General features: G+C 43.3%; 1 protein-coding gene across 3 annotated transcripts; it reads left to right on the top strand.

The window, feature by feature from the left end:
- The first annotated feature begins 18129 nt into the window (after nt 1–18129).
- Nucleotides 18130–48079, top strand: LOC106584405 (guanine nucleotide-binding protein subunit alpha-11). 3 transcript variants are annotated; one of them, XM_045706317.1, is made up of 8 exons: nt 18130–18593; nt 18982–19139; nt 36257–36441; nt 36530–36681; nt 38694–38822; nt 39620–39749; nt 40286–40439; nt 45072–45433. In XM_045706317.1, the coding sequence occupies exons 2-8, from the start codon at nt 18992–18994 to the stop codon at nt 45074–45076; spliced, it is 903 nt and encodes a 300-aa protein (XP_045562273.1). In that variant the 5' UTR covers nt 18130–18593; nt 18982–18991; the 3' UTR covers nt 45077–45433. The 3 variants fall into 3 exon arrangements, with proteins under 3 accessions (XP_045562273.1, XP_014025161.1, XP_014025162.1); XM_014169686.2 differs by lacking the exon at nt 45072–45433 and adding an exon at nt 45506–48079 and having other exon boundaries at nt 18131–18593; XM_014169687.2 differs by lacking the exons at nt 18130–18593; nt 45072–45433 and adding exons at nt 18813–18876; nt 45506–48079.
- The last annotated feature ends 24010 nt before the right edge of the window (nt 48080–72089 follow it).

Here is a 72089-nt window from a genome sequence, read left to right as displayed (position 1 = left end):
TGATGAAGCCAGTGACTGATGTGGTGTTCTACTCAATGCCATCGGAAGAATCCCGGAACATATTCCAGTCTGTGCCAGCAAAGCAGTCCTGAAGTTTAGCATCTGCTTCATATGACCATGTAACGCCCTGGCCATAGAGAGGGTTTTTTGTTATCTATTTTTGGTTAGGCCAGGGTGTGACATGGATGGGCGTTCTAGGTTTCTTTTTCTATGTTGGTGGTTTTCTTTGTTTAGGCCGGGTATGGCTCTCAATCAGGAACAGGTGTAGATCGTTGTTGTTGATTGAGAGTCATACATAGGCAGCCTGTTTTTTGGGGGTTTGTGGGTGAATGTTTTCTGTCTCGGTTTGTTAATCCTGATAGGACTGTTTGGCTGTCATTCCTTGTCGTGTTTTCTTTTTGTATAGTGTTCATTCGTTTATTAAAATCCTTAATATGAACACATCCTCCGCTGCATCTTGGTCTCAATCTGACGACGGCCGTTACAGACCACTTTTTTATAGACCGAGTCACTGGTGCTTCCTGCTTAAATTTTTGCTTGTAAGAAGGAATCAGGAGGATGCTGCCTGTGTATCAATATCACAACCTTTTGTTATTAAGGTATACTTCTTCTTCTTTGTTTTATACTTTCTTTATTTGACAATATTTTTCCATAAACTCAGATCCTACAGACCCATTATTATTGATGATAACACCACCCAAATCCTTATGACACCAATGTCATTGCTATATTGTGAGGGAGGCAGAATAGTTACGGTGCATTCGTAAAGTATTCAGACCCCTTCACTTTTTCCACATTTTGTTTTGTTACAGCCTTATTCTAAAATTGATTAAAAAAATTCCCCTCATCAATCTACACACAATACCCCAAAATGATAAAGCGAAAATAGGTTTTTAATTCGTTTTACAAATGTATTAAAAATAAAAAACAGAAATACATGATTTACATAAGTATTCAGACCCTTTACTATGAGACTCGAAATTGAGCAACTTTGATTGGAGTCCACCTGTGGTAAATTCAATTGATTGGACATGATTTGGAAAGGCACACACCTGTCATGAGGTCAGAGGAATTGTCCGTAGAGCTCCAAAACAGGATTGTGTCAAGACACAGATCTGGGGAAGGGTACCAAAACATTTCTGTAGCATTGAAGGTCCCCAAGAACACAGTAGCCTCCATCATTCTTAAATGGAAGAAGTTTGGAACCACCAAGACTCTTCCTAGAGCTCATGCAGAGCTCAATTGCTCAATGCAGAGCAATCGGGGGAGATTGGCCTTGGTCAGGGAGGTGACCAAGAACCCGATGGTCACTCTGACAGAGCTCCAGAGTTCCTCTGTGGAGATGGTAGAACCTTCCAGAAGGACAACCATCTCTGCAGCACTCCACCAATCAGACCTTTATGGTGGAGTGGCCAGAAGGAAGCCACTCCTCAGTAAAAGGAACATGCCAGCCTGCTTGGAGTTTTCCAAAAGGCACCTAAAGGACCCTCAGACCATGAGATGAAAACCTGCTCCAGAGCACTCAGGACCTCAGACTGGGGCAAAGGTTCACCCAACAGGACAATGACCCTAAGCACAAAGCCAAGAAAACGGAGGAGTGTCTTCAGCACAAGTCTCTGAATGTCCTTGAGTGGCCCAGACAGAGCTCCGACTTGAACCCAATCAAACATCTCTGAAGAGACCTGAAAATATCTGCGCAGCGACGCTCCCCATCCAACCTGACAGTGTTTGAGATGATCTGCAGACAAGAATGGGATAGCAAATGACGCCGGAGGTGATGGGTGCCGTTTTACGGGCTCCTAACCAACTGTGCTATTTTGTTTGTTTTTTCGCATTGTTTGTAACTTATTTGTGTACTTCTTTTGTACATAATGTTGCTGCTACCGTCTCTTATGACCGAAAATAACTTCTGGACATCAGAACAGCGATTACACACCTTGAACTGGACTAAGATTTTTTCTTTAACGAGTCCAACATGATGGATATACTGCTTTATCGGGAAGGGGCCCAAATCTCCTTCCTCGGCGTGAAGAAAAGACGGAGAAAAAGAGGGCGGAGGTCGGGCTGCCTTCTGAGAATTCTTAGGCAAGTGAGTAAACCTCCGCTACCATCTGTTCTATTGGCCAACGTGCAATCATTGGATAACAAAATGGATGATATACGATATACTAACAGGACATTAAAAACTGAAATATCTTATGTTTCACCGAGTCGTGGCTGAACGAAGACACGAATAATATAGAGCTGCAAGATTTTCCATGCATAGGCAGGACAGAGAAGCTACGTCTGGTAAAACGAGGGGCAGGAATGTGTGTCTATAGCTGGTGCGTGATGTCTAATATTAAAGAAGTCTTGAGTACCTTCTGATAAACTGTAGATCACACTATCTACCAGGAGAGTTCTCATCAATATTATTCGTAGCCGTCTATTTAACACCACAGACCGATGCTGGCACTAAGACCGCACTCAATGAGCTGTGTAAGGCCATAAGCAAACAAGAAAATGCTAATGCAGAAGCGGCGCTCCTAGTGGCCGGGGACTTTAATGCAGGGAAACTTAAATCTATTTTACCTCATTTCTATCAGCATTTCACATGTGCAACCAGAGGAGAAAAAAACTCTAGACTACCTTAACTCTACACACAGAGACGCATACAGTGAGGGAAAAAAGTATTTGATCCCCTGCTGATTTCGTATGTTTGCCCACTGATGATCAGTCTATAATTTTAATGGTAGGTTTATTTGAACAGTGAGAGACAGGATAACAACAAAAAAATCCAGAAAAATGTATATGTCAAAAATGTTATAAATTGATTTGCATTTTAATGAAGGAAATAAGTATTTGACCCCCTCTCAATCAGAAAGACTTCTGGCTCCCAGGTGTCTTTTATACAGGTAACGAGCTGAGATTAGGAGCACACTCTTAAAGGGAGTGCTCCTAATCTCAGTTTGTTACCTGTATAAAAGACACCTGTCCACAGAAGCAATCAATCAATCAGATTCCAAACTCTCCACCATGGCCAAGACCAAAGAGGTCTCCAAGGATGTCAGGGACAAGATTATAGACCTACACGTGGCTGGAATGGGCTACAAGACCATCGCCAAGCAGCTTGGTGAGAAGGTGACAACAGTTGGTGCGATTATTCGCAAATGGAAGAAACACAAAAGAACTGTCAATCTCCCTCAGCCTGGGGCTCCATGCAAGATCTCACCTCGTGGAGTTGCAATGATCATGAGAACGGTGAGGAATCAGCCCAGAACTACACGGGAGGATCTTGTCAATGATCTCAAGGCAGCTGGGACCATAGTCACCAAGAAAACAATTGGTAACACACTACGCCGTGAAGGACTGAAATCCTGCAGCGCCCGCAAGGTCCCCCTGCTCAAGAAAGCACATATACATGACCGTCTGAAGTTTGCCAATGAACATCTGAATGATTCAGAGGACAACTGGGTGAAAGTGTTGTGGTCAGATGAGACCAAAATGGAGCTCTTTGGCATCAACTCAACTCGCCGTGTTTGGAGGTGAGGAATGCTGCCTATGACCCCAAGGACACCATCCCCACCGTCAAACATGAAAGTGGAAACATTATGCTTTGGGGGTGTTTTTCTGCTAAGGGGACAGGACAACTTCACCGCATCAAAGGGACGATGGACGTGGCCATGTACCGTCAAATCTTGGGTGAGAACCTCCTTTCCTCAGCCAGGGCATTGGAAATGGGTCGTGGATGGGTATTCCAGCATGACAATGACCCAAAACACACGGCCAAGGCAACAGAGGAGTGGCTCAAGAAGAAGCACATTAAAACCTGTTAGGGACAGACGTTCCGCTAGCGGAACGCCTCACCAATATCCAATGGTATATTGCGTGGCGCGAAATACAAATACCTAAAAAATGCTATAACTTCAATTTCTCAAACATATGACTATTTTACATCATTTTAAAGACAAGACTCTCCTTTATCTAACCACATTGTCCGATTTCAAAAAGGCTTTACAACGAAAACAAAACATTAGATTATGTCAGGAGAGTACCCTCCCAAAAATAATCACACAGCCATTTTCAAAGCAAGCATATATGTCACAAAAACCACAGCTAAATGCAGCGCTAACCTTTGATGATCTTCATCAGATGACACTCCTAGGATATTATGTTATACAATACATGCATGTTTTGTTCAATCAAGTTCATATTTATATCAAAAACCAGCTTTTTACATTAGCATGTGATGTTCAGAACTAGCATACCCACCGCAAACTTCCGGTGAATTTACTAAATTACTCACAATAAACGTTGACAAAAAACATAACAATTATTTTAAGAATTATAGATACAGAACTCCTTTATGCAATCGCGGTGTCACATTTTAAAATAGCTTTTCGGTGAAAGCATATTTTGCAATATTCTGAGAACATAGCCCGGCCATCATGGCAATGACCCAAAACACACAGCCAAGGCAACAAAGGAGTGGCTCAAGAAGAAGCACATTATGGTCCTGGAGTGGCCTAGCCAGTCTCCAGACCTTAATCCCATAGAAAATCTGTGGAGGGAGCTGAAGGTTCGAGTTGCCAAACGTCAGCCTCGAAACCTTAATGACTTGGAGAAGATCTGCAAAGAGGAGTGGGACAAAATCCCTCCCGAGATGTGTGCAAACCTGGTGGCCAACTACAAGAAACGTCTGACCTCTGTGATTGCCAACAAGGGTTTTGCCACCAAGTACTAAGTCATGTTTTGCAGAGGGGTCAAATACTTATTTCCCTCATTAAAATGCAAATCATTTTATAACATTTTTGACATGCGTTTTTCTGGATTATTTTGTTGTTATTCTGTCTCTCACTGTTCAAATAAACGTACCATTAAAATTATAGACTGATCATTTCTTTGTCAGTGGGCAAACGTACAAAATCAGCAGGGTATCAAATACTTATTTTCTCTCATTGTACAAAGCTCTCCCTCGCCCTCCATTTGACAAATCTGATCATAATTCTATCCTGCTGACTCCTGCTTACAAGCAAAAACGAAAGCAGGAAGTACCAGTGACTTGCTCAATAAGGAAGTGGTCAGATGACGAGAATGCTACGCTACAGGACTGTTTTGCTAGTACAAACTGGAATATGTTCTGGGATTCATCCAATGGCATTGAGTATACCACCTCAGTCATCGGCTTCATCAATAAGTGCATCGACGACGTCGTCCCCACAGTGACCATACGAACATATCCCAACCATGGATTACAGGCAACATCCGCATCGAGCTAAAAGCTAGAGCTGCCGCTTTCAAGGAGTGGGACCCTAATCTGGACGCTAATGAGAAATCCTGGTAGGACCTCAGACGAACCATCAAACAGGCAAAGCGTCAGTACAGGATTAAAATGTAATCCTACTACACCGGCTCTGACGCTCGTCGGATGAGGCAGGGCTTGAAAACTATTACGAACTACAAAGGGAAACCCAGCTGTGAGCTGCCCAGTAACACGAGCCTACCAGACGAGCTAAATGCCTTTTATGCTTGCTTCGAGGCAAGCAACATTGAAGCATGCATGAGAACACCATCTGTTCCGTATTACTGTGTGATAACGCTCTCGGTAGCCGATGTGAGCAAGACCTTTAAACAAGTCAACATTCACAAAGCCGTGGGGCCAGACGGATTACCAGGACGTGTACTCAAAGCATGAGTGGACAAACTGGCAAGTGTCTTCACTGACATTTTCAACCTCTCCATGATCGAGGCTGTAATACCTACATGTTTCAAGCAGACCACCCTAGTCCCTGTGCCCAAGGAAGCGAAGGTAACCTGCCTAAATGATTACCACCCGTTGCAGTCACGTCGGTAGCCATGAAGTGTTTTGAAAGGATGGTCATGGCTCACATCAACAGCATCATCCCGGATACCCTAGACCTATTCCAATTCGCATACCACCCCAACAGATCCACAGATGACGCAATCTCAATTGCACTCCACACTGCCCTTTCCCATCTGGGCAAAAGGAACACGTATGTGAGAATGCTGTTCATTGACTACAGCTCAGCATTCAACACCATAGTGTCCACAAAGCTCATCAGTAAGCTAAGGACCCTGGGACTGAACACCTCCCACTGCCACTGAATCCTGGACTTCCTGACGTGCCACCCCCAGGTGACAAGGGTACATCTGCCACACTGGGGCCCCTCAGGGGTGCGTGCTTAGTCCCCTCCTGTACTTCCTGTTCACCCATGACTGTGTGGCCAAACACGACTCCAACACCATCATTAAGTTTGCTGACGACACAACAGTGGTAGGCCTGATTACCAACAACGATGAGACAGCCTATGTCACGCCCTGATCTGTTTCACCTGTCCTTGTGATTGTCTCCACCCCCTCCAGGTATTTTTGAGCTACAGCCATCTTCGTTTCCTTCGGACCGATTTAAGATAGCATATATTTTTACGCTAATGTTGGGAAGGGCGCTCTCTTGGGCGATGGCTGTTTGGGAGCAACAATCCGCCATTTCTCGTCATCTGGAGGACTTTATGGCAGAGGTGAGAAAGGTTTTCAATTCTCCGGTATCCGGGAGAAAGGTGGCCCATAAACTGTTGTATTTACGTCAAAATTCTTGTAGTGTGGCAGACTACATTGTTGACTTTCGCACGTTGGCCACCGAGAGTGCTTGGAATCCGGAGTCCCTTTTTGATACCTTCCTTCACGGAATATCTGAGGAGATGAAGGATGAGCTAGCCACTCGGGAATTGCCGGTGGACCTGGATTCCCTCATCGCCCTCACCATTAAAATTGATGGGCGGCTAAGGGAACGCAGGAGTGAGAGGAGGTCTGGCCTGTGTCACACTCGTTCATCCGCAGTGGCTCGCTCATCTTCGAAGGAATCCGGAAGTCCCCGAAGGCCATTTTTCCGAGAGGATCCGAAGCCACCCGAGCTCCCTCGAGAATCATCAGCGACGGGTGAGTCAGATTCTCCGGAACCTATGCAACTGGGCAGAGCTATATTACTGCCTAAGGAACGTTCACATAGGCTGAGTTCCAACAGCTGTCTGTACTGTGGGGCTGCAGGACATTATATAGCCACCTGCCCAGTTAAGAGATCTATCTCTATAGTAGGCACAAGTACTCTGGTGAGCCAGACTGGGAATCTTCTTAATCCCATTAACCGTACTCTCTCCTTTGTTATACTGCTGTGGGGAGACCAGTCTAAATCTCTACGGATGCTCATTGATTCTGGGACAGATGAGAGTTTTATGGATGCTACTCTAGTTTCTGAATTAGGTATTCCCACTCAACGTCTCTCTGTTCCCATGGAAGCTAGAGCACTGGACGGACTCTCCATTGGTAGAGTTACCCACAGCACTATTCCTGTTAATCTACGGGTTTTAGGAAATCACAGTGAGTCTATACATCTGTTTCTCATTGAGTCTCCCCATGTTGCAGTTGTTTAGGGATTTTCTTGGCTTAAAAAACATAACCCCGTTATTGATTGGACCACAAGTTCAATTCTGGGTTGGAGTCCGTTTTGCCATTCCCATTGCCTCAAAGCAGCGCAGCCTTCCCTGAGACAGCCTCCTCAGGGCTTAAGTCAAGTCATGGATTTCTCTACCATCCCCACAGAGTACCACGAACTCCTGGAGGTTTTCAGCAAGACACGGGCTACTTCTCTTCCCACGCATCGTCCTTATGATTGTGCCATTGATCTCCTCCCAGGCACCACACCACCTAGTGGTAGGTTATATTCTCTATCTGGGCCGGAGACCAAGGCCATAGAGGAGTACATAGAGGAGTCTCTGGCTACTGGGGCTTTTCGTCCATCTGCTTCTCATGCCGGCGCAGGGTTTTTCTTTGTGGAGAAGAATGACAAGACCCTGCGTCCGTGCATTGACTACCGGGGTCTTAATGATATTACGATTTTTTTTTTTTGTAACAGTATTTTTATTGGAATTTCACAATTTTCACCCATATTAAGAGATACAACAACAAGGACAAGGCAAAAAAAAAAACGCACTCACTTACACATATCCGTATGTATGCATGCACCCACACACACACCCACACACACACACACACACACACACACCCACACACATACATACACACCCACCATTTTCCTCTCCCCGCTCAGCGCTTCTCTCACCCCATCCCCCCCATTGCGTCTCTCAATACATACATTTAATCAAACATGAACAGAGAAAAAAAAATAAAATTATAATAATAATAAATAAATAAAATACAAAAAAATTAAAATACATGAAAATAAAGAGCTCAGTTTAAACCAAGAAGTTGAGTTCCCCACATGGAACGTACAGTGTAATTCTGAAATACATAGATCACCATTCTAAGAGAATCCTTGCAGCATAATAGCTGACACTTCAGGTTCTAGGTAATTTAGGTAAGGTTCCCATACTTTGTAGAACTGATCTGTCTTAGAATGCAATGTACATGTCAGATATTCCAGCGGTACCCATTCAAATAGTATCTTAAGCCAATCTTTAATAGAGGGAACCTTATCACTAATCCACTGTAAAAGTATGTTTTTCCTTGCTGCGAAGGTGAGGATGTTGTAAAGCCTCCTCTTACCCACAGAAGTTACATGCCTACTAGGTAGACCTAACAGTAGAGAGACTGGGTCCAATTCTAGATCGACCCCTAGGATCTTTTCAATTTCTTGCAGAACACCAGACCAATATCTTTGTATTTTGGTACATGACCATAAACAATGTGTTAGGGTGCCTGTATCAGTTTTACATTTAAGACATTGAGGAGAGGAGGAAGAGGGGCTAAAAGCATGTCTGCGATTTGGGGATATATGCAATCTGTGTATTATTCTTAATTGAATTGCTCTAGTACGATTACATATAGATATTGTTTTTGCATATTTCCAAATGTCCTCCCACATCTCTTCATCAATAGTAACAGACAGTTCTTTCTCCCACACTTGTTTCACCCTCTGTGTATCGACAGCGGAAAAGGACCTTAAAGCATCATAAAGCAGACTTACAGACATTTTCCTTTGTGGGAAAAAAAGCATTCTTTCAATGACAGACATATCAGGGTTGCCAATTAAGGTGGTGCTCTTCAGAATATAATGCCTTACTTGTAGGAAACGGAAAAAGTCCTGCTTTGGGAGTTGATATTTCTCGACCATCTGCTCAAATGACAATAAAATCTTATCTGCAAAAAAGTCATTTAGTCTGCGTATGCCCTTATTAAGCCAAACGTTAAAGCCAGCATCCAGCAATCCTGGAGCAAAATCTGGGTTGTTAAGAATTGGGGTAAGAGCAGAGGTTAGTTTGGACCTTCCCAGGAAACGTTGAACTGACTTCCATACTTTGAGTGTGTTAAGTGTAATGGGGTTGTTACAATGATCTTTTACAGACTTGAAACTTGTGAAAAACAGAAGATCCTGTAAAGGGTATTTTGAAAGAGAAGTCTCAATGTCTAACCAAATAGAGGAGTCATCGTTTGTGATCCAGTCTGAAATATAACATAGGTGGGCACACCACTGATAGAACCTGATATTGGGCAGATCCAAGCCACCCATAGAATTTGGCAGCTGCAATATTGCCATCTTAAGTCTTGGCTTGCGTTTACTCCATATAAAGGAACTTAGCCATCCATTTACATCCTTTATTACCTTATTGGAGAGTAATACTGGGATCATTTGGATTGGGTAGAGTAGCCTAGGTAAAATGTTCATTTTCAAGAGGGATATTCTACCCAACCATGAAATCGGAAGAGAGTTCCAGCGCTCCAGATCCTGTCTTATTGTGTCGAACAAGGGAACAAAATTGGCTTTGTACATTTGTTGGAATTTAGGAGTTACAGATATGCCCAGATACGTAAAACCTGAGGGAGACCATTTAAAAGGGAAGGGGGGAGAAGTATTAGGTACAGAGTGAAGGTTACCAAGTGGCATAGCCTCTGATTTAGTGAGGTTAATCTTGTAGCCTGAGAATTCGCTGAATAACTCAATAATATTAATAAGAGATGTGATTGAAGTCTCGGGATTAGAAATGAATATCAGGACATCATCAGCATACAAGCTTATTTTATGGTGAACATCGCCAATGAGCAGCCCCTGTATAGCAGGCGTTGCCCTGATGGCCTCGGCCAGTGGTTCCATAACAAGTGCGAATAGGAGGGGGGACAAAGGACAGCCCTGTCTGGTACCTCTGTGTATAGGGAAGCTATTTGACCGTAGTCCATTAGTAAGGACAGCAGCCTGAGGGTCATCATATAAAACTTTCACCCATTTTATAAAGTTGTCCCCCAGTCCGAATTTATTTAGAGCAAAGAATAGGTAAGACCACTCCACACGATCAAATGCTTTCTCAGCATCTAGGGAGAGCACAAGACCATCCATAGCACTTCGTTGGTAGACTTCAATTACATTAAGAAGCCGTCTGACATTGTTACATGACCTACGTCCCTTAATGAAGCCAGTTTGGTCTCCTTTCACAATTAGCGGCAGAGAGTCCTCTAATCTTGTGGCTAGAATTTTAGAAAGCAATTTTCTATCCACATTCAGAAGGGAAATTGGTCTGTACGAGGAACAAGACTCCGGGCATTTTCCCTTTTTGAGAATAAGTGATATGTTGGCTTCTTGCAGCGTTTGGGGGAGCTGGTCATTTGAAAATGAGTGGTTAAACATATCACGCAATGGCTCAAGGATCAGGCCATGGAATTCTTTATAGAACTCACTACAAAACCCGTCCGGTCCTGGGGCCTTACCATTTTGCAGATTCTTAATTGCGGACAATATCTCTTCCTCGGTAATAGGGGCATTAAGGAGAGACCTCTGTTCTTCGGAGATAGTAGGGAGCTCAATCTTAGAAAAGAAGTTCTCCATTAACTTGGCTGCGTCATTTGGCAGTTCTGAGGCATAAAGATTTGCATAGAATTTCTTAAATGAGTCATTTATCAATTTATTTTCATATAAATGATTGCCATCAGAATCAGTAATAGCTGCAATTGACTGTGAGTCAGCTCTCTTTTTTAGCTAGGTACGCCTAAGTACTTTCCTGGCTTATCGCCATGTTCATATAGCTTTTGCTTGACAAATCTAATTTTCTTTTCAGCGTCCTGTGTTAGGAGGGAGTCCAACGTTGATCTAATGACTGATATTTCCTTTAATAGGGCAGGAGTGGGAGTTTCAATGTAGTCCTTCTCTTTAGTTCCTAATTCACCCTCTAGTGTTTTTTGCTTTTCACGCTTTTTCCGCCTCTTAGTGGCTGCGTATGACATAATCAGACCCCTGGCGTACGCCTTACAGGTTTCCCAAAGGAGTGAGGGGTTATCTGTTGATTGAGAGTTAATAGAGAAAAATGCCTTAAACTCTGTAATAAAATATGATGTGAATGTATGGTCTTTAAGAATGGTTGTATTCAACCTCCAGTGTCTTGACTGATTGAATGCCCCGTTGAGTTTTATGTCCAGGATCACCTCCGCATGATCAGATATGACTATGCTTCCTATCCTAGCGGATAAAACCGACTGCAGTGACGTCCTGGGCATAAAAAAGTAATCTATTCTAGTCTGACATCCATGAGGTGCAGAGAAAAAAGTGAACTCTCTGTTGGAGGGATGAAAAGCTCTCCAAACATCAGCATACCCCAGATCGTCACAAATAGCCGTAAGTGACTTAGCTTGAGGAGAGAGTGAGGCTATACCACTGGGAAGCTTATCAATAAGGGGGTTCAACAAACAGTTAAAATCTCCTCCAACCACTGCAGTGTCTGAGTTTAATTCTGAAAAGTCTAGAAATACCTTAGTGAGGAAGTCAGGGGGGTGGGCAGGGGGGAAGTAAATATTCATTATGGAAATGCTCTGCCCTTGTAAAGTACCATTAATTATAACAAAGCGACCCAATTTATCTTTCACACACTTCAAGACCTTAAGTGGTAGGTTCTTTTTCACAAGAATTGCTACACCTCTACTTCTGGATGTAAATGATGAGAAAAACACTTGACCATACCCCCCTTGTTGTAATTTCAGATGCTCCTTATCATTCAAATGAGTTTCTTGTAATAGGGCAATATCAATATTTTCTTTTTTCAAAAGGACAGTATCTTCTTCCTTTTAATGGGGTTATGGCTCCCTCTAATGTTCCATGTACATATACGTAATCTGTTACCTGCCATTGCGCTTTGACCATTCAATATCCAGACTGAATCCTACTGTAAAAATGGGGTGGTACCTTTTTCCATGTGTTGAACTCTCCTCTATCTCACTGAGCGTAAACAAACGATATGAACCCTGAACTCGAACTATACTAAACCCAAAAATTAAACATGAAAAGATCCAAAAGGGGGTTTTCCCACTAGCTAACATGCAGGGGATTTCAACTCTCCAATGTAGACTCTTAAGTCCGCATTGCCACTCAATAGCCTCATCCTTTATATATGTGGAAATTAAAATCAATAGAAGATTGAGGCTGTCCCATGGAATAAATGTTGTGGATCTTAATGTTTTTCCTCATAATCCTGGATTATCGGACCACCATTTTATTGCGTTTGCAATTGCAACAAATAATCTGCTCAGACCCCAACCAAGGAGCATTAAAAGTCGTGCTATAAATTCTCAGACAACCCGAAGATTCCTTGATGCCCTTCCAGACTCCCTCTGCCTACCCAAGGATGTCAGAGGACAAAAATCAGTTAACCACCTAACCGAGGAACTCAATTTAACCTTGCGCAATACCCTAGATGCAGTTGCACCCCTAAAAACTAAAAACATCTGTCATAAGAAACTAGCTCCCTGGTATACAGAAAATACACGAGCTCTGAAGCAAGCGTCCAGAAAATTGGAACGGAAATGGCGCCACACCAAACTGGAAGTCTTCCGACTAGCTTGGAAAGACAGTACCGTGCAGTATCGAAGAGCCCTCACTGCTGCTCGATCATCCGATTTTTCCAACTTAATTGAGGAAAATAAGAACAATCCGAAATTTATTTTTGATACTGTCGCAAAGCTAACTAAAAAACAGCATTCGCAAATGGAGGATGGCTTTCACTTCAGCAGTAATAAATGTACGAACTTCTTTGAGGAAAAGATCATGATCAGTAGAAAGCAAATTACGGACTCCTCTTTAAATCTGCGTATTCCTCCAAAGCTCCATTGTCCTGAGTCTGCACAACTCTGCCAGGACCTAGGATCAAGGGAGATACTAAAGTGTTTTAGTACTATATCTCTTGACACAATGATGAAAATAATCATGGCCTCTAAACCCTCAAGCTGCATACTGGACCCTATTCCAACTAAACTACTGAAAGAGCTGCTTCCTGTGCTCGGCCCTCCTATGTTGAACATAATAAACGGCTCTCTATCCACCGGATGTGTACCAAGCTCACTAAAAGTGGCAGTAATAAAGCCTCTCCTGAAAAAGCCGAATCTTGACCCAGAAATTATAAAAAACTATTGGCCTATATCGAATCTTCCATTCCTCTCAAAAATTTTAGAAAAAGCTGTTGCGCAGCAACTCACTGCCTTCCTGAAGACAAATAATGTATACGAAACGCTTCAGTCTGGTTTTAGACCCCATCATAGCACTGAGACTGCACTTGTGAAGGTGGTAAATGACCTTTTAATGACGTCAGACCTAGGCTCTGCATCTGTCCTCGTGCTCCTAGATCTTAGTGCTGCTTTTGATACCATCGAACACCACATTCTTTTGGAGAGATTGGAAACCCAAATTGGTCTACATGGACAAGTTCTGGCCTGGTTTAGATCTTATCTGTCGGAAAGATATCAGTTTGTCTCTGTGAATGGTTTGTCCTCTGACAAATCAATTGTACATTTCGGTGTTCCTCAAGGTTCCGTTTTAGGACCACTATTGTTTTCACTATATATTTTACCTCTTGGGGATGTCATTCGAAAACATAATGTTAAATTTCACTGCTATGCGGACGACACACAGCTGTACATTTCAATGAAACATGGTGAAGCACCAAAACTGCCCTCGCTAGAAGCCTGTGTTTCAGACATAAAGAAGTGGATGGCTGCAAACTTTCTACTTTTAAACTTGGACAAAACAGAGATGCTTGTTCTAGGTCCCAAGAAACAAAGAGATCTTCTGTTGAATCTGACAATTAATCTGGATGGTTGTACAGTCGTCTCAAATAAAACTGTGAAGGACCTCGGCGTTACTCTGGACCCTGATCTCTCTTTTGAAGAACATATCAAGACTGTTTCAAGGACAGCTTTTTTCCATCTACGTAACATTGCAAAAATCAGAAACTTTCTGTCCAAAAATGATGCAGAAAAATTAATCCATGCTTTTGTTACTTCTAGGCTGGACTACTGCAATGCTCTACTTTCCGGCTACCCGGATAAAGCACTAAACAAACTTCAGTTAGTGCTAAATATGGCTGCGCCCCCCCCTTGGGTTGTGCCGTGGCGGAGATCTTTGTGGGCTATACTCGGCCTTGTCTTAGGACGGTAAGTTGGTGGTTGGAGACATCCCTCTAGTGGTGTGGGGGCTGTGCTTTGGCAAAGTGGGTGGGGTTATATCCTGCCTGTTTGGCCCTGTCCGGGGGTATCATCGGATGGGGCTACAGTGTCTTCTGATCCCTCCTGTCTCAGCCTCCAGTATTTATGCTGCAGTAGTTTATGTGTCGGGGGGCTAGGGTCAGTCTGTTACATCTGGAGTATTTCTCTTGTCTTATCCGGTGTCCTGTGTGAATTTAAATATGCTCTCTCTAATTCTCTCTTTCTCTCTTTCTTTCTTTCTCTCGGAGGACCTGAGCCCAAGGACCATGCCTCAGGACTACCTGGCATGATGAACAATTAATCAAATGGCCACCCGGATTATTTACATTGACACCCCCCCATTTGTTTTTACACTGCTGCTACTTGCTGTTTATTATCTATGCATAGTCACTTTACCTCTACCTATATGTACAAATGACCTCAAGTAACCTTTCTCTCCCTGCACATTGACTCGGTACCGGAAGCCCCTGTATATAGCCTTGTTATTGTTATTTTATTGTGTTAGTTTTTATTATTTTTTATTTTAGTTTGGTAAATATTTTCTTAACTCCTCCTTGAATTGCATTGTTGGTTAAGGGCTTGTAAGTAAGCATTTCACGGTAAAGTCTACACCTGTTGTATTCAGCGCATGTGACAAAGTTTGATTTGATTTGATAAACTCCCCAAATACAGGTGTGCCAAACTTGTAGGGTCATACCCAAGAAGACTCAAGGCTGTAATAGTTGTCAAAGGTGCTTCAACAAAGTACTGAGTAAAGGGTCTGAATACTTATGTAAATGTGATATTTCAGTTGTTGTTTATTTTTTTTTATTTTTTTTTTGCCAACATTTCTAAAAATCTGTTTTTGCTGTACTCTATACTCTATACCACTCTATACCATCTACTGCATCTTGCCTATGCCGTTCGGCCATCACTCATTTATATATTTTTATGTATACACATTTGTGTATGTGACAAATACATTTGATTCAAAAAAAATGTAATGGGGTATGGTGTGAAGATTGATGAGGGGGAAAAAACGATTTAATCAATTTTAGAATAAGGCTGTAACATAACAAAATGTGGAAAAAGTCAAGGGGTCTGAATAGTTTCAGAATGCACTGTATGTTCCAATGATGATGATACTGATGAACTACTGTAGCTTTGGACTGCTTATAGCCCTACTACCGCAGAGACGCATCAATACTGTGAATGCTGTATGGCTCAGTTCCACTGACTTAATTTACATTCTGTACATTATTAGGCTATCATGCTTCCCACATATACATGTATTATGTCTGCACACTTCTTTGAAACAATAATGTGAAAGTGAAACAGAAATAGTTTGCATTCCAGGCAAAGTCATGCATACAGAAGAGCAACACAGAAAAGGGTACTTGATGCGTGATTAGTTGATTGATTGATTGATTTCTTTATTTCAGTGTATTTCACACACACATTCCCACTATCCTTATTTGACAACAATCTTATTTTTTTTGCAGTGTAGAATTTACTCATGCAGCTAATTGATTAAATGGAGCAATGCATCGTCACCACTGCTGTAGGCTAATAAAGTTGATCCAGGTGACACCATGTGGACAATAAAGGTAATTGCACGTTTTGGGGATTTACTGTACTTCATAGACAACCTAACATTTCACGTATCTGACAGAAAGGGTGAGCGCTTGGTTTCAACCCTATTGCCTTTATTTTACTGATAGTGTCAGTTCACTGATAACCTTAAAGAAGTAGCCTTACATTATGTAATGGTATATTTAAACAATGTACAGTACCAGTCAAAAGTTTGGACACAGTTACTCATTCAAGGGTTTTTCATAATTTTTTACTATTTTCTACATTGTAGAATAATAATGAAGACATCAAAACTATGAAATAACACATATGGAATCATGTAGTAACCACAAAAGTGTTAAACAAATCAAAATATATTTTATATTTGAGCTTCTTCAAAGTAGCCACCCTTTGCCTTGATGACAGGTTTGCACACTCTTGGCATTCTCTCAACCAGCTTCATGAGGTAGTCACCTGGTGGAAATCTGTCCGTTGGTCTGATGAGTCCAAATTAGAAAATTTTGGTTCCAACCGCCGTGTCTTTGTGAGACACAGAGTAGGTGAACGGATGATCTCCGCATGTGTGGTTCCCACCACGAAGCATGGAGGTGAAGGTGTGATGGTGTGGGGGTGCTTTGCTGGTGAAATTGTCTGAGATTTATTTAGAATTCAAGGCACACTTAACCAGCATGGCTACCACAGCATTCTGCAGTGTTACTCCATCCCATCTGGTTTGCGCTTAGTGGAACTATCATTTGTTTTTCAACAGGACAATGACCCAACACACCTCCAGGCTGTGTAAGGGCTATTTGACCAAAAAGGAGAGTGATGGAGTGCTGCATCAGATGACCTGGCCTCCACAATCACTTGACCTCAACCCAAATGAGATGGATTGGGATGAGTTGGCCTGCAGAGTGAAGGAAAAGCAGCCAACAAGTTCTCAGCATATGTGGAAACTCCTTCAAGACTTTTGGAAAAGTATTCCAAGTGAAGCTGGTTGAGAGAATGCTAAGAGTGTGCAAAGCTGTCATCAAGGGTAGCTATTTTGAAGAATCTAAAATCTAAAATCTATTTTGATTTGTTTAACACTTTTTTGTTTACTACATGATTCCATATGTGTTATTTCATAGTTTTGATGTCTTCACTATTATTGTACAATGTAGAATACAGTAAAAATAAAGAAAAACCCTTGAATGAGTAGCTGTGTCCAAACTTTTGACTGGTGCTGTAGTTAAACAGGTGTGTCTTTCTTGAGTATGTCACACATACACACTTACTAGCACTATTTTCTGAAAGCATGATTTGCTGAACTATCACATGTTCATACAGTATTATGTTTTAAAAACAAATGAAATGTTTCATTTCAAATGCATAAATTAATGCATATTTTATTGTTTTCACAACATACCTTAACATAACCTTATTCTGTCGTCATCAATCTCTTCACCTGTGTGGATGGACTCCACTCAATACACAGGGTGGGGCGGAGCAAGTAGAGGGCAACAAAGCAAAGTTGAACCATAGGTAATCAGGCCTAGTAGAACAGTAGGGTAGGCTGCTATGCAATAGCAACATAGATTGCAGACAGAGCCCCCCCCCCCCATAAAAGATTTAGATGCACTATTGTAAAGTGGTTGTTCCACTGGATATTATAAGGTGAATGCACCAATTTGTAAGTCGCTCTGGATAAGAGCGTCTGCTAAATGACTTAAATGTAAATGTAATGTAAATGTTCTGGGATTAATCATTGATAATGCCTTGGCTACCTCATTCCATTTTCCACAGATAGGGAGGATAGGTTGGGCAGCTCCCCTGGGCAGTACCTCATGCTGCCTGAGCTGAGCTTCCACTTCCATGTACTCATCCCTGTCTTTGGGTTATCACTATTATCACCTAATTTACTGTATCTGTCAGAAAGAAGGGAACTTTCCTTTTACTGTCCATTCACCATATCGTTCTCACTTCCCCTCCCTTTCTCAACCGTGGCTTACCACACCTTGTTCCCATGGCAATGTGGACCTCAGGCAATCCTAATAGCTGATACCTGCTGGAGAGTGCATGAAAGTGCTGACTAACCGGTTCTGCCTGCTGAGACAAAGGATTGACATACAGAAAGTTGGACAGGGAGAGGAGTGACAAATACCCGTTGTGCCATTAATTTCATACCAAAAACACTTTTAGAATGATTCATATGTCTATTGACACTGTAATTATACATAAGAAATGTTCGTTTGAAATAGGAAAATTATGACTAATCTACTCCAACAAAGTCTGAAAGTATTTATTCTAGGCTATGTCCCCGAGGGACTTCTCAATTTGATGTTCTCCACTGACTGAGAGTGTTTCCCCAAACTACATACTCTGCATATTCTACGGAACGCGTAGACCTATTCACGGATCTGCTTACTTGTTTTAGATGAAAAGTTATTGAAACCTGGAAATACTCTGTCATGCTTCAACGGAAACTTAATGCAGTTAAACGAAATATATTAGAGACACGAGAAAAATGTATCGGGCGACACGAAGGTCTGGTGTAGGCCTATCCGCTTTACAAGGCGTGTGACACATTGAAGGTAATTCGTTTTGATAAAAAAATATGACTTATTTGTTTTTAATAACTACCATGTTTGTTCGTGACAAGAATTGTCATAGGTTTTCTAACGGGAAAGTTAATTGTGATTTAACGACCATTATACAAAATAAAATAAAAAGTAGAGTAAAATCAATCTGTGTCTGATGATTGAGACTCATTTGTGTGTTTCAATGGTATAAAGAAGCAGTTTGAGAAACATTATGCAATGATCACGTTTCTGATTCTGAGGAAAAAAACACCACTCGTAATTTCCCGGTGCACAGGTGAACGACTATATTCGATGCACTTGTCTGCCAACTTTATTGGGTTTAGCCTGAGAAATATAGTATGCCAATTTATAAACACATCTATTTATCTACCTATTTTAGTGAGTTGGACATGGCGTGCTGCCAATGGTGCCGTCGGACCTGCGTTTGTTTCCTGGACGATGAAGAGAAGCAGTCTATTGCTATTGACAAGGAGATTCAGAGAATTCTCCGAAAGCAGATGAAGAGGGAACGCAAAGAAATCAAAGTTCTTTTACTCGGTAAGTAGCTCCATCTTCTGTCTTCCTTTCTATGGACTTGAAATCTATTATGTTTATTATAGCCCACAGAACGGTCATTGCTCACCAGTATCATTGCTGTCATTACAAAATGTGAGGATTTTCTTCCTTCACTCTTTGGTCTAAGAACGTATTATTGTTGAATAAGGACAGACAACATGAACAGGAATTTGAAGCCTTCTTTTCACCCATTTAAATCCATGATGAGAACAGCCAAATTAGGCATTTATCTACAAAAACAAACAATGTTTTGAGAAAGAATGTATTATATTAGATAGGTTACTGAGGACAACAGGAATGGGAGTACAAAATCCATTTAGTGGGTAGGAATGCATGAGGTGTTGTGGTGGAATATTGACTCAGAAATATAACACTTTTACTCGAACCTGTGAATTCAATATAGACTTTAATACAGAGTAGCAAAGCCGAGCCCTTCCATGGAAGGACTCCATTACAAACGTAACAGAGGCGAGCCCCTCCATGGAAGGACTCCATTACAAACGTAACAGAGCCGAGCCCCTCCATGGAAGGACTCCATTACAAACGTAACAGAGCCGAGCCACTCCATTACAAACGTAACAGAGCCGAGCCCCTCCATGAAAAATACTAAATTCTCATATTACAGAGTCCTGCCTTTATAGGATTCTGTCTTTGCATAAGTATAGAGTCCCCTCCCTCTACATGAAAATAGCTTCCCTTGACCTTTCTCCATTATTATCTTTCCATCTCAGTTCTTGCTTGTTAACGCCCACTAGGTTATAATGGTAGCAGGCCCTGGTCGTCCTATATGTTCCATTTCTTTTATAGCCATTCTGTCTTAGCTCTTCAAAATATTGCCTAAATACTGCCTGCTAACATTGGAGTCCTGCACTAGATGACGTCATTTCTACATGCCAATGTAATTATTGGCTTGATGTTTTCTCAGCATGTCAACTGCACCTAGTTACATTGAATAATCTCTCACAGTGTACACTTAGATCTAGATTTAATCAGATTGTGTTAACCTGTGATAGAAGACACCTGCATAGCGGATGTTTTCAGGCAGGTCACTCAGGTGAGTACTGACTTGTATCACACAAGTCAGTATTAGACACCCATCCATGTCTGAGGATGTCTGGAGATGACTTGGGAACCGGCGACAAGGGACAACAGTGAGCGGTGTTACCTTCAAGTTGGCTTTTGTTTTGCTAGGGCGTAAAGCATCTGCCTATGGTTCCAAATGTTGTATGTTCGAATCCAGCAATAGAAAGGTGTTTTAAAATATTTGAGTTTTAAGCCTATCCCCAACCTTAACCCTTACCTTAACCATTCTGAGTCAATGCCTAACCTTAAGAATTCTGAGTTAATGCCTAAACTTAAACATTTGCAGTTAATGCCTAAATGTAACTTTGGAACGATACAGAGAAGTAACCATACACTTCGAAATTTGAGGTTTGGAACAACTTCGAAATCTTATATTTGAGTAACATTCTTCTGACCAAACCACATGACCTTTGTTTTTGAGGTGTTCCGAACAAGGTTAAGGGTAGAGAAAGCTTGTTGGACACTAAGAAAGCTTTGTTGTAGAGCATTTAACACAAAATATGGGGAGGGGCCAGCTGAGTATAAGACTGTGTCATCTGCATATAAATGGATGAGAGAGCTTCCTACTGCCTGAGCTATGTTGTTGATGTAAATTGAAAAGAGTGTGGGGCCTAGGATCGAGCATTGGGGTACTCCCTTGGTGACAGGCAGTGGCTGAGACAGCAGATCTTCTGACTTTATACACTGCACTCTTTGAGAGAGGTAGTTAGTAAACCAGGCCAAAGACCCCTCAGAGACATCAATACTCCTTAGCTGGCCCACAAGAATGGAATGGTCTACTGTATCAAAAGCTTTGACCATGTCAATAAAAATAGCAGCACAATATTGCTTAGAATCAAGGGCAATGGTGACATCATTGAGGACCTTTAAGGTTGCAGTGACACATCCATAGCCTGAGCGGAAACAGATTGCATACCCGAGAGAATACTATAGACATGAAGAAAGCCAGTCAGTTGTTTATTGACAAGTTTTTCTAACACTTTTGATAAACAGGGCAAAATAGAAATACGCCTATAACAGTTAGAATCAGCTTGATCTCCCCTTTTAAATTAAGGATGAACCGTGGCTGCCTTCCAAGCAATGGGAACCTCCACAGAAAGGAGAGACAGGCTTGACGATGATAGGGGCAGCAACCTTAAAGAAGAAAGGGTCTAAACCATCTGACCCAGATGTTTTTCTGGAGTCAAGTTTAAGGAGCTCCTTTAGCACCTCGGACTCAGCGACTGCCTGTAGGGAGAAACTTTGTAGCGGGGCAGGGGAAAAAGAGGTAAAGCATCAGGGATAGTAGCATTAGAAGGGGTGGGAGATGAGGAAATGTTGGACGGGCAAGGAGGCATGGCTGAGTGAAATAGGAATCCTGACTTAATGAAGTGGTGATTAAAGAGCTCAGCCATGTGCTTCTTGTCAGTAACAACCACATCATCAACATTAAGGGACATGGGCAGGTGTGAGGAGGAGGGTTTATTCTCCATGTCTTTAACCGTTTTCCAGAACTTCTTGGGGTTAGACCCACAGAGAGAGAACTGCTCCTTAAAGTAAATAACTTTGGCCTTCCGGATAGCCTGAGTGCACTTATTTCTCATTTGCCTGAACGATAGCCAGTCAGCCTGAGTATGCGTGTGCCGAGTCTTTCGCCAAATGCAATTATTGAGGTGTAGTAACTCTGCAAGATCACGGTCGAACTAGGGGCTGAACCTGTTTTTAATTCTCATTTTCTTTATGGGGGCGTGTTTGTTAACAATACCACTGAAAATATCAAAAAAGAAGGTCCAAGCGTCCTCGACAGAGGGAATTAAGCTAATTCTATACCATTTTACAGAGGCCAGTTTATGAAGGCAGGCTTGCTCATTAAAGTGTTTTAGCAAGCGTCTATGACAAATCAGGACAGGTCGTTTCACTGAGCAGCTATTACGAACACAGGCTGTAAAACAGTGATCACTAAGGTCATTGCAGAAAACACAAGACTGATACCTATCAGGATTATTTGTGAGGCTAACATAGGCTGCATGGGATTTCCATAGACATTAAAACCAGGGGGATTTCTCATAATGCAAATCCATGTAGCCAATGGCAAATGTCCTCTTTAGATATAATAATGCATAGATATTCCCCAGGAACATTCCCAGAACATTAGCTAAGATTCCCATTATATTCAAGTTAGGGTTTTATCTAACATTAGGATTATAACATCCCAAAAACATTCAGAGAATGTTTTTGATCAAATCTATTTATTTATCAAAAATGTTTTACATGAAATATCCTTGGAAAGATCTCCCAAAAGGGAGATCTTTTGTTGTTGTTGTATAACTTGTTTGGGGTAGGGGGCAGTATTTTCACATCCGGATGAAAAGCGTGCCCAGAGTAAACTGCCTGCTACTCAGGCCCAGAAGCTAGGATATGCATATTATTAGTAGATTTGGATAGAAAACACTCTGACGTTTCTAAAACTGTTTGAATGATGTCTGTGAGTATAACAGAACTCATATGGCTGACGAAAACCTGAGAAAGATCCAAGCAGGAAGTGGGAAATCTGAGGTTTGTAGTTTTTCAAGTGATTGCCTATCCAATATACAGTGTCTGTGGGGTCATATTGCACTTCCCAAGGCTTCCACTAGATGTGAACAGTCTTTAGAACGTTGTTTCATGCTTCTACTGTGAATGGGGAGAGAATAAGAGCTATTGGAATCAGGTGTCTGGAAAATTTTCATTTTTGAAGAGAAAGGAATTGTCCGGTTGGAATATTATTGAAGATTTATGATAAAAACATCCTAAAGATTGATTCTATACATCGTTTGACATGTTTCTACAAACTGTAATGCGCCTTCTGCATTTGGAATAGTGAACTGAACGAGCGAACAAAAAGGAAGTATTTGGACATAAATATGGACTTTATTGAAACAAAACAAACATTTATTGTGGAACTGGGATTCCTGGGAGTGCATTCCGATGAAGATCATCAAAGGTAAGTGAATATTTATAATGCTATTTCTGACTTTTGTTGACTCCACAACATGGCGGGTATCTGTATGGATACTTTGCAACGGCAGGAAAATAATCCTGCAGCAACAGGAAATGTGAATTATTATGTGGATTACAAATTACTATACATTTTATTGTAGGGGTTTATACATTTTTCATAAGGGCAAATCAAGTCTGACATTTTAAAGTGGAAATGACAAACTTTGGAAACCTTTTTAAACCTTGCATACACTACAAGTTTGTAATTTCCTGTAGTGCAGGAAACAAAATAATGATCAAATTAAGATCCTGTATGTTACTTGTTAAGTACATTTTTACTCCTAAATTTATTTAGGCTTACCATCACAAAGTGGTTGAATGCTTATTGATTCAAGACATTTTAGCTTTTCATTTGTAATTAATTAGTAAAAATTTCTAAAAACATAATTCCACTTTGACATTATGGGGTATTGCGTGTTTCCTTTTGATGTTGTCTGTACTCAGATATGGCGAGCTTTGAAAGTCTGTCCTCAGATGAAGTGGTCCCAATGAATGTCCCAAGAGACTGCTGGCACATCTTTGTATGCCATGGGTTGTATGTGTACTTATGTTAGCAAAGGTTGTATACAACAATACAGTTAAAAGTCACACACAATGTAGGCTACAAACCTATTACAACTGGAGCAGACCAATCCTGCTCCTGGAGTTATGCTAGATGTGCAGGCATCTGTTCAAGCCCAGTACTAACACACCTGATACAACTTATCAAACCTAATGAGTTGATAATAATGTGTATTATTGCTGGGCTGGAATAGAAGTCTGCTCACCAGGTAGATCAGGGTGTGGAGCAAGGTTGGCCACCTCTGGTATGGACTAGTTTCTGTTCAACGGAAAGTATGCTTTAGTAATAATAGCCTACCTTACTAAGATGTCTAACATGTACGAACAAGTTAACATATTTCAAAATGTACAAATAAACTGAGTTGATTCATTCAATGTTGATTCATTGAAGTAAAGTGTTTAAACTTGTTTTAATTGTTAACTTAAAACTGTTATTCAAGATGAACTAGTGTCAATGTTCATTAATCACAGATCACAATTCTGCAATAAAAAGGGGTGAAAGGGATCTGTCTTCAATTTGTCTGTGTTTCTGTGTTGCTTTTTCAAATTAGCATGAGCTTTTTGTCCAGTTGTGAGCTTTCCAATCTGTTTTATTTGATTGTCACTCTGTCTCAGGATATCAGCCATGTGAACCCATTTTGCAGCTTATTATATTGGCATGCATCACCAATGCAGCCATAGGCCTGCAGTATAATAACATTAGTGGCCTTATGGGCATGTGCAATGCGCCCTTGTCATTGTACATCTGAAGCAGAGAATAGCTAAACTCGCACATTGTTTTAGGCACTAGTCTGGGAAATATTGCATTGAGAGACCTTTGTCCATAGATGCCGCATATCAAGTTTCTGGCAGATCGGTCATTCGATGCCAGAGGAGTAGCGTTTTAAGTGTTTTTCACAAAATGCGGAAAGACCATCATGCCGAACCTTATGGGTCCCTGAGGCAAATCTGTTCCTTGTAAGTAGAAGGACCAATGTACCGAATTTCATGACTAGGTTAACCTGTTAGGGCTAGGGGGCAGTATTGACACGGCTGGATAAAAAACATACCCGATTTAATCTGGTTACCACTCCTACCCAGTAACTAGAATATGCATATACTTATTACATATGGATAGAAAACACCCTAAATTTTCTAAAACTGTTTGAATGGTGTCTGTGAGTATAACAGAACTCAAATGGCAGGTCAAAACCTGAGAGATTCCTTTACAGGAAGTGGCCTGTCTGACCATTTCTTGAACTTCTTTTCCATCTCTATCATTTACTAAGGATCTCTGCTCTAACGTGACACTTCCCACGTCGTCCATAGGCGCTCAGAGCCCGGGAAAAAACAGAATGTCGTCATTCCAGCCCCAGGCTGAAACACATTATCGCCTTTCTCAAGTGGCCGATCAAGGGACACTGGGCTTATGCGCGTGACCCCGACCGCCCCCGCCTTTGGGATTTTTTTCCTCTGTTTGCCGAAAAGGAGATTCCCTGTCGGAATATTATCGCTTTTCTACGAGAAAAATGTCGTAAAAATTGATTTTAAACAGCGGTTGACATGCTTCGAAGTACGGTAATGGAATATTTAGAATTTTATTGTCACGAATTGCGCCATGCGCGCGACACTTCTTTACTATTTCGGATTGTGTCTGGAACGCATGAACAAAACGCCGCTATTCGGATATAACGATGGATTATTTTGGACCAAACCAACATTTGTTATTGAAGTAGCAGTCCTGGGTGTGCATTCTGACGAAGACAACAAAAGGTAATCAAACTTTTATAATAGTAAACCTGATATTGGTGAGTGCTAAACTTGCCGGGTGTCTAAATAGCGAGCCCGTGATGCCTGGGCTATGTACTTAGAATATTGCAAAATGTGCTTTCACCAAAAAGCTATTTTAAAATCGGACATATCGAGTGCATAGAGGAGGTCTGTATCTATAATTCTTAAAATAATTGTTATGCTTTTTGTGAACGTTTATCGTGAGTAATTTAGTAAAATGTTAGCAAATTCCCGGGAAGTTTGCGGGGGGTATGCTAGTTCTGAACGTCACATGCTAATGTAAAAAGCTGGTTTTTGATATAAATATGAACTTGATTGAACAAAACATGCATGTATTGTATAACATAATGTCCTAGGGTTGTCATCTGATGAAGATCATCAAAGGTGAGTGCTGCATTTAGCTGTCTTCTGGGTTTTGTTGACATTATATGCTGGCTTGAAAAATGGGTGTCTGATTATTTCTGGCTTGGTACTCTGCTGACATAATCTAATGTTTTGCTTTCGTTGTAAAGCCTTTTTGAAATCGGACAGTGTGGTTAGATTAACGAGAATCTTGTCTTTAAATGGCTGTAAAATAGTCATATGTTTGAGAAATTGAAGTAATAGGATTTTTAAGGTTTTGAAAATCGCGCCACAGGCTGGCAGTGGCTGTTACGTAGGTGGGACGCAAGCGTCCCACCTAGCCCATAGAGGTTAAACGTTACCTTTCAAATTTAGCATTTTCAATCGCTTGTTATAGAGCCACCATCTGGCCAATCAATGTAATTTAGTAAATGCCAGATCTTTATGCTAAGACGCATCATTCACCCAAGTTTTGTCAAAATAGGGCCAGTGCTGTCTTGAGATATCACATGTGATGAACGTACGAACATACTAGCGGACGAAGACAGATCCACAGTCCCCTCCCAATTTCATCGTGGGGGACAATGATACCAGTAGATAATATATATGAGGCTAACCATAAGCCAGATTTTGTACATGATTTTTCTGACATATGAAATTGTTTAGTGCAAATCCAACACTTGTATTCTACTGTACATGAAAAAAAAGGAGCTGACAATTTGTAGGCTAATTCAAATGTCAAAAAGGAAAATGATAGGGCATGGGAAGCATTGTAATTCTACCGTGTTTATTTGCTGAGAATTATTTTTGGATACAGTGACAAAATCAGAAGGTCAATGGGATGGAGGAGGATTGCAGAGGTTGTTGGTGTTGATGGTGGGTGAAGAGAGATTTGCACAACAATGTTTGCAAGTCAAAGACACAATTTCCTTTACCCAAAGTACACATTCATGTACATTTTACATGTAGGCCTATGTATTTTATAGGAAGTGAGCTATAATAATCAACGTCATGACACAGGTATAATGAAAGAGCCATAACTAAGCTAAAATATATGAGGATCATAATGTTAAGATACCATAATCCAATTGGTAGCTGTCGTGTCTTTGGGGGTACCATTAAACCGAAGACATGTTTATCAATTAGTGTGGGTGGCCGGATTTGGGGTCGCCGTTCCGGACCCGTCGTCCAGACTGGAAGATCTGGGCAGTAACTTAGGCAGATGTTAACAACGCACACACACTCATGAAATATATATAATTACATTCATTCCCCAATGAGCGGCGTTGTGGCACTAAGTGATGGTTGTATGGGGACTTTGTTTATGGCTGTATCACTTCCTATGTGTCAAAGGAACTGAACCGAAAAAGGAATGAAAGCATAAACAAAACAAAAATATACAAAATATAGTTCTCACACAAAAATCATCTAATTGGACTGTATTCTATATACGTCCAATGTTCTGTCTCTAATGCCATATCTAGGGTTTTTCCTACTTGGTGTGTTGCTTAGGCGCTATCCTAAGTTGATAACTATATGATAAGTCTACAGCTGTAATGCACTAGTTTTGGGCAGTCTGCAGGGATGACCTATGGACTTATGGGAAGAAAACTGGTGAGTGCTGTAGAGTCAAAGGCCTAGAAGTAAATGTTCAACTTTACTAAGGCTGGTATATTGCTTGGGCCCTTAAGTGGTCCTAGCATAAATCCTAATTGGATGTTCCGTTGTGCATGTGCGCTTATGCTTACACAAGCGCGCATGTCAAGGGAAGAAAACCAAGTATCCGGGCAGATTACAACTTGTTCAGAATGAGTCTGACGTAGTCAGGTAATTTTCAGGTCAATGCCTGGAGGTCAGTCAGAATTGGTGTCAAGGGAGTCTGTAGTGGTTTTACTACCAGTCACTGTCTTCCACTATTGTAGTGGCGATAGGTATGAAGTCTATTTCATAGCTATGTTATCACCTGAGGAGCTAACCTCACGACGGAAGTACTCTTTAAGTATTGGACCAGTCATACGTGGTGTGATCATGGTTCATGACTTCTAATAATTTTACTCCTGAATGGAGGGTCCTATTTATTAGTGACATGTGTGTTAACCATTGGAAGAGTGCACTGGAGATTCCCCTCCACGTGTTGCACTCTGAGTGACTCCTATGTCGCTGTTGTCAATGGTAATTTGATTGGTTAAGTCTCTAACCTTCTTACTGATTGTAGCTGGACTGACTGTTGCTAGTATTGGTACTGGTACTCAAGGGGACCAGTTATCCTACCGATTTATTCTGAAATATTATCTACCGGAACACATGATTGGAGCATTTTACTAGTTGTATTGTAGTTGAACCTACGCATGGCAAAGAATGATTATTGATGCCATTAGTTTTGGAGGTGGACAAGTCCACTGGACTTCCTTTACGACCAGTGTGGTACACCTCAGTACTATCTTAGATGTCTTCTAAGATAATCCCCGTCTAGGGGCCTGTCTGCTCCTCACTGTTCTCATAGGAGAGTTTACAAGTAGATTTGATTTATGCTCTGGCGGCCTCGTACGGTGTTGTCCGTAGTCTTGACCCCCCCACCGGCCTGGGTCATCATGGGTCTGGGCTACTATTCCCCCCCTTTGTGCCTCGGGACCCCCCCACCAGCGGGTGGTGTTGGTGTCCGATGCGCAAATGAAAAGGTCGGACCCTATGTACGAGTTGTAAGCGGCCGCGTTGTTATGAGAATGGCTGTAACCTTTCAACCAAATCTCCTGGTGTTTGTGCTTCAAAACGCTCAGTGGCTGTCGAGGCATGTCAGTCACCACCGCGTCCGCGTGTGGCAACCTCTTCATTACTTGCAAACTGAGACGAGGATATCGGTCTGTGATATCGCAAAGTGTTTCACCAGTGGGAGTCATCGGGTCAGTTGCTGGACTGACGCCATTAGTGTCATTGTAAGGGGTGACAGTCCCCAACAAAGCGGAAGGTGTATCATCGGAAGCAGAGTATACTCTGCGCATCAATGTTTTTCTTGCTGGGACGGCCGCAGTGCTTGCGGAAGTGTCCAAAGGGCAAGAGAAGTTCATCTCAACTATCGTATTGCACGACTGCAAAGAGGAGGGAAGTTGCTTATTCACAGAGACAGCTGGCTCGAAATCATGAAAAGAATGGTCAATCAGGTTGGCTGATGGAATGTGTCGAGATATCGTACTATCTCCGTGGATCGGATTTTGTACCAAGAGGTTTCTAAACGTCTTTTTCCCAAGGGGTGCTTTCGACAGATACCCCTCGTGAAGGACTGCGTTGCAGCTAGCGTTAGGGGAAGACAGTGTGGTCAGTGGAGAAGGCACTGTGGCCTGTGACCATACCTGGTTGGTTTTCCAATCCATCAATGGGAGTAACCGATCCATCAAGTCTGCTCCAAGTAGCAGGGTTACAGTTTCGAGGCTGGTAACATACACAGGGTGAACGAGCGATACGTCCTGGAAGTGTAGTTTCAGCATGACTCTCAATGTGAGAGGCGAGGTAGTCTGAGTGACCCCTCGAAGTTTAGTGTCGCATCGTTCCACTTTTAACCAACGTTTAGTTGGCTTCAAAGCCCTTTTTAGATCATCAAACAATGTTTGAGAGATGAGTGATATTGTCGCACCCGAATCAATTAGCGCATGACAAGCTAAGCAGTCCTCCAGGACTGTTTCCAGGTATGGCTGTTTAGATTCGTGGTTAGTGGACATATTCCCCACAAAGTGGAGTGGTCGTTCGCAACAACGTGATGTGCCATATCTGTTCAAGATGGAAGCAGATTTACTTTTCCGATTTTGAGTGGGCTTGGCTTTAACGAAGCGTTTGACCTTTTTCTTCGCAACTTTTGTATCAGAGTCTATAGACAGAGCCCGGGGGCTTGTTTCTTGATCAAGCGGGCCCTGGATAGGGTCTTGAATGAGAGCGGGAGAAATTTGAACTTTAATGTCCTTGCTATGGGTGTTAATTCCTGCGGACCTGGTGTCCAGTAATTCCCCGTCTAGTCCTTGTGACTTATCTTTTACCCTTTTCTCAAATTGTTCTCGCTTAAGTTCTTCCCGTAGTGGGACTTCTGGAGAACATTGGTCTACGTTTTGATCGTCCTTCAACCCTTTGTTACCCTTGTGCTCTGACACTTTTTGTGGGTTGGGTGCAGGAACGTAGCGAACGGGTCGATTGTAGCGGTAGTCATGTTGATGGCTACGTACTTTACAGTTATTTCGACCGCGGAGGTTATTGGAACCATGATTTCGTGGTAGAAACTGTTGTTGTGCGTCATCTCTCGACGCTCCAATACCTGATAATGCACCCTCTAACTGGAGTGAGTGCTCCTGGTTAAACTTCAAAACCGAGTGGTCAGGGATCTTAGCATTGTGAACTTTTGATGCCTCAAAAGCTGTGCTTGCAAGCTCTCTGAGTTGTAAGATAGGCAAGCCAACGTGGGCGGCAGGGCCCAAGTAGGTAATGAAGGTGGGATACATGTTCGACAGAAACATTTGTTTGAATGGTAACAGCTCTTCCATTCCTGTTTCAGTGAGTAGGCCAAAGTAAGCAGAACGAAGCCTATGATAGTAAGCTTGTGGGTGTTCGTTCCGAGCTTGTTTGACGATGTTAGCCAGTGAGCTATCGTGTTTGCGAGTCGCAGAACCACTGAATTCTAATTTCAAAGCTGTGGCAAGTTTAGCGTAGTCATTTAGCACGTGTTGCTGTTGTAGACGAATGAACCTCGTCACATGTCTATTCGACGTTCGCTTCAACAGGTAAACCCTGTCAGAACCCGTAGCGTTCGGGTAGCCATCCAACGCGTCCTCTATGTCAGCTAGGAACGTCTCAGTATCGTTTGGCTGACCTGGAACGGGGTCAAAGGTGGGGAAATTCTTGACGAGTTTGTCAAGGTATTCCGCGCCAAGCGGGCGGAGAGGGTTGGCTTCATCCTGTGGAGAGATTGGGGCCGAAAGGCCAAGAGAGGAAGCCAAGCCTTGTTGTTGTTGGCCAAGAGGCGCCATATTACTCAGTGCCGAAGGGCAAAGAGGAGAAGACTGAGGGACACATGAGGGAGGCAAGGTCTGAAACCTATTGTCTTCACTCCTGTGAGTACAGGGCTCCGGTTGCTTGGATGGGAAGTCGCGCTGTAGAGCGTGACCATTCTGGATTTCCTCCAGATGGTACCTAAGGGTGGAATTCTGCTGCATTGCAGAGTCCACTTGAGCGCTTAGAGTACTGATTTTGGACACGTGAGTGTCACACCTGCTCCTTTCGGTCTCAAACTTATCTGTCATGGTTTGCAGATAGAGGTCTTGAGTACGGAGCGAGAGATTCAGTGATGAGATTTCCTCTGCTTCCTTAGAAATCAATATTTCCATCCTCATCACCTGAGTTCTCTCATCATTCATTTGGTCAGCGACTTCAATAAGTTCTGCTGATTTATCATCCAACTTTGTCATTGTGTTCATTAACTGATCGTCTTTGGTCTGTAGCGCTTTGAGGAGTACCGTGTTATTTTGAGTAACATTCAACAAAACAGCATGCATGTTGTCAAGTTGAGCGCTCCTGTTTGTAGATAAATCTGAAGAGTTATCTAGTTTGGCATGGACATCATCGTATTTAGTTTTGGCTAAATCGAGTTGTTCCTGTAGCATATGATTTTGTTCCTGTAGAAAACGATTTTGTTGAAGAGCTTGTGCTGGGTTCATCGTCATACGTTTTTGCAATTACATTTAATTGTTCAGTTTTCGAACGCAGTTCCATAGCTTGCAGAATTTTTCCCTTGTCTGCATTGGTCATTGGTTTCCCGGTTCTCTCCACCTGTCCCTTTATGTCTACCGTTACCTGCTCGTGCTTCAGCTGTGCACTGCGGTAATGGACAGATGGCAATCTCGGATGGCAAGACATCAGAGCTAGACTGGAGAGAACCTTTAATAGGCCTGCGCCCGATGGTTGATTTTGGAAAACATTGTTGTCTGCTTTTCCACTAATGGCATAATTAAGGTTGTTATCGCTGCTGAGGTCAGAGATCAATCCATTTACGGGTGGAGGTTCACTAATTAGCGGGCGAGTGGGGACCACCCCCTCTGATAGCCTGCACATTATTAGAACATTTGAAAGGGAATTTTTTTTTTCTTCCTAATTTTCCTAAATTTTGGAATGTGGGGTGTGGGGAGCTGCAAAGACGATTTTAATCTATTTATAGACGTTAATGAACCATCAGTACTGTACAGTACTGTGGAAGTTGGATGTGAATGAATTTGCAAAAGCAAATTGAATTAATCAATGCCAATGATTAGTCCTACCTGGGTAGGCTATCTGGGTATTAAACTTGAATTACCTGAGCGGTTGCTTCATCCAGGTTAATATGCAAAGTTTAAGTTGTCTCATTTAATTGGAAGAACCTAGAAAGGTATGTTCGACAATTTAACTTATTAAATTGAATGAGACGATAATCCATACAATCTCCATTGATTGGATATCATAAGTGTAAACCGTAGGTCAAATGTTGGGACCCTTCACCACTAGGGTACGCTCCTCCCTGGGGCTGAGCGTCAGTAAAGGGGTTTTACTGACTGTGCCTTGCTAAAGCAGATTTTACTGATTAATCTATTTATGATATATCAAACCTGTATAGGCTATCTGGGAATTAACTTTCAATTAACCTGAGAGCCTTGCTTCATCTAAGTTAAGTTTGGAAAAAGTTAATCATGTCTCATTATGGACGCCCAATCAATTTTGGATATTTTTTTAAAAGATCCACTTGAAAAGGTAAATCTGGCAATTTCACTTGTTAGTTAAATTGAATGAGACGTCATATCCAGTCAATTGCGATTGTCTGGATATGTTACCGTGCTCCACGTTTGAATTTCCCCTAGAGATGTACTGGCAATTCTTCACCACCAGGGTGCAGAATGCTGAAATTAAACTGAAGTAGAAAGTTCGGACTTCCGTCGCACTAGGGAGGAATTTTAAACGTGGTACGGAGGAGGGTAAAATGTTCCCTCTCTGTTAGCTTGCCCGTAATGCTAAGCTATTGCTACTTGGTTCAGGAGTATCACTTCCAAGCACCAAAATAGGATCCTTTCACTATGGAAAGGGTGGGTTTTCTAGTGACGTCTCACCTTAACCCCATTCAGCATATTCTGCTAGCGTTTATGCTGACCGGAGCGACACGGTACTTAAATACAGATACGCATACGGTCTGCCCACACTGTCTTAGTGCGGTAGGCAAATTATTTGGCTCGGTTACCGGACAGTTAACTTCTAATTTCTAACCTTACTCTAGAAGTTAATTTTGACCGACAGAAATAGTACCGTTTGGCCTAACGGACTAAAACTGGAATTTATCCCTCACTGCTATCGACATAAGACCGGAGCTACTCTAAATAGCTTCTCTCAATGGAAAATGCACAATCACTTTGTTTAGATAGCAGGCTGTTTGTACAATTCTGTTTGCACAATTGATATATAGAATTTCACAGCAAAGTCCAATTCTATCTTAGATTCCTCGCACGGGGGCTCCATATATGTCGTGTCTTTGGGGGTACCATTAAACTGAAGACATGTTTATCAATTAGCTCCCTGTAATTATTATCACGCGATTAAACTGATTAATCGTTTAATTGTAATTAACTAGGAGATCGGGGCACCAAGGAGAATATTCAGATTACAAAGCTATAATTTTCCTAATATAACTTTCCTGTACTATAATATAATATTCTATTATAGTATAGGCCGATTATCTTCTGGTTTAAATGGTGTATTTTACCTCGACTCCAGTCTCATTCCAAACGTCGTAAATTGTTGTATCTGCACGAACCCAGTCTTTACTAAAATCATCCATACATCAATTGTCTTAAAATCATTTATTTACTACACTAAGTAATTAACAGAAAACATACAAACAGTAATTATCGTCACAAAGGATTGGTATAGTAATGTGCCCTAATGGCTAACAGGCATGGCTGGTCTGTTAGACAATGGGTCATAAACGGTCAACTGAGAATGCACACCTACAGAGTTCATTAATATTAACAATTGACAATTGAAGGCTCACTCATTCGGGAACAATTGCAATCAATATATATTTACGCTCAGTGTGTCGTTCTGATTCTTGTTGGAGAGTTCGGTTCTGTTGGGGAGTTTTGTCCGCGTTCTCTCTCTCTCTCTCTCTCTCTCTCTCTCTCTCTCTCTCGGTTAGAATGGATCTTTCAGAGCGACATTCATTAATGTCGTCATAGAATGGTTGTTTCATTGGTCTTCGCGTTCGATGATATAATTTACTTAGCTGCACACTAATAATTAATATCAAAGACTTGTTCTTATTCTGTCGGTATCAATAGTCTAAAAGTTAACCACGTGGTATGGTTCACTTTCAGTAGAGGAATTGGATGGTAAAAGCTATTGGCCATGGAGTGGAGGCCTGGTCTAAAGAAATGTAAATCAGGGTGGGTTTTATAGTGACCCTTGAACAGGCTTGTCAAATGACGCCTGGTCCTGTATGTGTCCCTGGGGGCGTGCCTATGACTGAGTTAGACTTGGTTACAGAAATACAATTCTATCACATTACATCAGTACATAGCATCTCAATGTATTACAAAAGCTTTATCCTTATTAATACATTCTATACAACCATTATGATGCAAGTCTCAAGCTGAGGCTATTATATAAACAGTTTTATGGTGATATGGCTATATTGTCTCTTCTGAGTATCACAAAATTGTACCAAGCGGACCAGTTCGTAGCTGGATTCTTCACCAATCTTCCATACCTTCTCCAGAACACACATGTCGCTCGGTTCTCCAATTCTATGAGTTGGAAGAATTTCCTTTGTCTCTCTATGAAACATGTGGTAGGAGATTCTCCTCTTAGGGTTTTTTCAACCCTTTCACACAGGGCCTGGGTTGGGGGGAAGGTAGGTTGGGGAATGGTACAAAGGGGAGGGGGTCAACTGTCCTTCCTGTACCCAAAGAGGCCAACGTCATGACATAGCATATTACATGGGAAATTGAAGTGTTTAATTTACAATGTTATAATGTGTGTTACTGGTGAATTCTACACTTTGGTGGGCAAATTTCACAATTTAATTTAGTCAACACATTCACAAATGGTGGCTTTGATCACAGTTTTGAAGTTTAGGTTTAGTTCATAGCTAGCTAGCAGCACAAGCAAACGTTGTGCAAATCTCTCTTCGCCCACCATCAACACCAACAATCTCTGCAATCCTCCTCCATGCCATTGACCTTCTGATTTTGTCTCTGTATTCTAGCAAAATTACATCGTATAAAATTGGAAAACCAGACACTGCGATGATTGGCTTTTCTCAATATATTTTGGGGGTTTTGCTTGCCCGGAACAAATGACAAGTTAAACTACAGTATGTTTCATGAACGGGAAGATTTTAAAGCAAACATCTGCTTCTCACTTGATTGGTTAACGGCAGTGGTGGCCGCGTGACATTTGCATAAGTTGAGCAGAGCTTAACCTTTTCAACTGATCCGGTAGCAGCATTCTCACACCCTCCCACACTAGCCCCGCACATTTCTCTGTGTGCCCTCGTTGAAAATGAATGATGCCACATCTGGTGAACTTCCTGTGTAACGGTGTGCTTTAGGACCATGCGGACGTCTCCGAGCCCCCAAAAATGATGTCCCCCCCCCACTTCTAAAACCTAAGTTGCGTCCCTGGAGTTCTATGCACATAATACTCTATCAAATAAAAACTCAACTATTTGAAGAAAGGGGAATAAAAGGCGAAGAACTAGAGAGATTATTAAATATTATTACATTTATTTATTAGCCTGCACATAAACCCAGCATTTTGACCTGAAGCCTTTGCAAAGGGTACTTTGGACAGGACAAGTCAGATGTGGAATAAGTTTTCAAGTGTAATAACTGTATCATAACCAATTAATTAGGCTACAATAAACTACCATCCTGACTTGACGGTGGCCTACATCTGTAAAACCTGTCAACTTCACGAAAGCTTTAGTTTATGGTTAACTATGCATTCCTCTTTGGCGTTTACCTGAGGGCTGTTTCCTCTCATAGAAGGTTTGTCACTCAGCCTGGTCTCAGAGACTAGACGTATAGTAAACGTAAATTATGTTATGTCTACCCGTGAGTCCAGGTTATATCACTAGGCAAATGGCCGGTATCGCTTGAAAGCATGTGTGAGGTTTTGAATGTTTCCAAATGCAAATTCGAATGGTGTAATGATGACTCTGACTCTCTTCAGTGTATCAACAACTTATTGTAACATTGCATTGTTTAATCATCATCTGAGAAGTGGACATATTGTTCTCCTCTCTGACTGTCCACTGGGCTGTGTGTCCTCAGGCACAGGGGAGAGTGGGAAAACCACCTTCATCAGACAGATGAGGATCATCCATGGAAGAGGCTTCTCTGAGGAGGAAAGACGGGACTTCGCCAAGCTCATCTACCAGAACATCTTCACAGCTGTGAAGGCTATGACCCGGGCCATGATCACCCTCAAACTGCCCTATGCCTATCCAGAGAATGAGGTCAGGGTCTGGTTACATACTGTTCAATCAAACTGGCCTAACCATGAGTGAAAGGCACCCTCTGTTGCATCTATCTATCTGCCCTCAGATGTATGCCAGGTGGGTGCAGGATGTGGATGTCTCTGTCACCCAGCTGGACAGAGGCAATGTGGATGCCATCCGCCGTCTCTGGGCCGACCCAGGCCTCCGGGTCTGCTACAGCCGCCGCAGCGAGTACCAGCTGTTGGACTCGACAGAGTAGTGAGTACCACCAGTATGTCTTGGTCTCGCTCTCTGTCTCTGTCTTTTTCTCTCTCTGTCTCTCTCGCCGTGGGATAGATTTACTAAGCGTTTGCCCCAGGTGCAATATTTGCTAAGTTTGCACCTGCTTTTTTCAGTAGAGGCTAAAAAACTATGAAGTAGATGGTTTTTGCTTCCTTGGTAAGATGTACCTATGTAATACAAAATGTTATACCTTAATAATCACAATGAATGAAAAAACGATTGTTTCATTCACAAAACTATGTCCCCATTGTACAGCACTGTGCATTGTACACTGTCCTTATCAACTGCAAAGTCCATGATGTCCATTGGAGGGGGCTAGTTCTCCACAAATAAATGTACAACCAGCTCTCAGCCATGTTAAAAACACATATTCACAAACAGCCATCTTGTCCGGCACCATTTGATTTCATTTTATAAATCAAATCATATAGCAGAGAGAACAGTCTATGGCTTGGGTGGCTGGAGTCTTTGACAATTTTTGGGGCCTTTCTCTGACACCGACTGGTATAGAGGTCCTGGATGGCAGGGAGCTCGGCCCCAGTGATGTACTGAGCCGTACTCACCAGCCTCTGTAGCGCCTTTTGGTCTGGTGCCTTGCAGTCCGTTCCAAGCGGTGATGCAGCCAGTCAAGATGCTCTCAATGGTGCAGCTGTATAACTTTTTGAGGATCTGAGGGCCCATGCCAAATCTTTTCAGCCTCCTGAGGGAGAAGAGGCGTTGTAGTGCCCTCTTCACAACTGTGTGGGTGTGTGTGGACCATGTTAATTCCTTAGTGATGTGGACACTGAGGAACTTGAATCTCTCGACCCACTCCACTACAGCCCCGTCGATGTGGGCATGCTCGTCTCTCCTGTTCCTGTAGTCCATGATCAGCTCCATTGTCTTGCTGACGTTGAGGGAGAGGTTGTTGTCCTGGCACCACACTGCCATGTCTCTGACCTCCTCCCTATAGGCTGCCTCATCACCATCAGTGATCAGTTCTACCACGTCATGTTGTCAGCAAACTTGAAGATGGTGTTGGAGTCGTACGCAGCTACACAGTCGTGGGTGAACAGGGAGTAGGGGACTAAGCACATACCCATGAGGGGCCCCCGTGTTGATGGTCAGCATGGCGGATGTGTTGTTGCCTACCCTCACCGCCTTAGGGCAGACTGTCAGGAAGTCTAGGATCCAGTTGCAGAGGGAGGTGTTCAGTCACTGGGTCCTGAGCTTGGTGATGAGCATGGAGGGAACTATGGAGTTGAATGCTGAGCTGTAGTCAACGAACAGCATTCTTACATAGGTATTGCTTTTGTCCCGGTGGGTGAGGAGTGTAATATGGACTGCGTCATCTGTGGACACGGTCACAATACAGATCATTTCTCAAAAGTATACTTTTTCACTTTCCACCCATTTTTGAAAGCTACCCGATAGTAGTTATTTTCCTTTTAGAATTAATTTACTAATTAAGTTGAAATTGAATAAATTGATACAGACAAAGTCAACAAGTTGATGTCAGAGTAAATGATGCATCACATTACGAGAAAATGAAATAGGCCTAATGTTGCACTGCTATCTGTCCCTGCCCGTCTCCCCTCCTGTCCCCTCTCTCCTTCTCCCTGCTCTCTCAGTATTTACTCAGCTAGCTCTGAGTCATTATAGCAGCTTGATAAGAAACATGCACACAGTCAGTCAACATCCAATTAATGACAGGTTGTGTCAACATAAACCATTAAAACAATCATCCCAACACAGTGGTAAGGACTCCATGTGCCTTTTTCTAATTTCACAGCTCAATTCCTTCCGCACGACTCAATTTGTGTTGATTGTTGTTGTATGTAACATCCCGTTGATATTACATGTCTCATGTACAGAATGAACTTGCTACTGCCATTGTCATTACCATGGGAAAGATAATTGTATCACATTTTTTGTGTTCTCTGTCTTTCTTTGTCTGTTTCTCTCTCTTTTTTGCCCTCTCCCTCTTTCTCTGCTTCTGTCCTTTTCAGCTACATGACCAATCTGGACCGCATATCAGCCCCAGACTACATCCCCACTGCTCAGGACGTGCTGCGCGTCCGATTCCCCACCACCGGCATCCATGACTACTCCTTCACTGTGCAGAAAATCACACTCAGGTGGCCACACCCTCACTCATATCACTCAGATCGCTCACCCTGGACTCACCCAGACTTCAAGGGAACTAATAGAACACCAGAGCTGCTGATGAGATTGTGGACTACGCTATAGGCTATCTTTGATATTGTCTGACTCTACCCTTGGCTGTTTGGGACACAGTGGAATTACAAGCACATACAATCACATTACACAGAAAACTTGCTGAAAACATACACATTTATTTTTGTGCTTTTGAACATGGCGATGTCATTGTTTTTTACGAAACCTTTGTGTTATTAATATGAAAGTTCCAGCTGTGTTCAGGTGTGGTGTTTTTCACCACCCCTGTTGTGAAAGGTTGGACTGTAATTTGTCTCCGTAATCAGGCAGGCAGGATACAGTGGGATAGAAATGGTGAGGTATCAATTATGGCCTTTTTTAGAGCCAAATGCTCTATGAGGCTCATTTGCATGAGGACTTGGAAACTGTGAAAATGTGTGACAGAAGGAGAGAGAAGAAATAAGTATCGGTATACACAGGAGGATATTCCTCTCAGCCTTTCTCACAGTGTTAGCTACACCTCAGACACTTCTAGCTCATTAACAACTCTCACCAGCTGCCTCGTCGAGACAAGGCCCCTGCCATGCGTGGCATCACAAACACCTTATTGATAAAGGTCACGTGTGTGTGTGTGTGTGTGTGTGTGTGTGTGTGTGTGTGTGTGTGTGTGTGTGTGTGTGTGTGTGTGTGTGTGTGTGTGTTGAAAGATGCTCTAATAGGTGTTTCTAACTTTCTCTCTATCTCTCTCTCTGGGTAGGATTGTGGATGTGGGTGGACAGAAGTCAGAGAGGCGGAAGTGGATCCATTGTTTTCAGGACGTCACATCCCTCATTTTCCTGGCTTCCCTCAGCGAGTACGACCAGGTCCTGGAGGAGAGAGAGACTGATGTGAGTACCTGTCTGTCTTTCTGTCTGATTGTCTCGGCCTGCTTGTCTGTCTTACACGCTGGCTGGCTGCCTGTCTCTCTGTCTGACTGGATGTCTGTCAATACCTGTCTAACTATCTGCCTGCCTGCCTGCCTGCCTGCCTGCCTGCCTGCCTGCCTGCCTGCCTGCCTGCCTGCCTGCCTGCCTGCCTGCCTGCCTGTCTATCTGTCTGTTTATCCTCTGTGTTGTCCTTGGCCTTCATTTCATGGCATAGTTTGTATTTTGGTCTCAACCAAGTAAACATTGAATCCTCCGTTTTCTATCCAGAGGTTTTTCTGGCCATGGCCAACAGGTTTCACTGTTGCGTATCAAAACCTGCTGCCATACCACTATCTCTCCAACCCTCCCTCCCTCCTGACCAAGGCTCACTAAGCCGCTTATCTTTCCTGGCCACTTTTGAGTCTCTCTCTAAATTCATTAACCTTCACTGTGCCCCTGCCCCCATATTCTCTCCTCTCCCCCCTCTCCCACCTCTCCCTTCCCTCTCCCCCTATTAGAACCGTATGGAGGAGAGCTTGGCTCTGTTCTACACCACCATCCATTCCCCCTGGTTCCTCAACACCTCCATCATCCTCTTCCTTAACAAGACAGACATCCTCGCTGATAAGATCCAGGCGTCCGACCTGCAGAAGTACTTCCCAGGGTTCACAGGTAGGTCTACACACACACAGGTGCATACACTCACACATGCATGCGTACACATACACACACATCCCCTCCATTGAGGTAAATAGCAGTGTGATGGATGTAAACTCAGAGTCACATCCTTTGGTGTTAGTTTTTCTTTCTCAGGGCGATGTAGTTAACTGTTCTGGCTGGAATAACAGAGACCTTATGACAGGGTTCCCCAACTGGCGGGTTTTTGCATTATTGTTGGACATGTAAAAAATGACTAAAACCACCAGCAAATTAGCTCCAAGTGATTTTAGTTTTCGAAATCTGTTCCAAAGTATTCCCATGCATAATAGAGAGCTACTGTATATGTGATTGTGTACATAAGTAAGCAAGGTTTGAAATTATTGTTTTTGTCAAATATTATATCTGTTTGGGCTTCTTGTGGTTAGTTTTCAGTCTACAAATGATTTGTAATTATGTTCCAGCCCCCTGACCATCCACTCAAGAATCTAGTTGATGCCCTGCCTTATGATATTCAAAAAAAGTAGTTTAGAAAGTAATTTCAAACCTCTTTTGAAAGGGGTTTCATAGGGTGAGTTCTCACATGATGTAACGGTTGCCTTTAGAGAGAGCGGACCAAAACGCAGCGGAGTTAGTGTTCGTCATATTTAATTGAGAAAACAGACACTATACAATACAAAACAATAAACAGACAACCAAAACAGTCCTGTCACGTTAAACACAGTAACACGAACAGAAACAATTACCCACAAAACCCCAACGGAAAAACATGCACTTACAGTGCCTTGCGAAAGTATTCGGCCCCCTTGAACTTTTCGACCTTTTGCCACATTTCAGGCTTCAAACATAAAGATATAAAACTGTATTTTTTTGTGAAGAATCAACAACAAGTGGGACACAATCATGAAGTGGAACAAAATTTATTGCATATTTCAAACTTTTTTAACAAATAAAAAACAGAAAAATTGGGCGTGCAAAATTATTCAGCCCCTTTACTTTCAGTGCAGCAAACTCTCTCCAGAAGTTCAGTGAGGATCTCTGAATGATCCAATGTTGACCTAAATGACTAATGATGATAAATAGAATCCACCTGTGTGTAATCAAGTCTCCGTATAAATGCACCTGCTCTGTGATAGTCTCAGAGGTCCGTTTAAAGCGCAGAGAGCATCATGAAGAACAAGGAACACACCAGGCAGGTCCGAGATACTGTTGTGGAGAAGTTTAAAGCCGGATTTGGATACAAAAAGATTTCCCAAGCTTTAAACATCCCAAGGAGCACTGTGCAAGCGATAATATTGAAATGGAAGGAGCATCAGACCACTGCAAATCTACGAAGACCCGGCCGTCCCTCTAAACTTTCAGCTCATACAAGGAGAAGACTGATCAGAGATGCAGCCAAGAGGCCCATGATCACTCTGGATGAACTGCAGAGATCTACAGCTGAGGTGGGAGACTCTGTCCATAGGACAACAATCAGTCGTATACTGCACAAATCTGGCCTTTATGGAAGAGTGGCAAGAAGAAAGCCATTTCTTAAAGATATCCATAAAAAGTGTTGTTTAAAGTTTGCCACTAGCCACCTGGGAGACACACCAAACATGTGGAAGAAGGTGCTCTGGTCAGATGAAACCAAAATCGAACTTTTTGGCAACAATGCAAAACGTTATGTTTGGCGTAAAAGCAACACAGCTCATCACCCTGAACACACCATCCCCACTGTCAAACATGGTGGTGGCAGCATCATGGTTTGGGCCTGCTTTTCTTCAGCAGGGGCAGGGAAGATGGTTAAAATTGATGGGAAGATGGATGGAGCCAAATACAGGACCATTCTGGAAGAAAACCTGATGGAGTCTGCAAAAGACCTGAGACTGGGACGGAGATTTGTCTTCCAACAAGACAATGATCCAAAACATAAAGCAAAATCTACAATGGAATGGTTCACAAATAAACATATCCAGGTGTTAGAATGGCCAAGTCAAAGTCCAGACCTGAATCCAATCGAGAATCTGTGGAAAGAACTGAAAACTGCTGTTCACAAACGCTCTCCATCCAACCTCACTGAGCTCGAGCTGTTTTGCAAGGAGGAATGGGCAAAAATTTCAGTCTCTCGATGTGCAAAACTGATAGACCCCAAGCGACTTACAGCTGTAATCGCAGCAAAAGTTGGCGCTACAAAGTATTAACTTAAGGGGGCTGAATAATTTTGCACGGACAATTTTTCAGTTTTTTATTTGTTAAAAAAGTTTGAAATATCCAATAAATTTCGTTCCACTTCATAATTGTGTCCCACTTGTTGTTGATTCTTCACAAAAAATTACAGTTTTATATCTTTATGTTTGAAGCCTGAAATGTGGCAAAAGGTCGAAAAGGTCAAGGGGGCCGAATACTTTCGCAAGGCACTGTATGTGTGACTCCCAATCAACAGCAACGAACTTCAGCTGTGCCTGATTTGGGAGCCACACACGGCCCAAAACAAAGAAATACAAACACAGAAACAGAACATAGAACGCCCACCCAATGTAACACCCTGGCCTAACCAAAAATAAAGAACAAAAAACCCCTCTCTATTGCCAGGGCATTACAGTACCCCCCCCTCAAGGTGCGGACTCCGGCCGCAAAACCTGACACTGAAGGGGAGGGTCTGGGTGGGCCCTCTTACGGTGGCGGCTCAGGTGTGGGACGTAGCCTCTGCCCCACCCTTGGCGTCGCCCTCTTAGGTGGCGCACCTGGCCGCGCCGAAGGTCTGGTGGGCGACCCTGGCTTCGCCCGGCTGGCGGGCGGCGATGGCTGCGCCCGGCAGACGGGACACTCTGGCTGACCCGGGCAGACGGGACACTCTGGCTGACCCGGGCAGGCGGGCCACTCTGGCAGATCCGGGCAGGCGGGGCACTCTGGCAGATCCGGCTCAGGATTCACCAGGCTGGGGAGACATGAGGGAGGCCTGGATCTGGGCGCAGGCCCTGGACTCACCAGGCTGGGGAGACCCGCTGGAGGCCTGGTCTGAGGAGGCGGCACAGGAGAGACCAGGGTGGAGGGATCCACCGGAGGACTGGTCCTTGGAGGAGGCACAGGACGAACCAGGATGGGGAGACCCACTGGAGGACTGGTCCGAGGAGGAGGCACGGGCTTGACCAGGATGAGGAGACCCACTGGAGGACTGGTCCGTGGAGGAGGCACGGGCTTGACCAGGATAGGGAGACCCACTGGAGGACTGGTCTGTGGAGGAGGCACGGGCTTGACCAGGATAGGGAGACCCACTTGAGGACTGGTCCGTGGAGGAGGCACGGGCTTGACCAGGATGGGAAGACATGCAGGAGGCCTGGTTCTGGGTGTAGGCACAGGATGTGCAGGGCTGGGAAGACATGCAGGAGGCCTGTTTCTGGGCGCAGGCACAGTCTTCACCAGACAACCAGCACACACCTCAGGACGAGTATGGAGAGCTGCCTCAGGTGACATCATTTCCACGACACGCTCCGTAGGGCGAATGCCGTGCCTTATGCACCAAACTAGCAGCTCTCTCATCTCTCTCTCTCCTTTAATTTCCCCATTAACTCCGTCACAGTCTCTGCCTCGTACCCCTCGCTCACCTCCAATGTCAGCCCGACTGGCTCTGGTTCCGACCTCGGCTCCGCCGACTGTCCCGTGTGCCCCCCCAATTTTTTTTATTGGGGCTGCCTCTCGTGTTCGTTGCGCTCTCTCTCCTCATAATATCGCCTCTCCGCTCTCGCCGCTTCAATCTCCCACTGCGGGAGGCGATAATCCCCAGCCTGAGTCCATGGTCCCTCTCCGTCCAGTATCTGTTCCCATGTCCACGAGTCCATCAAGCTGTTCTCCTGTTGCTCCTTCCACCTCCGCTGCTTGGTCCTGGTTTGGTGGGTAATTCTATAACGGTTGCCTTTAGAGCGGACCAAAACGCAGCGGAGTTAGTGTTCGTCATATTTAATTGAGAAAACGGACACTCTACAATACAAAACAATAAACAGACAACCAAAACAGTCCTGTCACGTTAAACACAGTAACACGAACAGAAACAATTACCCACAAAACCCCAACGGAAAAACATGCACTTATGTGTGACTTCCAATCAACAGCAACGAACTTCAGCTGTGCCTGATTTGGGAGCCACACACGGCCCAAAACAAAGAAATACAAACACATAGAAACAGAACATAGAACGCCCACCCAATGTAACACCCTGGCCTAACCAAAATAAAGAATAAAAAACCCCTCTCTATGGCCAGGGCGTTACACATGAATACATAACCATGCTGGCTATAGCAAAACCAGTAAACATAATGTTCTTTAAGTACCAAATCATTGTTTCTTAATGCAGGGATTATTGTTTCAGCAAGGGTTGAATGTGTGATTGATTTCATGTGTATGGTGTGGGTACATAGTTTACTAACGATGTGCCTCCACTGATGTGGAAGGAAGGTATCCGAGCCTCTCTAGAGCTTCCCCACCACACTTCCACTCCTCCGGCATGTTGCCCATGGCAACTATAAATACCCTGCACTTTGCATCGCCAAGCCATCACTCCAGGGGGTTTGGGGAGACGTTACTCCTTCCTCCATAAACTCTCTGAATTTAAGTTTTGTTTATTGTCACATACACCGGATAGGTGCAGTGAAATGTGTTGTTTTACAGGGTGAGCCATAGTAGTACGGCGCCCCTGGAGCAAATTAGGTGCCATCAACAGATTTTTCACCTTGTCGGCTTTGGTATTCGAAACCAGCGACCTTTCGGTTATTGGTCCAACACTCTAACCGCTAGGCTACCTGACGCACTGAGGTTAGGTTCATCCATATTGGCCTTTTAATGTAAAGTTGCTATTTTAACTTTTTGTGCTATAACGTTGCGATGGTAACATTATGTGATGGTTGCCTGATTTTTATACTTCTGTACTATCTTGGGATTTTATCCTTTGCTTTTCATCTTTGTTTCTATTGGCCTCCAATTTCTCTCTCCCATTTACCCACACCCCCTGACCTCTTCTCTCCCCTCTCTTTCTCTCCACCCTCACTGTGGTTGTCTCCATCTCTTTCCTGCCCCCTGTCCTCCCCCTCACCCCACACCTGAAGGAAAGCGACGTGACGCTCAGGATGCTATGAAGTATATCCAGAAGATGTATAAGCAGCAGACTCGCAGCCAGGACAAGGAGATCAGCAAGATGCTGTACCCCCACTTCACCTGCGCCACCGACACCAACAACATCTCCAATGTATTCAATGCCGTCAAGGACACGGTGCTCCTCAAGGCCCTCAGCGACTATGGGGTGATGTGATGGGCCTGGGGGCCCTCCTGTCTGGGGAGCAACACTCAACGAACACTCAGGGCTGAAGAGACTCTCCCCCGATCCCTTCCTCGCTCACTTTTCTTCTCTCTCCATCTCAGCGCCGGTGGGGATGCTTTCTGGCCAAACCTTCTTATTGTAGGAATGAATCTCAGACAGAATGGACTCCTGAACACACACACACACACACACACTCTACAGGATCTGATCATAGTTTTTTCCCCCCTCTGGTTGTTATTGTATAATGTTGTGTGTAAGGGCTTGGAGATGCAGTGCTCTACCTGTGCTTGAAACTGGACTAGAGATGTCATGATGTGCTGTGCCTCCATTATGTTAGTGATGACTTTAGTAGGGGGAGAGGAGAACTCTATAGCCCATATGTATCACCAACACCCCCGTGTTGATAGAAAAGGCCTCTGCTCTAGAGATCACTACAAAAGCTTCCACTCTATCTGTGTGTTGAATGAATGCTACTGTACACGTGTTGTAGCCATTACATAACACATCATTTACACTAACACGTTTACACTTATGAGAAGGTGCCACCAAAGAAGGCTTGTGTAACATTGTGTTTGGTTTGTCTTTTAATTTGTTTTATTGGTCGATAGCCGTATATTTCTCGCTGGATTCCAGGTGTGAGGTGTGATGAAGGCGGGAAATGTGAGAGTCGATGGGTTCCCCTGACACAGTATGTTATGCAATGATGTACTACACTGTTAGGATTCTTGGTTTGGTTCATTGTGGATGTTCTTGTCTCTTCCAATAATGTGCTTGCTTTTCGACCAATCACTACCTGCTATACATTGAGTTCATATGGGAACAACAATACCAGTGAATCAATACATCGCCCAACAAATCAGAGTCCTTAAAGGTATAATTCAATGTGTCATTTTGTAATTTGGGTGATTTCCTTACCCTGTAGCAGTCTATGTACAAGGTATGACAGTAATCCATGCTTTGGTTTAGATTCCCTGGCACTGTTTCCACATGCAAATGTTTTAGCATTTGTGGCACAAATCCCATTCAAGTCATGGGACCGATTTATTAGCAATTTTTGCGCATCATGTTCAAATCATCTATAAGTGACTTTGGACAGCTTCACAATACTTTAGGATGATTTGGACATAAATTATAATATTGGTCCCATGACGGATTTGTGCTACAAATGCTAAAATGTTGTCATTTGGAAAATGTGCAAGGGAAACTAAACCAAAGCATGGATTGCTGTCATACTGTATCTTGTACAAAGACTGCTTACAGGGTAAGGAAACTAATGTGTAATTTGGGTGAACTATCCCTTTAAGAGCAGGAGCCACGTACAGGGTTAATACTAGCTGGCAGGCATGCTGCTGTTGATGCTATTAGGTGGTTGAGGGAGGCCAGTAGAAATAAAAGCCTGGTATCTTGAGCGGTTCAAGTCCTGCTACTGTCTGATAGCTCCAAAAATCAACAGCAAAAATCAGAGTGTAGTTGGGATGTGAATGGTGATAGGCTACAGCCCACAGTAGGGCTTTGAGCGGTGGAGTTTCCTGATCATCTCTTCGGGCTGCGCTGCGGAGTGTCATCAAAGGTTACACAGCAAAACAAGGATTTAATCATTGTATTGATTATAAACATCTCTTTATTCATCGTTGGCAAGCCCTTTTACTCTGGTCCCCATATCCATATTTATGTTGAGTCGATATTTAGCTCAGTATGCTCTGGCTGTGCTCAAATTGTTACTAGGCCGGTAGGATTTTATATTGGATTATATATTGGTTCAATTGAAGCGATATGGTCTCTATACATATGAGTGTAATATCCATCTCAATATGTGTGAGTGGAGCAGGGTGGAGTCTGTCTGACAATACAGGTATTAATATTCTAACGTGTGTGTGTGTGTGTGGGGGGGGAAGGACTTCAAAGTCAGATTAAAACCTCTTCCATTTAATTGAATTCAGTAATGACAAATTGACAGATCATACAGTGTGGTATGCATCTATTTTATCAAGATTTCAGAATATTGCTTTGGGACAGTGTGAATAATGTATGCAGTATAAGGATTTGACCTGTGTTTTCTAACTTTTGACTCAAATTGTTTTTTTTGTAAAGGATTTGGGTCTGAATGTGCAACTACTGTATAGCTATATACTGTATATATGCAGAACTGAACATAAGCCCTGCTGTTGTGAAATATGAATTGTGTTCACCTTATTTTTATATTAGACAACCTCATTAACAGCTACAATGACTGGAGGTGTTGTATATCTTACAGACTTAAACATTGGGAGAACTCTTATTTGGTGCAAATATTTTGTATAGATTTGGGAAGAATTTGGGGGAAATATTTTCAGATTAGATTAAAGTGATGTTTTGACAAAGATTCTGTTTTTGTGTTTTTCTTCAGACTATGGTACTCATGGGAAATGTAGTGTACTGCTGCATGGCTTGCCTTGTTGATATAGCTTCCTGTCACTTATGACTCCAAGGAGGAGGGGCTTAGCTTAACCTGCTTTTTTTCAAATAGTCATACAGGATCTTTAACCTGCCATTTATCATTTCAATAAACCCCTGTGTGCTTAAGGTGTGGCCCGAGAGAACCTGTAAGGACAGGTGTGTGGGTCCACAAACAGACAGCTGGCTTTGGATTTTATATTGGTGCAATTGAAGTGATATGGTCTCTGTACATATGAGTGTAATATCCATCTCAATATGTGTGTATGTATAAGATGGCACCAGAGAAGAAGGCTGAATTTTTACGTGCTCCTATCGAATTGTGTTTTTTGTTTCTTTCTTTCTTGTTTTTTTTAACTTATTTTTTTATTTATTTTGTTGCTGCTACCGTCTCTTATGACCGAAAATAACTTTGGGACATCAGAACTGCGATTACTCACCGCGGACTAGCAGAATCCTTTTTTTCCTTTAACGAGTCCGACGAGCCCGATGTGAATGACATACTGCTAGTCCAACAGGCCCAGATCTGAGAATTCGTAGGCGATCGAATAAACCCCCACTGCCTTCCATTCAGCTAGCAAACGTGTAATCTTTGGAAAATAAAATCAATGACCTACGCGCAGATTAAAATAACAGGACATTCAAAACTGCAATATCTTATGCTTCACGGAGTCATGGCTGAACGACGACATTATCAACATACAGCTGGCTGGTTATACGCTGTATCGGTAGGATAGAACAGCGGAATCTGGTAAGACAAGGTGCGGCGGACAATGTATTTTTGTAAATAACAGCTGGTGCACGATATCTAAGGAAGTCTCAAGGTTTTGCTTACCTGAGGTAGAGTATCTCATGATAAGCTGTAGACCACACTATCTACCTAGAGAGTATTCATCTGTATTTTTCGTAGCTGTCTACGTACCACCACAGATTGAGGCCGGCACTAAGTCCGCACTCAATGAGCTGTTTTCTGCCTTAAGCAAACAGAAAAACGCTCACTCAGAGGCGGCGCTCCTAGTGGCCGGGGACTTAAATTCAGGGAAACATAAATCGGTCTTACCAAATTTCTATCAGCATTTTAAATGTGAAACCAGAGGGAAAAAAAACTCTGGACCACCTTTACTCCACACACAGAGACGCATAAAAAGCTCTCCCTCGCCCTCCATTTGGCAAATCTGATCATAATTCTATCCTTTTGATTCCTGCTTACAAGCAAAAATTAAAGCAGGAAGCACCAGTGACTCGATCAATAAAAAAGTGGTCAGATGAAGCAGATGCTAAGCCACAGGACTGTTTTTCTAGCACAGACTGGAATATGTTCCGGGATTCCTCTGATGGCAGAGGAGTACACCACATCAGTCATTGGCTTCATCAATAAGTGCACTGATGACATCTTCCCCACAGTGACCGTACATACATACCCTAACCAGAAGCAATGGATTACAGGCAACATTCGCACTGAGCTAAAGGCTAGAGCTTTCAAGGAAATGGACTCTAACCCGGAAGCTTATAAGAAATCCCACTAAACGATATCATAACCGCCATTGATAAGAGACATTACTGTGCAGCCGTATTTATCGACCTGGCCAAGGCTTTCGACTCTGTCAATCACAACATTCTTATCGGCAGACTCAACAGCCTTACTTTCTCAAATGATTGCCTCGCCTGGTTCACCAACTACTTTCTGATAGAGTTGTGTGTGTCAGATCGGAGGGCCTGTTGTCCGGACCTCTGGCAGTCTCTATGGGGGTGCCACAGGGTTCAATTCTCGGGCCGACTCTCTTCTCTGTATACATCAATGATGTCGCTCTTGGTGCTGGTGATTTTCTGATCCACCTCTACGCAGACGACACCATTCTGTATACTTCTGGCCCTTCTTTGGACACTGTGTTAACTAACCTCCAGAGGAGCTTCAATGCCATACAACTCTCCTTCTGTGGCCTCCAACTGCTCTTAAATGCAAGTAAAACTAAATGCATGCTCTTCAACCGATCGCTCCCCGCACCTGCCCGCCCATCCAGCATCACTACTCTGGACGGTTCTGTCTTAGAATATGTGGACAACTACAAATACCTAGGTGTCTGGTTAGACTGTAAACTCTCTTTCCAGACTCACATTAAGCATCTCCAATCCAAAATAAATCTACAATCGGCTTCCTATTTCGGAACAAAGAATCCTTCACTCATGCTGCCAAACATACCCTTGTAAAACTGACCATCCTACCGATCCTCGACTTCAGCGATGTCATTTACAAAATTGCCTCCAACACTCTACTCAACAAATTGGATAGAGTCTATCACAGTGCCATCCATTTTGTCTCCAAAGCCCCATATACTACCCAGCACTGCGACCTGTACACTCTCATTGGCTGGCCTTCGCTTCATATCCGCCGCCAAACCCACTGGCTCCAGGTCATCTACAAGTCTCTGCTAGGTAAAGCCCCGCCTTATCTCAGCTCACTGGTCACCATAGCAGCACCCACCCGTAGCACGCGCTCCAGCAGGTATATCTCACTGGTCACCCCCAAAGCCAATTCTTCCTTTGGCCGCCTTTCCTTCCAGTTCTCTGCTGCCAATGACTGAAACGAACTGCAAAAATCACTGAAGCTGGAGACTCATATCTCCCTCACTAACTTTAAGCACCAGCTGTCAAAGCAGCTCACAGATCACTGCACCTGTACATAGCCCATCTGTAAATAGCCCATCCAACTACCTCATCCCCATACTGTATTTATTTATTTATCTTGCTCCTTTGCACCCCAGTATCTCTACTTGCACATTCATCTTCTGCACATCTACCATTCCAGTGTTTAATTGCTATATTGTAATTACTTCGCCACCATGGCCTATTTATTGCCTTACCTCCCTTATCCTACCTCATTTGCACACACTGTATATAGACTTTTTCTACTGTATTATTGACTGTATGTTTGTTTATTCCATGTGTAACTCTGTGTTGTTGTATGTATCGAACTGCTTTGCTTTATCTTGGCCAGGTCGCGGTTGTAAATGAGAACTTATTCTCAACTAGCCTACCTGGTTAAATAAAGGTGAAATAAATAAATAAATATGCCCTCCGACGAACCATCAAACAGCCAAAGTGTCAATACAGGACTAAGATCGAATCGTACTACACCGGCTCTGACGCTCGTCAGATGTGACAGGGCTTGCAAACCATTACAGACTACAAAGGGAAGCACAGCCGAGAGCTTCCCAGTGACACGAGCCTACCAGACGAGCTAAACTACTTCTATGCTCGCTTCGAGGCAAATAATACTAAAACATGCATGAGAGCACCAGCTGTTCCGGAAGAACGCGTGATCACGCTCTCCGCAGCCGATGTCAGTAAGACCTTTAAACAGGTCAACATTCACAAGGCTGCAGGGGCAGATGGATTACCAGGACATGTACTGTGAGCATGCGCTGACCAACTGGCAAGTGTCTTCACTGACATTTTCAACCTCTCCTTGTCCGAGTCTGTATACCAACATGTTTTAAGCAGACCACCATAGTCCCTGTACCCAAGAACACTAAGGTAACCAGCCAAAATTACTACCGACCCGTAGCACTCATGTCTGTAGCCATGAAGTGCTTTGAAAGGCTAGTCAGGACTCAGAATAGCCTATTCAGGAGTTCAGTGAAACAAAATCTCATTGATTGAGACAAGTCAGTGAACCCTTACGAAAAAAGATTGCAGTCAGAGTGCAGTATAACTGCAGTATAAGTGCAGTATGCTGCAAATACTGCGTCCAAAATAACAGTTTTTTTACTGCAGTAATTTTGCAGTGTAACTGCCATTAGAGTGCAGTATAACCGCAGTTCGACGGCAGTACACTAGAGTTATTCAACAATTGCATGCGTCCAAAATACCACACTCGACTGCAGTTATTGCACTATTACTGCCGTTTCAAAACTGCAATCTTTTTTGTAAGGGAAGTCACAGGTTTTTGGTCAGGAGTAGGCCTAGGCTCTAAGTGACTGCGAGTGAAAAGCAAAATAATCAACTTGTTAAACTACATAACATGATGGCAAAATGTTCTTATAAATGAGCCAACTAGACAAGATGATAATGAGCAGCACTCAACTCAATTTAGCTAACAATCCCCCAGGCTTATTGCTGAAGCCTAACCAATATCCAAACGGAGATTCAGTGAAAACAAAAATCTGACATTGATTTATCAAGAAGAGACCCTACACTTAGCTGAAAGCAACGCAATGGCCCTGACCCAATCAAAACAATGCTAAAATTATCATGTAGCTGACTACATGCGGGTAGGCTGCTTCAACAATTGGATGACTTTGGGAGTTTTAGTAAGCAACAATGTAATGCATGCCTTCAATTGTACCAGCCTAATTTATTCCAATAATTTCGTAACTCAGTGATATTTATTCCCACAGTAATTCGTAGTGATGGGCTATGTGAAAAGATGGGAGAAGTGACATGCCTCGCAACGTTTAGAACTGCCAGGGGGATGGTTAACTGCCGCTGCCTAGTAACCATCAATAGTTTAAGAGCGTAGTGAGTGCCGCTGCCGCCTCAGCATTACGGCTCTGTTTCATACTAAGCCGTAGTCAAAAGTTTACCGAAATGATTACTAGGTTATTAGGTGTAAAGAAAAGTTTCGGCTTTGATACCAGCAATACCTTAAAGATAAGGAAAAGACGGAAGAAATTAAGGTATTACGTGAATGTGTGTGTGTGTGTGTTTGTGTTTGTGCGTCAGAGGAGGCTGGTGGGTGGAGCTATAGGAGGACTGGCTCATTTTAATGGCTGGAATGGAATTAATGGAACGTATCAAATACATGGAAACCATGTTTGACTCCGTTCCATGTATTCCACTGCAGCCATTGCAATGGGTCCGTCCTTCTATAGCTCCTCCCACCAGCCTCCACTGGTGTGCATGTAGGCCGGGGGTTTTAATAAAAGGGAAATAGTCACAGTGCAATGTCAGCGCAGAGCTGCTTCGTCACACACATATAAATAGTTCATCTTTCATACATTGCCAAAAGTACCACTGACATGAGATGATTTTGGCATATTCATGGCTGCCTGACATTTAAGGAGATTGATTTGTCTACTATGGCTGCAGTGCAAGCAGAAACCTCATGTCTGTAGTGCAAGCAGAGGCATCATGCCCATAGGGGGCACTGGGGCACGTGCCCCCTCAGATTTGTCTTTTTTTTTTTTTTAAAGAAGAACAAAAATTATATAACAGTATTTTTGTTGTTGTTGTTTCTCTGTAATACTATGAGCCACCTAGCAATATTATTAAGTTAGCTTTAGCTAGCCCAATCTCCCAACCTCATAACTAGCTACCAAGAAGCCATTTCAGGCTCTCAATCAAGTTAGAGTAGCTATAGCTTGTTGAACTGTCTAAAGTGGCATGCCTGCTGGCAAGATTGGTAGACTTTAGAAAAGCAAGCGATTACTAAATGTACTGAATCAGACTCACATTCCTTTCAATCGTTTACCCAGATTTTAGCAAAGATGCAGAGAAACATATTTATTTTCTTTAAAAAAAAAGAAACACCGGTCAGGAGGATATACACAGCTCAAGAGGTATGCTTAGATATGCAGAAAAATAAACATATTTGCTTTACATAGAATTAAGTATAATGACTATGGCTCTAGATTTCAGGAAAAGCTGTTTCAGGTGTTTTCTTTTGGGGGGGGGGGTTAGCTCACCAACCCACCCACCCATCCTAACGTACTTTGTGCCCCATCAGATTTTTGGGGTGCATGAGTGCAAGCTAGACTGGGATTTATAAATAAGGTGGATTTGATAGCAGGTGGGATGTACACAGCTAACTCATGAAGATATATCTGTTTTTGTGAACATCGCACTGACACACACACATACGCACATTCATCTTCTCCTGAAATACCATTGCTATTGATTGATCCCTCTTGGAGCCAAAACTAAGCACACACACATGACACAACCTTTTCCTAGCTCCCCTGTGTAGTGATGAAAGGCCTGTGTGAGGATTCCCCTCGTCTTTTTCATCCCTAGCCGCACAGAACACCCTTCTAGAACACAGGTATCTTTGTGATGTGTTGTAGAGAGAAGAGGTAATAGCTCTGGCTGTTTGAGGTCTGGCTGTTTGCTGCCTTGTGGTTGTCTGTGTATTTCTGTGGGTATGCTGCTGTAGACTGGACAAGCTGATAAGAAACAGTCAAAGCCTCCCATCTTCATTAATGTCTCTCAAAGCAGATACACAGAGCATCAATCAGCTTGATAAACAATAATCTTCAAGAAAATGATATATCCTTTCAAATATTATTCTTGCTAATTGATAGAAATACAATTCTTAGACTGAAAAATTGCAATTTGTAGATATTGTAAATATTCTCCATTCAACCCCACAAAATAGCATTTGAGATCATTTCCACAGTGAAGCAAATAAGTTTTTCTTCCACATATCTTTTTTCAATCATTTTCAGTGAATGTAAGAACATTTAAAAATTGTTATCAACACCCAAAATGAATCAATTTGGCAGCATGGAATCAGCGCTGTGCTCTAGCCTTGGATTCACCAGCTGGCTTGAGCTTTTCTACCGGGGCTTACCCCTCACCGAGACCAGAGCTGGCCTGCAGAGTGACAGAGAGCAAGGGGGAGTGGGAGGAACATCCATCTGAATACCCTGCACCAATAATCAACCAGAAGCAGCTCAGTCTTTTGTTGACTAGGAGTCCAAGCCACGCAAAAGACAGGCTGTATGTCAATAACCAATTACTGGCACAGCTGTTCCTCCATTGTTCCTCCTCTGAGCAGGAACAAAACCACACTGAAACACCATCTTTAGAAAGAAAATCTTCTCTTCTAATCGTTTCCAAAAGGTCTTGCTAGACCTTGTCCATCTACTAATACCCCCTTCTTTGTTTCTTCTATTCTCCTTATATGGAGCCAAGCCTATTTATTTAACCTTTATTTAAACTAGGCAAGTCAGTTAAGAACAACTTCTTATTTACAATGACAGCCTACACCGGCCAAACCCGGACGACGATGGGCCAATTGTGTGCTGCCCTATGGGACTCCCAATCATGGCTGGTTGTGATACTCTAGATTCGAACCAGGGTGTCTGTAGTGATGCCTCTGTGCCACTGTGCAACTCAGGAGCCTATCAGGTAATTTTGTTGTGTTGTGGTACTTTTCTTCACCCCCTCTGCTCTGCAACATCAGTTGGAACTGCATTAATTAAATAGAGAGAAAGGGCTGTGGGTCCTGGTTTATTAATGTGGAGGAACAGCGCTTCAAACTAAACTGAAAATGTTCCCAATTAAAATGAAGATGAATTGCAGCCCCTAAAATCCTTAAGAGTCTATTGATGCACCTGTGCGTCAATCTGATTAACATAATAAAAAAATCCCCATCAAAATCCGTCAGTTTAAGCTAGAGGTATGTTTTTTTGCATGGGCTGCGTCTCAATTTGCTACATCCACCTATGTCGGCCTTCCGCATCTGCGGTGGAAAGTGGCAAAGCTACAGCTATAGCTTCAACTGGAATGCTTTTCCAACAGTCTTGAAGGAGTTCCCACATATGCTGAGCACTTGTTGGCTGCTTTTCCTTCACTCTGCGGTCCAACTCATCCCAAACCATCTCAATTGGGTTGAGGTTGGGTGATTGTGGAGGCAAGGTCATCTGATGCAGCACTCCATCACTCTCCTTCTTGATCAAATAGCCATTACACAGCCTGGCAGTGTGTTCGGTCATTGTCCTATTGAAAAACAAATGATAGTCCCACTAAGCACAAACCAAATGGGATGGTGTTTCGCTGCAGAATGCTGTGGTAGATATGCTGGTTAAGTAAGGCTTGAATTCTTAATAAATCACTGACAGTATCACCAGCAAAGCACCATCCCACCATCACAATTCCTCCTCCATACTTCTCGGTGGGAACTAAACATGCAGAGATCATCTGTACACCTGCTCTGCGTCTCACAAAAACACAGAGGTTGGAACCAAAAATCTCAAATTTGGACTCATCAGACCAAAGGACAGATTTCCACCGGCTAATGTCCATTGCTCGTGTTTTGTGACCCAAGCAAGTCTCTTCTTCTTATTGGTGTCCTTTAGTAGTGGTTTCTTTGCAGCAAATCGACCATGAAGACCTGATTCACGAAGTCTCCTCTGAACAGTTGATGTTGAGATGTGTCTGTTACTTGAACTCTGTGAAGCATTTATTTGGACTGCAATTTGAGGCTGATAACTCTAATGAACTTATTCTCTGCAGCAGATGGAACTCTGGGTCTTCCTTTCCTGGTGGTCCTCATGAGAGCCAGTTTCATTATAGCGTTTTATGGTTTTTGGGACTGCACTTTTAAAAACTTTCAAAGATCTTGAAATGTTCCTGATTGACTGACCTTCATGTCTTAAACTAATGATGGACTGTCATTTCTCTTTGCTTATTTGAGTTGTTCGTGCCATAATATGGACTTGGTCTTTTACCAAATAGGGCTATCTTCTGTATACCCCCTACCTTATCTGTAACGAGTGCACTGAGAGTCGGGAAGCAAGTTCAGGGAGTGAGTGTTATAATAAATAAATGAAACAATTAACACGTAACACAAACAACGCACCGACATGAAAACAGAGTCAATAACACTTGAGGAAAGAACCAAGGGGAGTGACATATACAGAAGATAATCAAGGAGGTGATGGAGTCCAGGTGAGTGTCAAGAGGCGCAGGTGTGCGAGACAATGGTGACAAGTGTGTGGGATAATCAGCAGCCTGATGACCTAGAGGCCGGAGAGGGAGTATACGTGACACTATCTTCTGTATACCACCCCACCTGGTCACAACACAACTGATTAGCTCAAATGCATTAAGAAGGAAAATAATTCCACAAATTAACTCTTAACAAGGCACACCTGTTAATTGAAATGCATTCCATGTGACTACCTCATGAAGCTGCTTGAGAGAATGCCAAGAGTGTGCAAAGCTGTCATCAAGGCAAATGGTGGCTACTTGCGTGTCGAAAGTAAACTGCCTGTTACTCAGGCCCAGAAGCCAGGATATGCATGTAATTGGTACCATTGGATAGAAGGCACTTTGAAGTTTGTAGAAATGTTAAAATAATGTACGAGACGATAACATAATTGATATGGTAGGAGAAAATCCAAAGAAAAACCAACAGGAATGTTTTTTTTTTTTTAGATCCCATTCTCTTACAATGGAACGCTATGGGTCCATTGCAATTCCAGCTCACAGATTGCAATTCCTATGGCTTCCACTAAATGTCAACAGTCTTTGTTCAAGGTTTCAGGCTTGTTTCTTCCAAAATGAGGAAGAATTTTGAGTTTTGGTACTGGGGATCACAGTTGGAAATCAGTCTATTTTTCTATTGAACATACTTCTTTCCGTATGAAATATTATAGTTTAATTACATTTTAGGGTACCTGAGGATTACTTAGAAACATAGTTTGACTTGTTTTAACCTCTCTGGGGTATGTGGGACGCTAGCCACCCGCGTCACACACTATTCAACAGCCAGCGAAATAGCAGGGCGGCAAACCTAAAACAACAAAAATCTCATAATTCAAATTTCTCAAACATACAACTATTATATCCCATTTTAAAGATACACTTCTCGTTAATCCAACCACAGTGTCCGATTTCAAAAAGGCTTTACGGCGAAAGCATAACATTAGATTATGTTAGGACAGCGCCGAGACAAGAAAAACCACACAGCCATTTTCCAAGCAAGGAGAGGCGTCACAAAAACCAGAAATACAGCTAAAATTAATCACTAACCTTTGATCTTCATCAGATGGCTCTCACAGGACTTCAAATAGCTTAATGATCCATGTTATGACTTAAAACAATCCCTCCCAGCTCTGCTCTAATATACAGTGCATTCAGAATGTATTCAGACCCATTCACTTTTCTCACATTTTGTTAAGTTACAGCATTATTCTAAAATTGATTAAATTATTTGTTTTACTCATCAATATACACACAACACCCCATTATAACAAAGTTGTAACGGTTCCGTAACTACAGACACTGGGAGACGGGAAGCAAGTGCAGGGTGAGGTTTTAATAATAAACAGACATGAAACTAAACAAGAACAGCGTCTGGACAAGAGAAACAAAACAACATCAATGCAGACACAGGAATGAAACTGAGGAAGTGACAGATATTGGGGAGGCAATCAATGATGTGATGGAGTCCAGGTGAGTCCAATGAAGCGCTGGTGAGAGATGTGCATAATGATGAGCAGCCTGGTGACCTCGAGTGCCAGAGAGGGGGAGCGGGAGCAGTCGTAACAGATTTTTAGACATTTTTGCAAATTTACTAACAATAAAAAACAGAAATAACTTATTTACATAAGTATTCAGACCCTTTGCTATGAGACTCGAAATTTAGCTCAGGTGCATCCTGTTTCCATTGATCGTTCTTGAGATGTTTCTACAACTTGATTGGAGTCCACCTGTGGTAAATTCAATTGATTGGACATGACTTGGAAAGGCACACACCTGTCTATATAAGGTTCCACAGTTGACAGTGCATGTCAGAGCAAAAACCAAGCCATGAGTTCGAAGGAATTGTTCGTAGAGCTCCGAGACAGGATTTTGTTGAGGCACAGATCTGGGGAAAAATACCAAAAACATTCTGCAGCATTGAGGGTCCCCAAGAACACAGTGACCTCCATCATTCTTAAATGGAAGAAGTTTGGAACCACCAAGACTCCTCCTAGAGCTGGCCGTCCGGCCAAACTGAGCAATCGGGCGAAGGGCCTTGATCAGGGAGGTGACCAAGAACCCGATGGTCACTCTGACAGATCTCCAGAGTTCCTCTGTCGAGATGGGAGAACCTACTAGAAGAACAACCATCTCTGCAGCATTCCACCAATCAGTCCTTTATGGACTGAGCCACTCCTCAGTAAAAGGCACATGACAGCCTGCTTGGAGTTTGCCAAAAGGCACCTAAAGGACTCTCAGACCATGAGAAACAAGATTCTCTGGTCTGATGAAACCAAGACTGAACTCTTTGGCCTGAATGCCAAGCATCACGTCTGGAGGAAACCTGGCACCATCCCAATGGTGAAGCATGATGGTGTCAGCATCCTGCTATAGGGATGTTTTTCAGTGGCAGGGACTGGGAGACTAGTAAGGATCGAGGGAAAGATGAACAGAGCAAAGTACAGAGAGATTCTTGATGAAAACCTGCTCCAGAGCGCTCAGGACCTCAGACTGGGGCAAAGATTCACCTTCCAACAGGACAATGACCCTCAGCACACAGCCAAGACAACGCAGGAGTGGCTTTGAGACAAGTCTCTGAATGTCCTTGAGTAGCCCAGCCAGGAAAGAATACTTTCCGAATGTACTGTATATGTCTGATCCTAGGGCTGTGGAACACAACATCAGGACACCTCCAGTCGGCAAACAGTATATTTGTCTGCAGTGTGTTATAAGAGATTATATATAATGTGGTATTATATACCACGTTAACCAGTTTGTTATAAACACATTTTGCACAAATACAGTGCATACAATTTGATTGATTGATTATAACTTCATGGTGTTCTTAAATTATAGGTTTAAGGTGCAGATTATCACTTCATGTTTTCCATGTTAGTTTATGTCATGTTAACGAATTGGTGGAATGGGATGTTCTAGATTAGGTTTATTTTTTATGACTTTATTATGCATCAGAAAGGCTTTATGTTATGGTGTCCCTCTATCACCACCGATCCTAAATTTACAATTTAAAAGACAAATATTTGAAACATCAGCTGTTTACCTCTTTAAGGATCTGGTGCAACACTGTAACATTCTTGTCTAGTTCATGCCCCTGGTAATGGTATATCCCTTCCCCAGACACACACTTCTATCTGTCTCACTGTCTCCCACTCAAAACAAAGTAGTGGGTGAAGTCAGAGCAGCAGAGAGAGAGAGCGTGTTCTCTGTGTTTTCCTGTGTTCTGATGATGACGGCCCTGACTGCTGACACTTGAGCTAATGCGAAAGTAAACACAGGTCTAATTGTGCCACCAGGACATCTAACAGGCATCACATCCAGATCAGGTCAGCTTGATGGGAGGGAGAGAGAGTCTGTTTGTATGTGCTCTCCTTTACGCCTCAGGGGACTCTGTGTCTGTTCCTCTGTATTCTGTATCACTGATTCTGTCTAGAAACACATTATAGCTCTGGGCTTCCAGGAAACCAGGGATGGAAAGATGGGTGGGTGTTTGTGTGTGTGTGTGTGTGTGTGTGTGTGTGTGTGTGTGTGTGTGTGTGTGTGTGTGTGTGTGTGTGTGTGTGTGTGTGTGTGTGTGTGTGTGTGTGTGTGTGTGTGTGTGTGTGTGTGTGTGTGTGTGTGTGTGTGTGTGTGTGTGTGTGTGTGTGTGGAAAGGTATAACTGTCTGAGATAGTGATAGCCTATCCATATTTGAGAAGGTGCTGGGCTATTTTGGATAACACCTCCAATGTAATAGAAGTTATTATTGCACTCATCAGAGCATGCAGATAATGCAGATAAAACTGGCTTCCTGAGACAGCTCTTCAACAATGATGTCCAGAGTCTAATCTGAACAATTACAATTCCTTGAGAAATGAGAATGTGACTCTTTCTGAGTGAACTACTTGAATGGCAATTGACTTCGGCACTTTTGGTACTCCGCGGATACATGCTTCTGCACATGCTCACACACTTATATTTCTTTGATCAACATGATTATCTTGATTTGAATATGCACCTTATGTGAAGTAGTTGTTTGATGTGAACATGACACAAAAAGCACAAAGGTTCATATGCAAAAAAAAGTATCAGTGTCAAGTGAATATAGAAACAATATCAAAATGTAACATTGTTACAATATCAATTTCCCAGTGATACACTACATGGCCAAAAGTATGTGGACACCCCTTCAAATTAGTGGGTTCAGCTATTTCAGCCACACTTGTTGCTGACAGGCATATAAAATCGAGCACACAGCCATGCAATCTTCATAGACAAACATTGGCAGTAGAATGGCCTTACTGAAGAGCTCAGTGACTTTCAAGGTGGCACCATTGTAGGATGCCACCTTTCTAACAAGTCAGTTTGTCAAATTTCTGCCCTGCTAGAGCTGCCCTGGTCAACTGTAAGTGCTGTTATTGTGAAGTGGATATGTCTAGGAGCAACAACGGCTTAGCCGCAAAGTGGTAGGCCAAACAAGCTCACAGAACGGTACCGGCGAGTGCTGAAGCGCATAGCGCGTAAAAATAATCTGTCCTCAGTTGCAACACACACTACCGAGTTCCAAACTGTCTCTGGAAGCAATGCCACTACAATAAGTGTTTGTCGAGAGCTTCATGAATTGGGTTTCCATGGCCGAGCAGCCGCACACAAGCCTAAGATCACCATGCACAATGCCAAGCGTTGGCTGGAGTGGTGTAAAGCTCACCGCCATTGGACTCTGGAGCAATGGAAACACGTTCTCTGGAGTGATGAATCATGCTTCACCATCTGACAGTCCGACGGACGAATCTGGATTTGGCGGATGCCACTCTCCATTCTCAAACATAGTGGTGGCTGCATCTTGTTATGGGTATGCTTGTAATCGTTAAAGACTGGGGAGTTTTCCAGAATAAAAAAAAAACGCAGGCAAAATCCTAGCACAGTCAAAATGTAGCGGTAAGTGCCGTTTAAGATGAGGGAGGACAAAAATGTTTCCATGAGCATGGCCTTATTTCTATTACAACATATTGGATGACTGTCATTCATATTCCATTCACCCAGCTCAATGTAACATCAATAGGTTATGGCTACTACATCAATCTTAAATGTTTTCTGTACCCATCATGAGGGTGCTACAATCTAGCCAATAAATGAAAGTATACAATGTAGGTGCACACAGGTTGAGAGACAAATTTGAGGTGACAGACAGTGACAAATGGTAACTCGTTACTTTAGCAAATAGAACTAACTGACAGACAGAGGTGGGACCAAGTCATTGTTTTACAAGTCACAATTACAGTGAGGGAAAAAAGTATTTGATGCCCTGCTGAGTTTGCCCACTGACAAAGAAATGACCAGTCTATAATTTGAATGGTAGGTTTATTTGAACAGTGAGAGACAGAATAACAAAAAAATCCAGAAAAACTCATGTCAAAAATGTTATAAATTGATTTGGAAACTCGAACCTTCATCTTCAACCTTCAGACTGATATTTTCTTTGTCAGTGGGCAAATGTACAAAATCAGCAGGGGATCAAATACGTTTTTTCCCTCACTGTAAGTCTTAGCACTCAAGTCCCAAGTCAAGTCCCGAGTCAAGACAGGCAAGTCCGAGTCAAGTCATAAACTTTGAGTTTCGAGTCCTAAACAAGTCATAATGTGCTCTTCACCAAATGTAATACCATTTCATATTTTTAACAAGAGTAATAGTTTCTATATTAAGTTTACGCAAATCATGAATGCTTTTAAAAATATATATATATGACAACAAAAACAAAATACTGCTCTCTCTCTCTCTCTTTCTCTCTCTCTCCAGATATACTCTAGACACCTAAAACAATCCTGCCATAAAGTTACAATAATTTATTAAAAGGTACCTCAAAACAACTGCTACTGAACTTCAAGTAGGCCTACAATTTCAACACTGGTCTGAATGTCTGTGAAAAAACTATATATCTTTGGGAGATATAAAACGTTCACTGCACCCCCCCCCAATAGCGATCGAACATTGAAGTTCGCTATGGGGCGGAAACGGTCGATGTTGACTTGTACACAATCGCCCAACCTTAACACACATACACACCCTCTCTGTGTGTGGTTACAGTAGGCTAACGTATGTCAATGGTTTTAGGAACAGCAGTAACATCAGACAGGATTTAGGCTACCAACTGCCTAGCCAGTTGTAGCTCAATCTTAGGTGCAATGATTAGGTGCATCTTTCCAAGGGCTCTGTCTGAATTCACCCGCCGACGATACTCTGCACTGCCACGTGCAACCTTTTCTACCCTGGAACAATTTCATTGGCTGCTGTCCGATTCAAACTGCAATCCGTAAAATGAAGAGTTGATCCGCTGCACAATTTTTTTTACTAGCATCATTTTTATATATTTTGGCTTGGGGCGGGTATCAAGTCAGTTCGAGTCAAGCGGCTCAAGTCCAAGTTAAGTGACGAGTCATTGGTGTTAAAGTCAAAGTCGAGTTGCAAGTCCTTTTTGATTTTGTCAAGTCGAGTCTAAAATCATCATATTTGTGACTCGAGTCTGACTCGAGTCCAAGTCATGTGACTTGAGTCCAGACCTCTGCTAATAGAACTAACGCGTTACTAAACCCGCTACAATTAGTAAACCCGCTACGTTTAGCACTTACACCGGCGGGCCTCGGTGGCAATAAATTCGTCAAACCAGAAGCTTACCTTGACTTGGAAGTGTTCCAGTGTTGTGTTGGATAGTCATAGCCAACTAGCTAACATAGCATCCCTCCATTTGAGCAGGGTGTTTCAGTAGGCTGAACTAGCTACCAGCAATTGCTAGCTAAGTAAGTGAAAAAAATATACAAAATCTCTCTCTCTCTCTCTCTCTCTCTCTCTCTCTCTCTCTCTCTCTCTCTCTCTCTCTCTCTCTCTCTCTCTCTCTCTCTCTCTCTCTCTCTCTCTCTCTCTCTCTCTCTCTCTCTCTCTCTCTCTCTCTCTCTCTCTCTCTCTCTCTCTATTTTTCTCTTGCTTCTCCTTCATTTTGGAAGAAATTAATTTGTTCAAAACTGTTCAACTATTGACTTTCTCTCTCTTTGAGTCAACTACATTTACATTTACATTTAAGTCATTTAGCAGACGCTCTTATCCAGAGCGACTTACAAAATGGTGTATTCACCTTATGATATCCAGTGGAACAACCACTTTACAATAGTGCATCTAAATCTTTTAAGGGGGGGGTTAGAAGGATTACTTTATCCTATCCTAGGTATTCCTTAAAGAGGTGGGGTTTCAGGTGTCTCCGGAAGGTGGTGATTGACTCCGCTGTCCTGGCGTCGTGAGGGAGCTTGTTCCACCATTGGGGTGCCAGAGCAGCGAACAGTTTTGACTGGGCTGAGCGGGAACTGTGCTTCCTCAGAGGTAGGGGGCCAGCAGGCCAGTGATGGATGAACGCAGTGCCCTTGTTTGGGTGTAGGGCCTGATCAGAGCCTGAAGGTATGGAGGTGCCGTTCCCTTCACAGCTCCGTAGGCAATCACCATGGTCTTGTAGCGGATGCGAGCTTCAACTGGAAGCCAGTGGAGAGAGCGGAGGAGCGGGGTGACGTGAGAGAACTTGGGAAGGTTGAACACCAGACGGGCTGCGGCGTTCTGGATGAGTTGTAGGGGTTTAATGGCACAGGCAGGGAGCCCAGCCAACAGCGAGTTGCAGTAATCCAGACGGGAGATGACAAGTGCCTGGATTAGGACCTGCGCCGCTTCCTGTGTGAGGCAGGGTCGTACTCTGCGAATGTTGTAGAGCATGAACCTACAGGATCGGGTCACCGCCTTGATGTTAGTGGAGAACGACAGGGTGTTGTCCAGGATCACGCCAAGGTTCTTAGCACTCTGGGAGGAGGACACAAGGGAGTTGTCAACCGTGATGGCGAGATCATGGAACGGGCAGTCCTTCCCCAGGAGGAAGAGCAGCTCCGTCTTGCCGAGGTTCAGCTTGAGCTGGTGATCCGTCATCCACACTGATATGTCTGACAGACATGCAGAGATGCGATTCGCCGCCTGGTTATCAGAAGGGGGGAAAGGAGAAGATTAATTGTGTGTCGTCTGCATAGCAATGATAGGAGAGACCATGTGAGGATATGACAGAGCCAAGTGACTTGGTGTATAGCGAGAATAGGAGAGGGCCTAGAACAGAGCCCTGGGGACACCAGTGGTGAGAGCGCATGGTGCGGAGACAGATTCTCGCCACGCCACCTGGTAGGGAGCGACCTGTCAGGTAGGACGCAATCCAAGCGTGGGCCGCGCCGGAGATGCCCAACTCGGAGAGGGTGGAGAGGAGGATCTGATGGTTCACAGTATCAAAGGCAGCAGATAGGTCTAGAAGGATGAGAGAAGAGGAGAGAGAGTTAGCTTTAGCAGTGCGGAGAGCCTCCGTGACACAGAGAAGAGCAGTCTCAGTTGAATGCCCAGTCTTGAAACCTGACTGATTAGGATCAAGAAGGTCATTCTGAGAGAGATAGCAGGAGAGCTGGCCAAGGGACGGCACGTTCAAGAGTTTTGGAGAGAAAAGAAAGAAGGGATACTGGTCTGTAGTTGTTGACATCGGAGGGATCGAGTGTAGGTTTTTTTCAGAAGGGGTGCAACTCTCGCTCTCTTGAAGACGGAAGGGACGTAGCCAGCGGTCAAGGATGAGTTGATGAGCGAGGTGAGGAAGGGGAGAAGGTCTCCGGAAATGGTCTGGAGAAGAGAGGAGGGGATAGGGTCAAGTGGGCAGGTTGTTGGGCGGCCGGCCGTCACAAGACGCGAGATTTCATCTGGAGAGAGAGGGGAGAAAGAGGTCAAAGCACAGGGTAGGGCAGTGTGAGCAGGACCAGCGGTGTCGTTTGACTTAGCAAACGAGGATCGGATATCGTCAACCTTCTTTTCAAAATGGTTGACGAAGTCATCCGCAGAGAGGGAGGAGGGGGGGAGGGGAGGAGGATTCAGGAGGGAGGAGAAGGTAGCAAAGAGCTTCCTAGGGTTAGAGGCAGATGCTTGGAATTTAGAGTGGTAGAAAGTGGCTTTAGCAGCAGAGACAGAAGAGGAGAATGTAGAGAGGAGTGAGTGAAAGGATGCCAGGTCCGCAGGGAGGCGAGTTTTCCTCCATTTCCGCTCGGCTGCCCGGAGCCTTGTTCTGTGAGCTCGTAGTGAGTCGTCGAGCCACGGAGCAGGAGGGGAGGACCGAGCCGGCCTGGAGGATAGGGGACAGAGAAAATCAAAGGATGCAGAAAGGGAGGAGAGGAGGGTTGAGGAGGCAGAATCAGGAGATAGGTTGGAGAAGGTTTGAGCAGAGGGAAGAGATGATAGGATGGAAGAGGAGAGAGTAGCGGGAGAGAGAGAGCGAAGGTTGGGACGGCGCAATACCATCCGAGTAGGGGCAGAGTGAGAAGTGTTGGATGAGAGCAAGAGGGAAAAGGATACAAGGTAGTGGTCGGAGATTTGGAGGGGAGTTGCAATGAGATTAGTGGAAGAACAGCATCTAGTAAAGATGAGGTCAAGCGTATTGCCTGCCTTGTGAGTAGGGGGGGAAGGTGAGAGGGTGAGGTCAAAAGAGGAGAGGAGTGGAAAGAAGGAGGCAGAGAGGAATGAGTCAAAGGTAGACGTGGGGAGGTTAAAGTCACCCAGAACTGTGAGAGGGGAGCCATCCTCAGGAAAGGAACTTATCAAGGCGTCAAGCTCATTGATGAACTCTCCAAGGGAACCTGGAGGGCGATAAATGATAAGGATGTTAAGCTTGAAAGGGCTGGTAACTGTGACAGCATGGAATTCAAATGAGGAGATAGACAGATGGGTCAGGGGAGAAAGAGAGAATGTCCACTTGGGAGAGATGAGGATTCCAGTGCCACCACCCCGCTGGCTCGATGCTCTAGGGGTATGCGAGAACACGTGGGCAGACGAAGAGAGAGCAGTAGGAGTAGCAGTGTTATCTGTGGTAATCCATGTTTCCGTCAGCGCCAGGAAGTATAGGGACTGGAGGGTAGCATAGGCTGAGATGAACTCAGCCTTGTTGGCTGCAGACCGGCAGTTCCAGAGGCTGCGGAGACCTGGAACTCCACGTGGGTCGTGCGCGCTGGGACCACCAGGTTAGAGTGGCAGCGGCCACGCGGTGTGAAGCGTTTGTATGGCCTGTGCAGAGAGGAGAGAACAGGGATAGACAGACACATAGTTGACAAGCTACAGAAGTGTTGTTTCTTGTATTATTGTCTCCTGTGTCTTTAGAGAACTGTTTCACTTTGATATCCTTTTTCTTCTGTCCTGATTTTCTCTTTCTTTTCTTCTGTTAACTAGATATTCTTTGTTGTTCTTCGTTAGCTAGCTAGCTTCTTCCAAAAGAGTACTAAAACTACTCACCCCATTTTATGGACAGTAGTGCTAGCTAGCTGTAGCTTATGCTTTCAGTAATTGATTAATTCTCTGATCCTTTGATTGGGTGTACAACATGTCAGTTCATGCTGGAGGAGCTCTGATAGTTTGGAGGACGTCCTCCGGAAGTGATCATAATTACTGTGTAAGTCTGTGGAAGGGGGTGAGAACCATGAGCCTCCTAGGTTTTGTATTGAAGTCAATGTATCCCGAGGAGGACGAATGCTAGCTGTTCTCCGGCTGCACCACGGTGCTACCCTACAGAGTGCTGTTGAGGCTACTGTAGACCTTCTTTACAAAATAGTGTGTTTTTATCAATTATTTGGTGACTTGTGATTATTTTTAGTATAGTTTTATCTAAAAAAGATAACTTTTTAAATGTTTAAAAATATATATTTTTATGAAATCCACTGAGGATGGTCAGGGCTTTGTATAGTAACAGCACCCACACACACTCACTGTGCCCATCTTTTGTCTATCTCCACAAATGACACAGTCATTATAGCCTGTCATTACACCTGACTGTACAGAGAGAAGAGAGTCACAGTGGACTCAGAACAACAGATATTTGAATGCATATCATTTGCCAGAGCCAATTATGCACTCGTATGATAGCACACCTGGCTGCTCTATTGCAAATCCGGTCAAGCATCTGACTCAGATGATGAGAACACACGCTTGGATTACTTGATGAGTAAGAACCAGTATTTACCAAAGATCTTATCTTCAGCTTCACTGTTGATGATAAAAACATCTGATAAAAACACCTGATCCACTTATACCTCCCTCCTCTCTGTCTTTGTTCTCGCTTCATATCCAGTGGTTGGTGAGTGTGCAATTACCTTCTGTGGTGTTTTGTCTCTCACAATTTACACTCCAATTTGCTTCGTAAAAGCATGTCTCTTAAATCTGTCAAAATTTGGGGGTACAGATGTAAGATCTTAGTTTGACCAGTATTGTCGCAGCAAAATCATCCTGTTGCAACAGGATTTGAATGTGTAGTCCATAATGTTACTTGATTGGTGGTTAGGCTATTATCTAGCCAAACTTGAAAAGTATTGCTACATGAAAAGTTTAATACTGTTAACATAACCATGTTTTCATTCAGGTTTTCAGTGAATTCATGTAAATCACAAAGCTTATCTGCATTTCCTGCGGTGCAGGAAAATTCTCAGCAACAAAGCAGTGATCAAATTAAGATCCTTCACCTGTAGTGACAAGGCGGCTGTGGCCTGTGTGCGTCAGTGGATCAGTGGATGGTGAGTGCTAGGTGTCTTATTTACATATTGCATACTAATGGTTGTTTGATTAGGAGGGGTGAATGAAGCTGACCTTTCCTGCTGTGTAAAACCTGTGATGAGGTCCATTCTGTGAGCAGTGGGACTAATTGTACTGCAATTGTACTACGCCCTCATAAGACACGCACGCGCACACATGCACACACACACTTGCTTTTGCACACACAGACACCTGCACACACCTACACACAGTCACACACTTTTAACCAAAACACACAAGCAGAGGTGTGAGCCCATCTTTGCAAAAGAACGTTAATATTCCCATCACAAAGTAATTTTCCACTTGATGGAGCTGGGGGCAAGTCCAACTTGGTGTGCAGTGTGAGCTCTATGCTGATTGTGGATGAGGAGGGCTGGGGGATATTTAAAAACATGCTTTCAAAAGAAACTTTACAGAACACTTACACTACCAACCCATTGTATAGGCCTAATGATATTTTCCAGACTAGAGGAATGGCCTGCCAGACCTTCAAGGCTATAGTAGTGTGAGTGTATGTGTGTGTGTGTGTCCATGTGCGTGTGTGTTCGTGTGCGTGTGTTAGTTCAGATCGGATTGCAACTCGGCTATTGAGGTTGAGGGCCATGGGGGTTGGATTAATCTCATCCAACAGTCTATTTACACTTGTTATTTTCCATGCACTGTAGTTCTCGTCTGGGCAGATATGTGTCTGTCTACCACAGAGCAAAGATCCCTGTCTTATTCAGGCTAGAACTTTTGCAGATGAAACCCTTGCAGATTAATCGGTTCTGAGAGTATCACCCTTAAAGCAAAGGAACAAATACACTTGGTTATAATTCCTCAAATCCCCCTGTAACATTCCCAAAGAGGTGATAGATGGAGAGCCCAGGTAATATACAGTGAGGGAAGTCGCCCTGGACCTCCGGGAGGAGTGGGACAAAATCCCTCCTGAGATGTGTGCAAACCTGGTGGCCAACTACAAGAAATGTCTGACCTCTGTGATTGCCAACAAGGGTTTTGCCACCAAGTACTAAGTCATGTTTTGCAGAGGGGTCAAATACTTATTTCCCTCATTAAAATGCAAATCAATTTATAACATTTTTGACATGCGTTTTTCTGGATTTTTGTTTTGTTTTTCTGTCTCTCACTGTTCAAATAAACCTTCCATTAAAATGATAGACTGATCATTTCTTTGTCAGTGGGCAAACGTACAAAATCAGCAGGGGATCAAATACTTTTTTCCCTCACTGTAGGCTATTATTCACCCTGTTGCCCTGGATGGGTCAGGATGAACGGGATGGGAGCTGTGGTGAAGTGATGTTTGAGGTCCCGGAATGCCCAGTTAGCAGCTGGAGACCACGTTAACAGAACCTTGGGTGAGCTGAGTGCTGACACTGGCGGAAGCCAGGGTGCTGTAACCCCGGATAAAGCGACGATAGAAGTTGGCGAACCCCAGGAAACGTTGCAGCTGCAACCTGAAAGTAGGCTGGGGCCTACTGGGGCCTCCACCACCACTCTCACCTTCCCGGGATCCATTTGTACACTCCCTGCAGCGATGATGTAACCTAGAAAAGTGACGGTGGAGCGATGGAACTTGCACTTCTCTGCTTTTACAAACATCTGGTTCTCCAGGAGGCGTTGGAGAACTTGTCGGACGTGGAGCACATGTTCTTGGGTGGAGCGGGAGAAGATGAGGATGTCATCAAGGTAGACAAAGACGAACCGGTTCAACATGTCTCGGAGAACATTATTGACCAGAGCCTGGAACACCATTTGTACACTCCCTGTTTGGTAAGGCCAAATGGCATGACCAGGTACTCTTAGTGACCGTTGGCCGTGTTGAAGGTGATCTTCCACTCATCCCCTTCCCATATCCGCACCAGGTAGTAGGCGTTCCGTAGATCCAGCTTGGAAAACACAGTGGCCCCCTGGAGTGGCTCGAAGGCAGAGGAGATGAAGTGTAGCAGGTCTTCACTGTTATGTCATTGAGACCCCGGTAGTCGATGCATGGGTGCAGGGTCTTGGCCTTCTTCTCCACAAAGAACCCTGCGCCGGCAGGGGAAGAAGGAGGTCGGATGAATCCTGCAGCTAGGGAGGCCCCAATATAGGTCTCCATCGCCTTGGTCTCTGGTCCCGACAGAGAGTACAGTCGTCCCTGGGGCAGAGTGGTGCTAGGGAGAAGGTCAATCCCGCAGTCATATGGTCGGTGCAGTGGAAGCGAAGTTGCCCGGGCCTTGTTGAACACCTCCCGGAGGTCCAGGGCGACTTCCCGAGCCCCCAGGAAGACGTCCCGGGGCAGGTTCTGCTGACTTCAGGCAATGGGGGTGGCAGAACGGGGGGGATTGTGTCGCTGGAGCCAGGAGAATCCCAATACCACAGGAATCTGAGGAGACGTACTCACGTACCAACAAATGGGTGTGATCGTTCTATAGTGGTCCCTGTTGCGCATGATCAAACTGGTATGATTAGAACACTTGATTAGAGCGCTTATTTAGAACGTCCATTTTCGATAGACACAACAATCAGCATTTGAGCTGGCCACACTTTTTTTTCACATAAACATTTTGCACAAACAGTCCTTACAAAGTTATGTCCAGAATGTGACCAGTTTTTGGATGCAATGTTCAGACATTCACAGATGTAGCTACAGCATAACACAATCATCCAAACCGGAAAATGTAGGCTACATTTGTCCTAGCTGAGGATAGATTGACGTAACACAAGCAATCATATTTTTATAACTCCCGGCCGACAGAAACTACAATATGAATTAGCTAATAGCAATTAGTATTTATAATTAATCGCATCACGGGTGAGCTCATCATTGATCGAAATAATTGAATAAAACACTTTCTAGATATCGAAAGTAATCTGATGGTAGGTAGTTTGTGCACGCCGGAATGTTTATTTTTTCACATCAACCAAAGATAATAAGAGGAGACAATATGAGTTTGGTCTGTTTATTCATCTACAATCATCCACTTCCCTTCATTCACTTCCGGAAAAAGATGAGTGAACCATTCCTTCACCTCATTATAACATCTTTGGTCTGACAGATGACACCCAGAATGCATTGTATGATGTCAACAAACATGTCGCCACACATAGCTGGTAAATAGCTTAGCTCATTATCATCAGTACAACCTTCAAAAAAGTATTTTACACAAATCAGAGGTGTCCATTACAATAGATGCAATAATCGGAATGCATTATTTGTGACAAGTACTTGAAAACATGTGAATAAAACTGTAAATACATTATGCTCCAAACATACTGTAATGACCTGACTAGATCATAAAGGAACAATTGTCCAGACAGAAGGTTGAATTTATGAATTTATGGTTTATTAACCTAACTTTACACAGGCTACTGTTTGACCGTAGTCTACGCCAAATAAATGAAGGATACCCTATAAAACAACCGTGACCTTCTCTTGTGAAGGCCAGACGTAAGAGAGAGAATAATGGCTAAACCTGGTCTTAACTTCCGATGCTCCATCCCCCTGCACAACCCCCCTCCACGCCACTCCGCCAACCACCAGGATGCCCGGCATCAGAACATTCCAGGCATTCCCGTGATTGGTAGATAGAAGGTTGATTGGCATGGCGGACCCCGCAAACACTGGGTACTGGTAAGTCCAACACAACCAACTA

The sequence above is a fragment of the Salmo salar genome, chromosome ssa23, assembly GCF_905237065.1.
Source record: "Salmo salar chromosome ssa23, Ssal_v3.1, whole genome shotgun sequence".
Taxonomy (NCBI): Eukaryota; Metazoa; Chordata; class Actinopteri; order Salmoniformes; family Salmonidae; genus Salmo; species Salmo salar.
The sequence above is the reverse complement of the archived record's forward strand: the minus strand, read 5'-3'. Positions and strand labels throughout refer to the sequence as shown.

What these genes read in the sequence shown, in the direction of transcription:
- LOC106584405 (XM_014169686.2), top strand. Translation starts at nt 18,992, where the DNA reads ATGGCGTGCTGCCAATGGTGCCGTCGGACCTGCGTTTGTTTCCTGGAC. An exon ending in GTGCAGAAAATCACACTCAG is followed by an intron (nt 38,823 to 39,619) that starts GTGGCCACACCC and finishes CTCTCTGGGTAG; the next exon opens with GATTGTGGATGTGGGTGGAC. An exon ending in TGGAGGAGAGAGAGACTGAT is followed by an intron (nt 39,750 to 40,285) that starts GTGAGTACCTGT and finishes TCCCCCTATTAG; the next exon opens with AACCGTATGGAGGAGAGCTT.